Source organism: Desmodus rotundus, chromosome 7 (assembly GCF_022682495.2).
Source record: "Desmodus rotundus isolate HL8 chromosome 7, HLdesRot8A.1, whole genome shotgun sequence".
Lineage (NCBI taxonomy): Eukaryota > Metazoa > Chordata > Mammalia > Chiroptera > Phyllostomidae > Desmodus > Desmodus rotundus.
This window is the reverse complement of record NC_071393.1, coordinates 38,428,354-38,489,706: the sequence shown is the minus strand read 5'-3', so window position 1 is coordinate 38,489,706 and position 61,353 is coordinate 38,428,354. Positions and strand designations below refer to the sequence as shown.

At 48.6% G+C, this 61,353-nt stretch overlaps 1 protein-coding gene across 4 annotated transcripts; it reads right to left on the bottom strand.

The window, feature by feature from the left end:
• Positions 1-31,701: 31,701 nt before the first annotated feature.
• LARP6 (La ribonucleoprotein 6, translational regulator) lies at positions 31,702-60,863 on the bottom strand. 4 transcript variants are annotated; one of them, XM_045192922.3, is made up of 3 exons: positions 60,825-60,863; positions 37,060-37,270; positions 31,702-33,257 (listed from the first exon to the last, which is right to left on the bottom strand). In XM_045192922.3, exons 1-3 carry the CDS (start codon positions 60,845-60,847, stop codon positions 32,190-32,192), a joined length of 1,302 nt encoding a protein of 433 aa, XP_045048857.2. In that variant the 5' UTR covers positions 60,848-60,863; the 3' UTR covers positions 31,702-32,189. The 4 variants fall into 4 exon arrangements, with proteins under 4 accessions (XP_045048857.2, XP_053784930.1, XP_053784929.1 ...); XM_053928955.2 differs by lacking the exon at positions 60,825-60,863 and adding an exon at positions 50,799-51,203 and having other exon boundaries at positions 37,060-37,267; XM_053928954.2 differs by lacking the exon at positions 60,825-60,863 and adding an exon at positions 50,799-51,197.
• Positions 60,864-61,353: the final 490 nt, after the last annotated feature.

The window sequence follows — 61,353 nt, the reverse complement described above, 5'->3', positions numbered from 1 at the left end:
GGCTCTGAGAGCAAGGCTTCACTGGGGAAGGCCCAGGAGTCTTTGATAGTGGTGATGAACGTTATCACAGAGATTAGAAAAGTACACAGTTAGGAGAGGCCAAGACCTTTTAGCAAAGAAATTGCCAATTACATCACAATGGAACAGGCTAAACCAATAGCTCGACTTCAGCCCACAGGTGGCCAGGGGGTTAGCGGGGTAACTTCTAGGGGGCATTTGCTCTCCAGGTTCCTGATCCTTGGGCATCTTTGGCCAGAAAACATGTCTGTGGAGCCCAGTGCCCACCCGCGGACTCTTCAGATCACCTAGGCTGCCCACATATTCACCAGATGGCGGCAGCTTCTCTAATTGCAGCATGCAGAGGAGGTAGCTCTTTGTTGTGGCTGAAAACTAATGGCAGTGGAGAGGATGCCTCCTAAGCAACCCCCGTCACCCACCCACGTTCAAGAGAGTCCCACAACCCACAAAGCCATGGTTTGCATTTTGTAATTAATAGTTTTTCTTTTACTAGGATGGTTTTGGCACATGGGGCGCCAATATACAGTCTCTTTGAAGCATTGGCCTGGGCCCAGCAGTTGCTTCTGATTTCTAATTAGGGCATGTTTACATAGCAAGAGAAGAAAGGCCCGTCTAGCAGTAGTGATTAGAATTAGGAAGGCGGTGGAAAGGGTTAGCCTCTGGCGAACTCACTTTAGACGAGTTCATTAAGGGAGAGGGAATTCCAGCCTAGAAGATAGTATAGAAAGATTACTAGGCTTGAAGCCCAGCACCCAGAGGTTGAGTCCCAGCTCTGCTACTAGTAATTGGTATGATTCTGGACCCCAGTCATAGCATTCCAAGAGCTGGGGAAGGAACTAGGAGAGCACCTTTCCTGTTCATCCACTGTTCCCTTCAAGAAATTGACCCCTGTGTGTTTCAGAAAAAAATACTATTCTTTAAAAGAATGAGGGTTTCACTTTGTACCTCTCTGGGCACAAATGGCCCAAAGGGCATTTCTTATGCATGGGTTCATCCAGGCACCCTCTTCGCACCTTCCAGGTCTGACAGAGGCAGCCAAGCCGTGACCGTTTCTCAGATTCACACCCAGAGCCCTCCTCTGCAGCTTCCCTGCTCACTGGCACACTTGAACTCCTTTCAACTACTTTCACAATTAATCCTATAACCTGTAGACCTTAGACAATTATTTCTCAAGACTTACTCTCAGAGGCTTAAATCATGAATCCATTCATCCATTTCTTGCCCATAGACTTACAGGCAAATCCGCCAATGTGCTGGGTCTCTATAACCAGACTGTGGGTTCTCAAGGGTAGGAACCGGCCCTTACACTTTGTACCTTCCACAGATTCAAGTACAGTGTCCTGCAAGTCGTTATTGTTCAGTTAATGATCCTTAAGCGATTGGTCCATTAGCACTGTGGTTGTACAAAGGCATGTAAGTAAAAGTTCTTGTCCCCAGGAAGGGTTCAGTCTGACTGAGGGATATAGTCCAACCTGACCAGTTAGGGGGCAACATAAGAAGTAGCCCCTGACCTGGGGTTCACTGAAAGTAAATGCACTAGGCCAGTGGGTCCCAAACTTTGGGCCTTGGATCCTTTCTTGTCCTTGAAAGTATCACAAATCCTTATGTGTGGAAGATGACTCAGCCAATCCCAGAAGATGCATATACTTATTTTTCAAATGTATATTGTGATTGGCAAAGTGTAGAGCCACTTAAAAGCCTAGTAGTTCATGCTTTGCTTTGGTCATCACAAAATTTTAAAACACACTCAAATAGGGTTGTTCAAACCGCCGGCATGGACAGCTGAAATGTAGAAAAGAAAGTGAACACTTTAGCCTACGTAGGTCAAAGGGTTTTTTTTTTTCCTGAAAGAGATTGGATTTGAATTGAGCTTTGAGTAGTAAGTTCTTAACAGCAGGGTCGTATCTGCAGTTCAACTCATGTCTAGTGCTTCCATGTATTTGACAGATAAAGGGCGAGAGACTCACACCTCCATGCCGCCATTCTCTCTGCGAAGTGACGTGATACTTCAAAGGCAGAAGGTACACAGATGAACTGGAGCACAGGTGGAGGGAATCCTCAGGTTAATTAACTTCCTTTATAAGCATCCAGGTTATTCGCAGAGACATGAGAAACCGTTCACCCTACGAATGTACACCAATCAGTCAAGAGACTCTGAAACCTTAAATGTCTTCCAAGCACTACATCAACTGTATCTGCCACGCCCTCAAAACTAAATGAACAAAACGTGTGGATAAGCCTGCACGTGTACAAGGAATCGTGTATACGAGGACTGTGCGTTCAGGCGAGGTGCAATGGTTTTTATTTGTCACATGATGTGGACGGAGATGTGGACATTAGTCCAAGATGGGCCACAAAGTCGCCCTACACAACTTCTTGGGGAAGTAGGTCCCCTTATTTTTTTCTAGGCTTCAATCAGAAGAAAATAAGGGGTTGGAGCAGAGAATCTGTGAGGTCTCTTCTACTGGCACGTTTCTGCTTTTTGGATGCTTGCTGGGGTGGGACAAGCCCTCTGTCCCCAGGGGATCTGGCTGGTACCACTGCTCAGCCCCCTGACCCAGGAGACTTGGGCAGGGCGTTGCCCCAGGGGGAGAGCAGAGGGAAAGCAGATGATTTCCCCATTTGATCTGGAAAATGTCCCAACAGGCTCTCCTTCCTATAACCCTTCTGCAAAAGTAACAACTCTGCAGAGACGGAACACTTCACTCTCTCTGGTTCTGGCCTTTCCCTTTAGACTAAAATTTGTCAGTGAATCAAATTTCTGTCTTTCTTTGAACCTGATTTCATTCACATAAAAATGCTGCCCGTTCACTCCACTGCACTGCCTGGGGGAGATCACAGAAGACACAGGCAGCGAACACAAGGCCCGTGGGCAGAATCCGGCCCTCCACCTTTTTTGATCCGGCAGCAGCACTGAGCCCCTTGCCCCTAGTTAAGGAGTAGTTACGTTTATTCAGTCCTAAAATTACATTCGGCCCTTTGAAGGCAACCTTGAGGCTGATGCAGCCCCCGGTGAAAGTGAGTTTCACACCCCTGATAAGATGATGCAGCCTTTGCATAAACATTTTGGCATGAAGGATCACAATGCTTCAAAATATTCATACCCTTTTATCTTATAAATCCTTCTAGAAATCGACCTTAAGGAATTCTAGACATTTAAAATTCAGTCATCAGGAATGCAGACTGGTGAGGCCACTGTGGAAAACAGTATGGAATTTCCTCAGAAAACTAAAAATGGAACTGCCCTTTGATCCAGCAATTCCGCTGCTGGGATTATCCCCTAAGAACCCTGAAACACCAATCCAAAAGAATCTGTGCACCCCAATGTTCGTAGCAGCATAATTTACAATAGCCAAGTACTGGAAGCAACCTAAGTGCCCATCAGCAAACGAGTGGATCCAAAAACTATGGTATATTTACACAATGGAATTCTACGCAGCAGAGAGAAAGAAGGAGCTTATACCCTTTGCAACAGCATGGATGGAACTGGAGAGCATTATGCTAAGTGAAATAAGCCAGACGGTGAGGGACAAATACCATATGATCTCACCTTTAACTGGAACATAATAAATAGAAGAAAAAAGGAAACAAAATATAAACAGAGACATTGAAGTTAAGAACAATCTAACAATGGGCAGGGGGGAGTGGGGAGGGGACAATGAGGAGAGGGGATTACAGGAACTACTATAAAGGACACATGGACAAAATCAAGGGGGAGGGTAGAGGTGGGGGAGGGAGGGGGGTTCAGCTGGGGTGGGGTGGAGGGATGGGGAGAAAAGGCACACAACTGTAATTGAATAACAATACAAAATTAAAATTAAAAAAAATTCAGTCATAAAGATGTTCACCATCAAATTATGTAATTTATAATTGCAAAAAAATGCCTGGAAGCAAACTCAATGCCTGGAATAGGGGAATGGTTAAGTAGGTCATAGTTGATTAAAACAGTGAAACGTTGTGTTAATAAATGGTCTTAGTTTGAAATAACAACTTGGAGACTGCTTAGTTTACAAAATGGTAAAGAGAGAGATACAAAACTGGTTGACAAAATATAAATTGAAAACTGTTGAAAAGCAATACAGCAAAATGTTAACAGTGGTATTTCCGAATGCTGGGATCCTTTGTTGCTCTTGCTCATCTATTTTTATTGATAAGCTTTTATTATTATTAAAATAAAAATATAGTTCAAATATAAAGGAACTCACCTGGACAAAATATTAACAATAAAACCTCTCAGCGAAGGAATACAAATGTTACTTTCTTCTTTATCTTTTTCTTCATTTTCCAAATTATATACTATTTATATAACCAAAGCAAAAAATTTCAGAAAGCCCACCATTCAGGAGATCATACCCGGACAATTACCACGGGCTCCCATGCACTCACCCCCCACCCCCAGGGTGGCCCCGAGGAGTTGGTGCAGCTCAGTAGCCTGCCGAAGCGACCCAGCCGAAAGTGCTCTACTGTGCCTGTCCCTAAATTTAGACTATAGGCAGCAGGAGGAAGGAGAATGGTCCAAGGGGCAGCTGCCTAGAACTTCCGGGAACCCCAGTCCGGGTGGTGCTGTTGATGCTAACACCACTTTCGAACGTCCCGAACAGCCATCGCCGCACTGTGTGTCCTGAGAACTGGGGGCACACTCGTCCCCACAAACTCCCAGCCCGTGCTCCACCAGCAGGAGATAGTCAGGGCAGGGAGCCAACTGAACAGGTGACCGACAGCACTAGGGACTTTAGGGTGTGCTCCACTGCTTCCCTCTGCTGCCCTGAAGGCCCGCAGGCTCCACCTGCTGGGAGGTCAGATTCCGGCAGACTGCAGGCTGGAAAAATCCTGGGAAACACGGAGGAGTTCGTCCCTTCATCTCAAACATTCGGCATCGAGATGAAGTGGGAGAGTCACATTTGTCTTCCAGCTCGTCCACTCACTAGCTGAGGAGCCTTGGGCAAGCCGCTTGACCTGTGCCTCGGTTTCCCCATTTAGCATTGCTCATAGGACATGGACGCCGGATACACGGCGTTGAATGAGGACAAAGAGTGAGATAGGGAGGGTTTCATGAAGCATGCCCAGGAAGGCCCACAGGGAGGTCTCCCCTTCGGGAAGAAACAAGTAGTACTCCCTCCCCTCCCACGCCCCCCCCCCCCCACTTATCTCAGACAAATTTCCTTCTGCCCAGTGCAGGCTCTTCCTGGCTTTCCTCGTGGCTGGGGACACAAATCTACAATCCAGCCCACAATTAGGTGTTACTCGGTCTCATCTCCAGTGTCACCCAGGACAAGTTCATTCAACGTCTGTTTAAATGCTTGTTAAAGAAATAGGTAATATCTGCCCTTCCATTCTAAACGACAGCTTTGCTGGGTAGAGCCATCTTGGATGTAGGTCCTTGCCTTTCATGACTTTGAATAACTCTTGCCAGCCCCTTCTTCCCTGGAAAGTGTCCCCATTATATGAAATGTTAAATTGACTTATCTAAGAAAAAATCAAAACTATGAACATGAAAATGACAACAAACTCACAGCTATTAACAACTGAACCTAAAAATAACATAAACAAAAACAAACTAAGCAAATAGCTGGAACAGCAACAGAATCACAGAAATGGAGATCACATGGAGGGTTATCAGTGGGGGAATGAGAGGAGGAGAATGGGGGAAAAGGTACAGAGAATAAGTAGCATAAATGGTAGGTAGAAAATAGACAGGGGGAGGTTAAGAATAGTATAGGAAATGTAGAAGCCAAAGAACTTATATGTACCACCCATGGGCTTGAACTAAAGGGGGGGAATGCAGGTGTAAGGGGTGTGCAGGGCGGAGAGGAACAAAGAGGGTGGGGAAATGGAATAACTGTAATAGCATAATCAATAATATATATATATTTTAAAAATAGGTAATAAGTGGAACTAGAAACAGACACAGAAGGCCGTGTTCTGGCCTGAGCCAAGTTCACTGTTCAGCCAGAGGACAGAGAGCTATTGTGACTCAAAATGCTAGATGTAACATAAAAGTCTGTATCGAGTGCTCCCGGGCTCTCAGATCAGGAAGCCCAGGAGAAAGATGGGAAGGATGAGGCAAATCTTCACCTTTGAACTGATGCCGAGGAGGAACAACTTGCCCAATGGATGGTAGGTGTTCAGAGTTGAATGAGAGCCAAAGAGAGAATTACAGGTGCCCAGGCTTCAGAGGAAGGGGTGAATCTGCTGTGTATAAGAAATGGGAAAGTGAAAAGCTGTGGGGGCAGGAACAGAGGGTCCTCAAAGTCAGCAAGAGAGTGTGTGGTGGGTGGGAAGGGGAATCCTGGGAACAGCACTTGCCCGGGAGATCCGCGTGGGAGCTACCTAGTTCCTTATCACAGAGATGCTGTTTGGAACGCTGGAGGGCTGAGGTTGGCCTCTGCATTGTCATGGGTTAAACTGAGACACAAGACAAGAAAGATTACAGGTGCTGGGAACAGAAGCAATCTGTGGGAAATCAGCCCCTGGGCTCAGGAAATCACAGAGGGAGAGTAGCCACGGGCGGGGATACTTAAGGGCTAAGCCGGGAGAGTGCCTAGTGGCAGGGTTGGGCACGGCAGAGTCCCACCACTGACTGGTGGGGTAGCGGGAGCGGCTTTTCTCCATCCGTCTCACAATAGAGCTTCCTCTAACATATTTCCATATTAGTCTTAACCATGATTGTATGATATTATCTTTAAAAATATGGAAAAGCCCCCAACCCCCATTTCCCACCACCCCTACCCTGCTGCGCTGCTGTGGTCACACACAGTGGAGTCCAGGCTGGAGCCCAGGATAACCAGCCCACAAGGGTCAAGGGCGCCCCAGGGGATCTTAAACATAAAAGGGAAAATAACGGCACATCAAGGCGTTCCCAAAGGGCCCGCCAAGTGAATGTTGAAGCCCACGCAAACTCCTCTTGATGTTGAGAGGCAGGAAGAGCTTCCTTTGGGTGGGTCCCAGGGCAAAGATAAACAAAGGAAAATCAGCATTCAGAGGAGAGGGGGAGAATGGAGGCCCCCAAATGCAGCCAGTGTGAGTACAAGTGTAAAATGGGGTTTGATCGGCCCAACTGCTGCTCCCACAGTTGGGGATTTGGGGTGTCCTCTGAGAGGCCAGTGGAGCTAATTTAAGTCATCTGTCTGCTGGAACTTAGTTGCAATGAGGTTTTAGTAGGATTCTTCCTGTGGGTACTGTGGTTAAACAGAAATTCCTTTTAAATGATGTCTGGAGAGTGAGTCAAAATGAAGCCAGGAAGCTTGAGATGAGTTAACTCCCAGCTGGAGCACACAGGAGCAGCACAGGGGAGAAGCCTTCGGAGGGAGAAGCTGCTTCCCCAGCTCTCAGCTCTCACCCCCCACCCTGGGCGTGGCCCTCCCGCTCCTTCCATCTTACCTGGGTTTTAGAAGGAGCAGTTTTTCCTTAGAGAATTCTTTAGCGTGATTGAACTTCAATAATCATAGTCAACCCCATTTTATTTTTTCAAAATAAAGTTTCTTTTATTGCTTTTTCTTATTAAAAAGCACCGCTGTTTGTTACAGAAAAACTAGTATATATAGGTAAGTACGAAGAACAAATAGCAAAATACTCATAATCTCATCTACTTTACAGAATCACTAATAACACCATTAGTTAGATAATGAAAATACCCTCCTATGTAAATATATATTTGTGATAAACACAATATATTATACATAATATAATACACATGATACATTTAATATATATTACATATACACCAACGTACCTTTCTCCAAACAAAAATGGGTTAATCCTGTATATATCTTGTGATTTCTTTCCTTCTTTTCCCTGACATTTTCTGTGGCTTTAGATACATTTCTCAACATCAGTTCGAGGCCTGCATACCATCCTACTACCCGAAGTGCTAAGTTCATTTAACCAGTCCCCTGTTGCTGGACACTTACGTTATTACGTTTTCTCTGTTAATAACAATGGGGTTGTAACGAACATCCATGCAGCTAAATATTTGCATGAATTCTTAATGCTTTTTTGGCGGGGATACATTCCCAGAAGCCAGATTGCTTGCGGTTTCTTGATTTTCATATGTTAGGAAAATGAACTCCAGAGACTGACCTAAAGACTTCACAATCAGATTGAGGGAAGATGGCAGCGGGATAGGTGGGAGCGGAGTCCACTTCCCCTCGGCACCAATGAAACACCTAGCTGATCTGACGAACAGAGCGAACAGCCAATAACAACAACAACAAAAAAGACTACACAAACAGTAAAAGCTGGTGGGGCAGGGGAGGGGACGACCCGGAGCCAGAGCCAGGCCCGCTGGCTTGGGTGCAGTGCCCTTCCTCGCACTGTGCAAGGTGAGGAGGGGACTCACCGGATTCTTCCCACCGTTGGAAACACCGGCTGTGAATACGGGAGCCACAATTATAATACAACTTCTTGTAAAAGCCAGGGCCCTTTAAGTCAAAGTCGCCTAGGAGCGTTACTCATGTCCTGGAGCCTCAGGTCTGGGATGCAACTGGAACACGCGCTGCGTACCTGTCTTTAGCATGCTTGGACATTGCGTGTCTCTGCCTCTCTCTCCTCCTGGCCACAGGTGAACTGGTGTATAAATGTCTTTTGAAGTTCTATAAGAATGTCCCGGACCATTATTACACGGTGCTCACCTCTCACTTAACATCTCTGCCCTGAGTGCTTTCGGAGAACATTCCAAAGGCCTCAGAACAGAAACACAGATTGCCGTATTTATTAGAAAGCAGGGCAAGACTCCGCCCACCCACCATGCCCCACCATGCCCTGTAGCACATTTAAATTCAGCCACCTGGTGGCTGAATCTGTTTACTAATAATCTGTGCCCAAGGAGGTAGTGTCTGGATGGGGAAGGGGAGCTGGGACAGGTGACAGATTTGTAGAGGAATGCAAGGTGGGGGTGTAGAAGTAAGGGGAGGGTGTGCAGTGAAGTTCAAAGCATGTTGGCCCGGGAGCGAGGAGACTGGGCTGCAGCGCTCCAGCGTGCTGTGTGGTTTTGAGGAATTGGCTTTCCTACTCTGGTCCCGTTAACCAGGGGCGCCAAACCGGGTGAGCTCCACTGCCCCTTTCCGCTTTCGCCGCTCTGCTGTTTTCCTCACTCATTTGATAAGTTTGTTTGTAACATGGTTCAGAGCATTCTTTTTGTGACTTTCGATACTCTTTTTTGTTTTTTTGAGTATTACAGACAAGTTGCCCATAACTGATCCTACGTTAATGCCATAAAAAAACCCCCAAAACCCTCCTCTAAGGCAAGTTTTGATGTGCCGATGGCCAGGGTCAAAGGCTTTCTGTCACCTGGAGCAACAAGCTCTCGTTTATAGTTCTCCACGCCACCTGTGTTTTTTTAAGCCCTCTGGTTTTTAAAAGAATTTTTATTTTTAATTACAATTATTGTACAATACTATATTAGCTCCAGGTGTACAACCCAGTGATTAGACATTATGTAACTTACGAAGTGATCACCCGAAAAATCTGGTACCCATATGGCACCATACACAGTTATTACAATATTATTGACTATTTCCCTATGCTGAACTTTACATCTCCATGCTGGTCCAAAACTACCAACTTAATCCCTTCACTTTTTTCAACCATCCTTCCCAACCTTCCTCCCATCTGGCAACCATCAATAAGCTCTCTGTATCTCTGAGTCTGTTTCTGTTTTGCTTGTTTGTTTATTTTGTTCTTTAGATTCTGCATATAAGTGAAATCATATGGTATTTGTCTTTCTTCATCTGACTTATTTCACTCAGCATCCACTAGGTCCATCCGTGTTGTTGCCAATGGCAACATTTCATTCTTATGGCTGAGTCATCTTCCGTTGTGCCTTTGTACCACTTCTTCTTTAGCCATTTGTCTATTGATGGACACTTGAATTCCTTCAATGTCTTGGCTATTATAAATAATGCTGAAATGAACATATGGATGGATATGTCTTTTTGATTTAATGTTCTGATTTCTTCAAATAAATACCCACAAGTGGAATTGTTGGGGTATTTTGTGTCTTTTGTTACAGCCTTTGTTTCAAAGTATTGCTACCCCCTCTTTCTTTGCTGTTTTGATTTTCATGAAATATCTTTTTCCATTCCTTTACTTTTAATTTGTGCGTGTCTTTCAGTCTGAAGAGAGTCCCCTGTAGACAACAAATATATGGGTCTTGTTTTTTTTTTAATCCATTCCACCACTCTGTATCTTTTGACTGGAGCATTTAATCCATTTACATTTAAAGTAATTTTTGATAGAGATGTAGTTATTGCCATTCCAATATTTATCTTTTATCTTTTTTTCTTCTTCTTAAAGATGACCCTTTAACATTTTTCTAATTCTGATTTAGTGATGATAAACTCCTTTAGCTTTTTCTTGTATGGGAAGCTCTTTATCTATCCTTTGATTCTAAATAATAGCTTTGCTGGAGAGTAATCTTGGTTGTAGGTCCTTACTTTTCATCACTTTGAATATTTCATGCCAATCCTTTCTGGCCTGCAAAGTTTCTGTTGAGAAATCAGCTAATAGGCTATGGGAGCTCCCTTGTAGATAACTAACTGCTTTCCTCTTGCTGCCTTTAGGATTCTCTCTTTGTCTTTAACCTTGGCATTTTAATTGTGATGTATGTCGGTGTGAGCCTCTTTGGATTCATCTTGTTTGGGACTCTGAGATTCCTGGACTTGTGTGTCTATTTCTTGTGCCAAGTGGGACGTTTTCTGACATTATTTTTTTCAAATAAGTTTTCAATTCCTTGCTCCCACTCTTCTTCTTCTGGCACCTCACTGATGTGAATGTTGGTACATTTGATGCTACCCCAGACGCCACTTAAACTATTCACATTTTTGTGGATCCTATTTTCTTTTTGCTGTTCTGATTGGATGTTTTTTGCTACCCTCTAAATCACTGATTTGATCCTCTGCATCACCTAATCTACTGTTGATTTATTCTAGTGTATTCTTCAATTCAGTTATTCATTTCTGACTGATCCCTTTTTTTAAGGTTTCGTCTCTATTTTTATGTTTTTTATCTCTTCATTGAAGTTCTCACTGAGTTGATCTGTTCCTTTTCTAAGTTTATTGAGCATCCTTTAAACCAGTGTTTTAAACTCTGGCAGATAACTTGTTTCCATTTTGTTTAAGTTCTTTTTTCAATTGGGACATGTTTTTTATCTCCTTATGTTGACTGCTTCCCTGTGTTTGTTTCCATGTATTCGGTAGAGCTCCTACATCTCCCAGTCTTGGTGGAGCGTCCTTATGTAGTAGGTGTCCTGTGGGGCCCAGTGGCACAGCCTCCCTAGACACCCGAGAGGGGTGATCCAGGGGCATTGCTCCCCACACACACTGGTGTGGGCTGTGTGCATGCTCCTACTATAGTTGAGCCTTGACTGCTGTTGGCATATCAATGAGAAAGATAAACCCCCCAGGCCCATCAGCTCTGAGGACTCACTGAGACTATAGTGGAGGAGCTGCAGGGGCCCACCCCATGGAGCAGGACTCTCTTCAGTGGGGCTCTGGTGCTTGCTGAGTCCACCTCTTGAGTGTGTTGCTCATGGAGAAGGTTGGGTGGTGCTTCCATGTGGTCCGAAGCTGTCTAAGCCGGTGCTCTGGGGCCTTCAGGGAGGTGCAGGAAAGGTAAGCTGCTGCCTGTGCCCTGCCCAGGGCCACCCACTATGAGCTACAGAGCTATCTGCGGATGGTTGCCTCTTGTCCTGGCCTTGGAGATGCCCAGGAGGGCATGCCGAGTCCAGGTGTTATTTGTTCGTGGTTTTTGGACCTTTGAGAAATTATTAGGAAAGTCCAAAGCATGAGCCAAGACAGGCCTTTTGTATGGAAATGGTACTGGAAGTGGCTTGGAAGGACTTGAAATTTGGGTGGGGCAACTTGTCAGAGAATCAATAAGGCTGGGTGAATGGTGTTAGCCAGGTTGATGGAGACTCAGATATGGTGCCCACCTGTGCCAGAAGTGGGAGGGCTCATCAACGGGACAATGGCCTCTGCCAGCACTTCTGTCTGGGAGAAAGCTGTCCCCCAGCTCTCGCCCTGACACCAGACAGTTCAGTTTTCCCCATATGTCCCTGGTGCCTTTCAAGCTGCTGCCCCCATGCTGGGGCTCAAGGCAAGTGAATCTCAGTAAGTCTGTGTGCAGACCCTTTAAGAGGAATGCCTGGGACTCCAGAAGCCCTCTGCCTCAGTTAGCCACATTCCTGGTCGGTTTTCACAGTCAGAAGTTATGGGAACTTCTCTTCCTAATATTGGAACCCTGGGCTGGGGAGCTGGTGCAGGATTGGGACCACTCACTCCTCAAGGGAGACCTCTGCAACCCAGATAGTCCTCCTGATTTTTAACCACGGCCTGTGGGTGTGGGACCAGCTTATTCCCATCTCCGCCCCTCCTACCAGTCACCACATGGCTTCTTCTGTTACATCCTTAGTTACAGGACTTCTGTTCAGCTAGACTTCATGTGGTTCTCCATGGTGGTTGCTTCCTAATTTAGTTGTAATTTTCATGTGGTCGTGGGAAGAGGTGAGTAGTGTATTTACCTTCTCTGCCATCTGATCAGAAGCCCATGCTCCACTGTATTTAAAACCTAGAAGACGGAGGCCTCCAGGAGCCAGGAATGCTCAGCTCATACATACCTGGAACATTCTGCATTTCTGCCTCCTCTCCGTAGGCCTTTGGGTCAGCAGGGACCACAGAGCGGGCAGAGAGAGATTTTGCCCAGCATGCCAGCTTAATCAAGTGATGGTAGCTGCCTCAAGGGTTATGGTAAAAAGGACTCTAAGCCACTTCCATTCTCAACCAGAAAGAGGGCCATGCCTACCACGAGGAAGAAATGTGGAACAGCATCACCATTTCTCGCTCTCTGTGACCTAAACTATGAGAATCAAGATGTTTGCTCTAGTTCCAGCTTTCTAGTGGGTTCCTATGTTCCGGGGCAGTGATACAGAAAATCAGCTCTCTCAAGGAAGATGAGTCAGGGTAGAAGGAGGTGACTGCATCGCACCCCAAACCTGCTAGCAGCGTGGAGGGAGGGCGCCTCCTGTCATTCATGCACAGCACTTCCTCAGATGGCATTCTCCACTCAGGTGGCAGCTTGTCCTCTCCAAGCCTTCTCTTGACGTTAACTTTAAATTTTCTCCTGTAACACATTTTGTTTGGAGGAGGTACACTGGGTACTTACAGTAAAATTAGCTCTGGGCCTTGCCCTGGCTGGGTGGCTCAGTTCTTTGGAGTGTTGTCCCATACACCGAAAGGATGCAGGCTCAATTCCCGGTCAGGGCACGTAGTGAGGTTGTGGGTTCAATCCCAGGTCAGGGTGCATGTAGGAGGCAACCAATCGATGTTTCTCTCTCACACTGGTGTTTCTCTCTCTCCCTTCCTGTCTCTCTAAAATCAATAAGCATATCCTCAGGTGAGGATTAAAAAAATTGGCTCTGGACCTCTGTTTTCCATCAGGAGGATGCTGATTGGCTCATTTACAGCCTGGAAGTTGGAACTTCAAAGAGAATCCACTCTCTTCTAGCAACAAAAGACTTAGAAACCAGCACCCAGGGAAATAGTTGACGTTTCCCCTCATTCTTTTCAAGTGAATGCACAATAAAGCAGGTTTAAAATGGTTATTAGCGGAACTGTAAGGTGGGGAACAGCAAACCCCAGAAGAGTTTTAAAAGCAGGCTTCCTAGAACTGGGGACAGCGTGCAGCCCTGTCTATGGCAGTACGGCCTACTGGACAAGCCAGGATCTGAAATCAGGAAGCTGGAGCTCTGCTTGCAGCCTTATTACTCACTGGGAAGTCACTTCCCCTCTCTGGGCCTCAGTTTCCGCATCTGTTACCTGCCCTGCCCACCTCAAAGGGTTTGGGGATAATCCAAAGAGAGAAAGATGTGAATATACCTTGAAAAGAAGTCTCAAGAGCTATGTAAGTGGAAGGAATGATTGTTTGTTTTCATAAGTGGAGTTGTCTCTTTGCCATCACTGCTGGAGAGGCTGTTTGGACCTTAAGTATTTGGCCTCTGAACTTTTCACTCTGGACTGGAGCAGCTGTGGGTGGTAGGAATGCAGGGAGGGAGGAAATCTCAGAGCTAGCAAGCATGGGCCTCAGTCTCAGCATTGGCCAGGTTTCTAGGGGAAAAAAATTCTCAAGTAGCTCTTTGTGGTCACAAAGAATACACTTATGTGATTATTTTGCATGTTTCAGAGTCTGAAGAAAAGCTTTAAGGGACACATCACAATGGATAACAATAGAGTTACCCGTTCAACTTAGGCTGCACAAATCTACAGGCAATGGAGAATACATAATTCAACATCCCTCTTCCTTTCTCACGTGTATACACATACTCATACACACTGAATCATCCAGTGATTCAGATACTGGTTTCAATTCTTCCCTCTTTGTACCTAAGTAGAGCACTTCCAATCTTCAAATTTCTTCCCAGTTCCTCTGTCTTCTTATACTCAGTGCCGGGCACAGTATCTGGCTCCTAATAGATACTCAGGAAGGTTTTGATCAATGAAATACCACCTGATCTGGAGTATAGTGATATAGAAGTGGCCGCAAATGAATGATGCCTTTGTGCAACCATGTCCTTGCGTGGCCCCTTTCACATTGACTCTGGGCTTGTCACAGTTGCTTTGGGTAATGGGACCTTAGCAGGGGGTTGAAAAGCACTTGAGAACACGCACTCCATAGGTAGACGCCTGGGCCAGCCTGCGGAAGACTGTGCTATAGTCACCAGCCAACTCCAACCCCCAGTCCTCTGAGTGAGGTCATTTTAGCCCTGCCAGCCCCATCAAGCCACCCGACGACTGCAGTCGACCAAAGCCAGCCCAGCTCTGCCCAAGCTGGTGGCCCATGGAACCATGAGAAAATGTAATCGTAGTTTTAAGCCACTGGATTTTGGGTTGACATGTTTTACAGGAATGGATAATTGATACACTATTTCTTCTTTTTTTTTTTTAATGTATAGAATCCTTTAGTTCAGGAATGACAAATATGTTACGTTTTTTCTGTCAACTTTAATTGATTGGTAGCGTCTTCCTGGGAGGCTGTGTTGAAAAGAATTTGAAAGTCATGGTAATGGAAAAGAAAGCCATAATTCATCAGTAATGTATGCAGAGAACATGGGTAGGAATAGTGGCAATATGTCTGCCTTATAGTTGCCATCCTTTTTCCATGTTATCCATTAGAGGTCAATGAGTAAGAAAAGCAGAATCATTCAATGTTAAATGGGCCAGTGGGTGAGAGGGTTTTCCCAAGAGTTAGGTAACATTTCCCAGGAAAAGGGACAGTGAAGGCAGAACTCCTTCGGTGAACTCAACCAGACATTATCATGTCACTGGGGAACACAGTTCTGTGACCGAGGAATCCTACAGCTTAGAACTCGGGCTGGCTCCACAGGCTCGCGTGGGGCGGTGCACAGTGGGCTTGCTATGGTCTCAGATCTGACCTTCGGCTTCACAGGTCGAGACGCCCAGTGTCGCTGGTGCGCCCAGAGCTGACTGGGCTCTCGGGAACAGACGTACAAGGGCCACATGCCTGAGATACTGACAGCAGAATAAAACCTGAGGAGTTTCCAAGGGTACAACCGGTCTCATCTGCTCCCTAGACTAACTTAGTCATTAAAAAGCCTTGTTCCCATGAAGAGGGTGGAATAAAAAGAAAGGAAGTAGAAAGGTTCAGAAAGAATATTTCACATGAGTCAGAAAAAGCAGATAGAAAACCTCTGTCTGACAACGGTGCCCTCTCTCCAGCAACCCCCGACCTCAGGCCCAGCGTGTGTCTCCCTTGAGAAGAACTTGAGACACGCTGACCACTAATGGACGTTGATTCTGCTTCTAACGTCTCTGCCAAGCCCATTTCTTCCGGGAGACGTGCTTCCTCAGATACATTAATAGAATCGATTAGGCCATTGTTACTTTTCTGTTCAGAAGCACTTCTGGGGACTTCACCTTAATAAGAGTTTGTTTCCCCAAGTTCCTGACTGTCCATTACCACTTGATTTACATGGCATTTCATCCTTTCAAAGATTTCTACATAATGTATTGGTGTCCCTCCACCTGTCCACCACCCACCCCCCCACCCATCCATCCATCCATCGTTTTGCCTACTTACTCTGCGAATATGTATTCACTCAGTTGGTGCTAGAGGGCACAAAGAGAAACAAGGCGTGGGTTTCTGTTCTTAAGGAGGCTCCGAAGTAGGAAGCGGGGTAGGAAGCTAGTGGTAGACAAGTGTAGGGGAGAAATAAGAGTGCTCTGACTAAGGTTGGACAGAGGTGTTAGGGAAGAAAGGGCAGATATCAGAGCAGCAGAGTATTAGAGAAATAAACTGGACCGTGACGGCCCACTGGGTGGGCAGCCAGGCAGAGGGAGGAGACTGAGTGTCATCGTCATCGTTACTAATAGCTGGCATTCCCTGAGCACACCCACCATGTCGGGATTATTCCAAGCCCTTCGGATGCCCGAATTCCTTTAATCCTCAAAACCCAGACTGTCTGCTACTGCCATTGTACTAATGTTTCAGGTGAGGGAGTGAGGGCACAGAGATAAGTAACGTCCAAGGTGACACAGCTAGGGAGTGATGAGAGTGGATGATCCTCCAGTGTCCAAGTTGGTGCCTCCCACAAAGATGGGGAATGTAGAAGAAAGATGCACAGCACAGTTTTAGAACTGTGCAACTTGGGATGCCTGGGACCATCCCAGGGGACCCTCCCAGGGGGCCACCCCAGCGGGAGCTTCAGGAGGGAGCTGTAGGTATGGGACGGAGGCCGAGGAGAGCGCCTGTGCTGGAAACATCGGCTAAGACCCCACAGGGTCCATAGGTGGTGGTGAAAGCCACAGGCCTGGTGTGGAATGTCCCGGGCAGGACCAAGGTTAGGACTTGGGAAAAGACCCAAGAGTGAGGGGCATTTGGAGAAAGAGCAGCTGGGTAAGGAGTATGGAAGTAGTGACTAAAGAGTTAGGAGCTGGGAACAGGTGTCACAGAGGGGTTCGGAAAGGGGAATGTTCTGGGGGGAGCATCCCACATACCATCAAAAGGAGCAAACGAATCAGGCCTAAAAGCAGCCACTAAAGTAGACATTCGGGACGTGTGACAACCAGAGACTTTGACAAGCACAGCGTTGGTGGCGTGAACTCACGCTCCCAAAGCACCTGGGTCAGTGGTTCTCTGACTCTGGTATAGAAGAATCTCTGATAGTTTATTAAAATATAGGATCCTGGGACTGCCTCCAGGGACTGGCTTGATAAAGCTTGAGTTGGGGCCCAGAAACCTGAATTTTTAACAAGCCCCCTCTCCGCTCAGGTGATTCTGGTGCAGTTGGTTCACAAACTATATTTTGATAAGCATTGCCCTGCAGACACAAGCACTTCCTTTCCCATTTGCCCCAGGTTCTGGTTCCCCGTTAAGTGATCCACAACCTCCTGTGGGAAATCAACACTGTGAGTGACCGACCTTTCCAGTCTACCCTCCCGCCTCTGGCCTTGGTGATTCAATCATATTTTAATACAGTTAGTAAAACATTCATACATGCCCCAGACACACACATGCATGTACACACACACACCATGAACACAGAATAGGAGAGAAAGCCATCCATCCCAGAGATGAACCCCAGAGGAAAAGTAAATAAATATAAATGCACATGACTAATCCAGTGAGGGGAAAGGAGACTAGAACAAGTCAAAAGAAAGCAATGCATGAAGTGAGTCGAATAGCACCAGAGAGAGCGTGTGAGTGAGGTTCTGAACCGTGAAGAGTAAATATAAATACACCGTATTTACCCTAAGGAAAAAAGTACAAAGGGACACAGAGGAAGGAATAACAAGTCCAGGTCTGAGGCATTGGGGAAGGCATCCCCGAGAAAGTGATGTTTGAGATAATCACGTAAGATTTCCCCCAGGGAAAGGGAAGGGGAAAGACGAGAAAGAAATATAGCAGGGCTGGAATAGAGGAAGTGGGGTGGAGGGAGGTGGCAGCAGATGGAATAACAATGAGCAAGGTTGGAAAGCTACCTTGGGGAGTCTCTGATGCATGTGGGGGGATTTGGACTTGTTCCTGAAGAAGTGGAGAGCCCACGTGCGTGGGCTTTAAGTGTGGGCTGTGGCGTCTTCTGTTTCAGGGAGCCTAGGATGTGACGGTGGGAAAGCTGGCAGGTCGCTGCCCCTCATGACACAGCACCCAGGAGACAGGGAACCTCCAGTGGAGACAGACCCTGAATATACCTGGTGTTGGCAGACGCAGCTTTCGAGCTTCTCTTCTAAGCTGTGGAACCTGAAGACTATCATTTGGGAAATAAACCATGGGGAGCGAGGGGGCAGAGAAAGAGGGAGAGGAATAACACTCAAATGAACAAAAGGGGTATAATAACATCTCCCTGTCCAAACATGGATTTAAAATAAGTACAAAAACTCGAGTTTTGTTTTTGCAGGGTGGACTAGGGGACGAGAACCAAAATTGACTAAAGAACAACAAAGGAGGGAAAACAAGCAGTGGAGAAAAGAATATAAAAACAGGAAGTCAGCAGGCAGCAGTTCCCCGTGAGGTCACTGGCAAATGCCCGAGGGGCCGATTCTTTGCAGGTCATGGGGGTGGGGGTGGGAAAGCTGGGGTACAGCCCTGGGCACTAGCAGGAGGTCAATGCCAGGAACTTCGGAAATGGTTTCTATAAGGGACGGGGAGGGGCAGTCTCTTGGCTGCCCAGCTGGGCCCTGGGGGGCGAAGTAGAGGGCAGCAGCTGAGTTCTGAGGCCTGCATCTGGGTCTGTGTGACTCTGACTGATGGGCCTCTGCCTCTCTGGGCCTGTTTGCTCATCTGGGATTTAGTGTGGTTGGCCAGGCCTCTGTGCACGCGTGGCCAAGGGGGACGTCAACATCCAGCTGTGGTTGGCCAGGCCTCTGTGCATGCGTGGCCAAGGGGGACGTCAACATCCAGCTGTGGTTGGCCAGGCCTCTGTGCACGCGTGGCCAAGGGGGACGTCAACATCCAGCTGTGCGCTCTGGCATGAGCGGTGAGCAGGAAGAAAGAATGCTTTAGTTTTCAAATTTTCACCAGCACATCATTCTGCCAGCCACACCCAGAGCCCACAAGGCTGTGATCTCCTGGAGAGGTGCATTTTTCTTATCCATACACAGGAGCTCCATGGGCTAATGGGGGCCTTGTAGGAGAACCAGGGTGGTGCAGTGGACTAGGCTGAAAAAAATAGGCTGAGGCTGCCCCATGGAGAGTCTTGGATGCCAAGCTAAGGAACCTGGACTTGACCTTGAAGGAAATGGAACGTCAGACACACTTGAGCCCACTTGCTTCCCCCCATGCTCTTGTCCTGGCCCTGCTCAGTGGAGAGCCTCCGTGGCCTTCCGCCCACCTCCTGACACAGCAGGCTGTCTCAGTCACCCCGGGGAGAGCTCTGGCTTTGGTACGACCTTTATTATGCCCCCGTGGTCGGAGGGACTGAAACAGCTCTAGCACCTGTGGCCAAACCGACCTGGACCCACTGAGGCTGGCCCCATTGCTCCCAGAGGGCCCAGATACACCCCGAAGTATGAGGGAGCACATGCCCCATGGGGTGAATTTTGACCAACTTTACTTCCCCTTTCTCTCGTTGTCACTGCCCTGGGATTGACTCCACTTCCCATTCAGCTTTGCCTCTTGTTTTGGGGGGAGGCGGGGCTAAGACAGAGAGTTCTCAGAAATAACTGACTCTGGCCATCCTGCTGACCCTGGCAAGTGAGGGCTTACCGCATTGGCAAAAGGACTTTTCTTGCCCTGGCCAGAGGGACTCTGTTGGTTGGGTGTTGTCTTGCAGACCCAAAGGTCACAGGTTCGATTCCCAGTCAGGACACATGCCTGGTTTGCAGGTTTGGTCCCCAGTTGGGGCTCGTGCAGGAGGCAACTGATCGATGTTTCTCTCTCACGTCAATGTTTTTTTCCCTCTCCTTTTCCTTCCCTTCCCCTCTCTCTAGAATCAATAAATTTTTTTTTTAATTAGAAAGGATTTTTCTTGCTCCTGAGTGTGTTGGAGCAGACTTATCCTTGCCAGAGACGTTTGGGCAGTAGGGTCGAGAAGGCGTGGGGTCAAGCAGGCCAGGGCTCAAACCATGACTCACATCACTCGATAGCTGTGGGGACTTGGCCAATGACTTGACTTCTCTAAGTCTTGGTTTCTACTGTGAGATAGAGGTAGTAAAACTTACTTCGTGGTGTTGGCGATGATTGAATGAAATGAGATGATGTATGCAGAAGAGTTAGCAGATTTCTGGACATGTAGGATGAACTCAGACAATGCTGTTTCGTTGTGCTGATTAGAAGAAGTGAAGAGTAGGCACCCGGGAGGCCTTTGAGTCAGCTCAGCGCCTTGTAATGGCATCCACAGAGAGGGGACATCAGCGGCCTGCGGGAGGGGCCAGTCTGGAAAATTTCCCAGCCTAGATTATGAGCACGGAGAGGGCCGTGGACATTAATCCATCCCCTCCCCTGAGCCCCGGTCACTCATTCCGTCCGCAGGCCGCACGGGCCCACACTCAGGCCCCCCCCGCCCGCCCTGTGTGATCTCAGCCCAGACCTGTTCATCACTCACTTACAGCGCTGTCTCCACTGTGGGTCCTGCCCCCATTTCAGCCGCAGAAAGGACAGGCTTCCTGCCTGGCTCATTTGCACTCTGGCCTTGTCTTGGGGACTGAAGGTGAGATCTGGCAGGAGGTGAGGCCCAGGGCAAAGTAGAACCGAAGCTATCACTGCCCACAGGCACAGCAGCCTGCGGAAGACTCTGGTGCCAGCTTGGATGTCAGCCCCCTGACTGACCTCAAGGCCATTGTCACATTTGCACCCTGGGGTTACTTCCACAGCTCCACTTCTGAGGGGTAACAGACCACTGGCGGGGCAGGCTGGAGAGAAGGGGGGAAGGGGCTTCTGACTCTTTCTCATCCCCTGGGTTTCTACACCTGCCCTGTAATCTGAAGCTGAGCCCTTAGGTTTGAGGCAACTGAGGTCTCCCAGAGGCTTAAGTTTGTTCTGTTCCACTTTTGATGAGGAAGAAGTCTGTACATGGAAAAAGCCAGAAAGAGAGAGAGAGAGATGACAGCTGGTAGAGCAAAGACCCAGAGGAAAGCTGGGAGGTGGAAGGCTGTGGAATCCAGGACACAGGTGAGGTCTCTCTATGGCTGGGACACCTCCACTCTCTGACATCGGCAAGAGGGTGTGGGGGCAGCAGACGTAAGTTTGTAGAAGGGAGCCTGGAAGTTGAGGGATTTCATGCCGGGGGCTCTCGATGTCCTCTGGGACCGGGGAGGCACAGCCACCTGCCAAGAAGGGAGTTGAAGTGAGGATGGAATTAGAGAGCAGTGGTGAAGACAGCCACCATGGGGAAGGGACAAGATGCTCTCTAGAGATATGGCAAAGGATGGCCCAGAGGCACCGAGGACTGTGACTTTATCATTTCCTCTTCAGCAGCACCCAGCTCTAAAGAGCCAGTGCCCAAGAGAGCAGAGGTGGGTTAGTCCAGAGTTACTCCCTTTCAATGGGACTAAAGCGTATCATTATGGGAAGCATCTGGCCCAACACCCGGAGTCCAAGTAGTTATTAAGCCCAGATCTGCCCTGTCCCTCTCCTGAGATCAGTCCAAAGAGAAGCGGCTCAGAGATATTTAGGTCATCATCAGACCATCCTATCCTCAACCTGTGTGTCCTCTCCTCCTCACCTCTAGGGTCAAGTGACCAGCCTTGGGGACAGCCCAGGGGCTACGAGGCAGATGGCCAGGCAGCTACCCTGCCTCTCTGGCAGTGATGGATCTCCGTGTGCCCAGGCACACAGCTAAGACAGGGTAGGATCTCTGATTCCCAGAGTGCACTGGGGCTGTAGGCCTGGATCTCAGCCCATCCGTCAAAAACTGGTCACTCTGCTAGATCTCAGATATCACTCTGCCTTTTCTCCTGGGACCCAACGTATGGACAAGAAATCCCTCCCACCTCCCCTTGTGCCCAGGCCTTTTTTTTTAAAAAAAGAATCTGTTCTCAGGTTTCACTATAACTGCCTCTGTGTTTATGTGGATTAGTTGTTTCCCCGAATTCCCCATTGTGGATAAGAAGAGCTAGAGACCAGTGTGACTTAGAAATATGTTTCCTGGCAGAGGATTTATTGGCAGAGCAACCAAATTGGTGCCACTTGTCGTCCTTAAATATAAAATAGCTTAGTGCTCAGGCCTGGCCTACCTCCCTGAGAGGCATACAGATATCAACCAAATGGCTTGGCCTTCTAGGAGAGAGATGAGCCAAGTATCTGACTTTTTTTTTTTTTAACCACTTTCAGTTTTGTTGATCCACTTATATAAAAGGATAGAGGACCAAAAAGCAACAACCAAAAAAAAAAAAACCCCAAAACACTTCCACCTATACTACATCTTTTATCTCCAGGTTCAAGTTGTCACCCCTTTTCATTTTGGCAGTCAAAAGTTTGTTCTATGGTGATGCTTGGTGTGTCGCCATCTCGTGGTCGAAGAGGGTAACTGCCTATTTACACTCTGGGATTGTGTTCATATTTCAGTAAGCACTGTTTTGTTGAGGGTCTGCTCTTGTATGCTAATTGTAGTCATCTGTGGTAGGAATCTGCCCCTGGGATTGGTGGTAACTGCCACTGCAGACCTTCCATAGCAGCCACATCATAGGAATCCAATAGCCTCACTCCCCACTCTCTTTGAGGTCGCTCCCAGAATCATGGGCACTGAAGGAACCTGATGGATAAGCATGCCTGGGGCTGCAGAATTCACTTGGGGCACAACAAAATGTGACCCTTTCCAGCTGTGGTAATTCCCCATCCTTCACATCAGTGGCTCTTGGCCATAGCTGCGCATTGGAGTCACCTAGCAGAGGTGCCCAACCTTTTGGTGACTCTGGGCCACACTGGAAGAAGAAGAGTTGTCTTGGGCCAACGTTAAATACATTGCAACATGCATGCATTTCATAATGTTTTAAGTAAATTTACGATTTTGTGTTGGGCACATTCATAGCCATCCTGGGCTGCATGCAGCCCGTGGGCCACAGGTTGGACACCCCTGAGTCCTACAGGCTTTTAAAAACAACGATGCCAGATCTCACCCCCAGAGATTCTGATTTAATAGTTCAGAGATGAGGCATTGGAAACTGTAAAGCTCTGCAGGAGATTCTGATGTGCAGTCAGGACCGGGACATGCTGTAAAACCTGGCGAGCACGGGCCAGACGTTGCCCTCTTTATTGCTATTTTCACTGGAAGAATTTCTCCCTCACATTCACACACACACACCTCTCCCCACGCCCCACACTCAGACAGAAACTGGGGAGCAGCATGGCCCCATCATCTAAGAACTTCATCTGTCTCTCACATTACAAGGAATATCTTCCCAGTTTCCAGGGGTCTTTGAGAAGCTCCGCAGGCTACGGTTAAAGGGTACATGACCAACAGACTCCTTTCTGGTTCTTGTCTGGACTGCGGGAGCGCAGTCAAAGTAGAAGGGTGGGGGAAGGGCTGAGCAAAGGAACAGGTTCTGGTCAGAATGTAAAGGAAAACTCCAAGGAGCAGCCTTGCAAAGTATGGGAAGGGAGAGGTGAATGAGTTCGTTTTCTTCTCTTCTTAAGGGTATAAAGTTGGTCTGTGCCATCTCTGGGAATTAAAGTTTGTCACTGACAAATGAAAGTGTGTCGACTCTCAGTCCATGAGCTCTTCCTCTTTTTTCTGTTTTTGCTCGATCCCTCCACCCCCACCCCCACCCCCAGAGCTGTGGGCGTGCTCTCTGTGAGTCTGTCTCTATTTTCCCTGTTAGTCCAGTTTGTTTGTTGCATTCTACTTACGAGTGAAACCATAAGGTAATTGACTTTCTCCAACTGGCTTATTTCATTTAGTATAATATTCTCCAGGTCCATCCACGCTGTTGCAAAGGGTAAAATCTTTCTTTTTTGCAGCCGTGTAGTATTCCACTGTGTAAATGTCCCATAGTTGTTTTATCTACTCATCTACTGATGGACACTTGGGCTGCTTCCAAATCTTGGGTTACGCCATATGCCCCTTCATTGCTGAGATGAAGGGGAACGAGAAAGGTGGGTGACTGAGAAGGCTGAGCTAGAGACGGAATGTTTACTTCATTAGTCTGGGGTAGCAGCAGGACATTCAAGCAAAGACCTCCCATAGGTATGAGGACGTATATGGTAAAGACAAAGTGAAAAATTGAAGACTAGGGGTGAAAATTGGCAAGTCCAAGCACTATGAAAATTCTCCAGGGGTAACAGGTTTTGGAGACATAGAGAAGTCTTAACCCTTTAGTTCCCACATGAGGAGACTGAGACCCCGAGAGAGGCAAGGGTGGCTGATGTGCCCACGGCTACGGAGCTCTCCGCCTCTGCCTCTCCGGACTCCCAGTTAGGGCTCGTTCTTGTTTTCTCGTTTCCCAGGTGCCATCGTAACCCCGGGCATCTGAACATCGACCACGCAGGACACGCAAAGGCACGGGTGGGATGTTGTGGGGAACAACTCACCCACCTGTTCTCTTTCGTTGGGTGTTGTGGTTACTGATTGAAGGTGAATTTCATTTGGATTTTCCAGAAATCTATTTCTGTTGTGTTTTGGTTTTAGTAGAGTAATTACCAAAGTCCGTGGAGGCAGCAAGTTAAATATCTGCGCCAGCCCTCTCCCTTTTCTTCAGGACACTCAGACTTCAGAGCCGCATGGGCCAAGTGTCCCAAATGGTTCTCATTTACAAGGGAACTTGAAATTGAGCCACGGAGCTTGGCTGCAGTCCCTGTGCTAAGTGATTCCAACGAGGGCAGGCCTAACGCTTTTGGGGAGGAGACATTTTCCCGTGGCCAGGACTCCGAAGAGAAAACAGGAAAGAGTTACAGAAACACCTTAGGAACCAAATGAGCCTCCCTCTTTGAGTGAGAATTGGCTACCCTGGGACAGCGAAAGGGAGAGATGTCAATGATCCTTAGAACGCAGGCTTAAAGAATTCTCTCTCTCTCTCTCTCTCTCTCTCTCTCGTGTGTGTGTGTGCACACATGCACATAGAATTAATGTCCATGTGGCCATTCTGTCAACCTAGACTTGGGGGTTTAGGTTGGGATTTTTGCTCCCGGTCCAACAAACAGAGACCTATATTAGCACTCAAGTATCTTTTTTTCCTGCACTAAATGAGAAACCACTTCAAGTGGTGACTCACGGGCCTCCCAACAGCCCTGACCACCCTCATTTTCTGAGGTCTGAGGTGCAGGCCCTTCCCGTGATGGTCTGTTCCCCGTGGTTGAGCCCCCTTGACCTTGAGGCACTGGGATGGCACAGAAAGTAGCTCCGGGAGCTGTTCAAACGTGCCCAGACCTCCCGAGTGCCATGTTTATAGCAACGGGACCCAAGCCGGGAGCTGGAGGAAGCTGGCCGTAAAGTGTGAGTGATCTGGATAGGGTCACTCTCTGCCTGGGACCCTCCGAAAAGCTTGGAGACACCACCTTTGTTTATTCCGAGGCAGAAGGCCAACAAAATACTTTGGAAGAAGCCCTGCCCCTTCGTCATTGAAGCTGGCCAGACAAGGAAATTCTCTCTAACCACAAGACCACACCGCATTTTAAAAGCCAACTGATTTCTTGTTCCTATCCATCCTCAGTTTCAGTAAAATGTTCTGATTATTTGGACCTCTCTTCTCAAGGTATGATTACTTTTCCCTTTAAGTAATCATTTTTTAAAAAACTGCAAACTCCCACTTCCATAATTCATTGTTATACATCCATTTTCCAAATGGCAGCCAGGATGATTTGAAGAAGAACAGAATCCTTCCCAACTGTTTCTGTGGCTCCACCTGGGCTGCCTGCCCTCCTCCCTGACTTCACCGCGCCTCCCCCAGCTCTCAGCTCCCGCCACATGGCCTTGGGTTCTTCACCAAGCACGTCGCCTGTGGGAGACTGGAAAGGATGCATCGCATCAGGCTGCAGACACAGCTGAAACCACCACCCATCAATCATTTTTACTACATTTTTACATCAAGTTTTCATACAATTGACTTCACTTCTGTTGTTGTGTAGTCCTATGAGGTTTAATAGATTCTTGTAATCACCACCGTAAACGGGACACAAAATGACTCTAACGTCCAAAAGAATTCCCTCCTGCTGCCCAGTTTAATCAGTTCCTGTCCCCCCACACCTGGCCCCCACGGATCTGTTCCTGCAGTTTTGCCTTTTGTAGACAGGTGGAGTGAATTACATAGCAGCTAATCTTTTGAAATGGGCTCCTTTCACTTTGCATAATGCTTCTCAGAGTCATCCACGTTGTTCTGTGTGACTAGGTGACAACAGCCCATTCCTTCCGTTACTGAGTAGTGTTCCGTCGTGTGGCTGTCCCACAGCGTTTTAAGTCCATTTACTCATGGAAGAATATTTTAAAAATTTACATTTGGGGAAATTATGAATAATGCTGCTATTAAACATTCGTGTGTAGGTTTTTGTGTGAACATATGTTTTCACTTCTCAATAATACACGTACAGATGAGATTGCTGGGTCAAATGGTAATTATAGGCTTAACGTTGCAGGGATATATCGAACCGTTCTCTGGAGTGCCTGTCCTGTACCACACTGCCGTCCCACCAGTCACGTGCAAGGTTCCAGCTGCCCCACATCCTTGGCAGCACTTCGTACTATCAGAACTTTTTTTAACGCCAAGTTCATTACTTTAGCGCATGCAAATGTGCAGATAAGCAGTTCGAGGCTCGTAGGGTACACTTGGCTCCACATAGTTCTCAAGGATCCAGTCGTTTCTCTCTGTTCTCTGCTTTACAGGGCTGCCTCATAGCCTCCCGGGGCCGTTCTCGCTCCGGCCACCACAGCCCCTTATCAGTCATTAGATCAGAAGAGGGAACTAAAGGTGAGCGTGCCAAGGCTTCTTAAAGAATGTTCCCAGAAGCTGTCATTCATCATTCCTGCTTTCATTCCATGGGCCAGAACGTGATCACACAGCCCTCCCTTACAGCAAGGGAGCATGTAAGCTCCATGTGTTCTGGATGGCTGTTAGACCAGCTGGGACTTGGAGATTCTATAGCAAAGAGTGGACAGAGAGAGAATGGGTCTTGGTGACCACTTTTGCCTGGGGCTGATCATCAAAATGTCTCTCCTGCCTCTTAGTCTGTCCTCTTACCTTTCTCTCGGCCCCACTTTCTTTTTTATTAAATTATATTGTATTGATTATGCTATGACAGCTGTCCCACTTTTTCCCCACTTGCCCCCCTCTACCCCGCAACCCCCACTCCCTCAGGCAATCCCCCCACCATTGTTCATGTCCATGGGTCATGTGTATAAGTTCTTTGGCTGCTCCACTTCCTACCTTGTACCTGACATGCCCATGGGTATTCTGTAACTACCTATTTGTACTTAATCCCCTCACCTGCTCACCCATCCCCCCCCATACCTCTCCCATCTGACAACCATTCAAAACCCTCTTCATATCGATGATTCTGTCTCTGTTTTTCTTGTGTGCTTCATTTTTTAGATTCAATTGTTGATAGATGTTTTTATTGCCATTTTATTGTTCGTAGTTTTGATCTTTTTCTTGAATAAGTCCCTTTAACATTTCATGTAATAAGGGCTTGGTGATGATGAACTCCTTTAGCTTTACCTTGTCTGAGAAGCACTTTATCTGCCCTTCGACTCTAAATGACATTTCTGCTGGAACTTTGATTGGCTGGAATTTAGATTGTTTCTTATTCCCCCCCCCCCCCCCACCACGAAAGTGTAAATTGGATTCTATGCAGGTATCGGGTTGTAATCTGTTTAGATAGGGTTATGTCACAGGTTGGACACTAGAGGGCGCGAAGAGAGCAAACCAATGAGAGGAATTTGCCTCCAGGCTCTACCATTCTGAAAAGCTCTAACAAATTGACTTTCTCAAATTCATCTTTGAAGGTGAGTCAATGATAAGCTCTTTGCTGAGAAAGCTGGGCTGAACCTACTGCACATTCCAGTTACAGACAAGCAGGATCACTCAGGCTACGTCTTTTATCCAAAGCACTTCAGCCCGCTGTTTTTCTCCCCCATAGCATGGAATGCCTCCGGAATTTAATTAGATATCTGTGTACAGTAACAAGACACAGTCTCACTTGCTTCTGCTCTTCCCATAGCTGATTCCAAACCAGGAGTGTTGTGCAAACAGCTGCTCCACTAGAAACTGGTCCAGGTGAAAGTCGCTCAGCTTACCCCATTTGGCTGCGGGCACGCCCCAGACCCCACCGCACTCGTTCCAGCTCCCAGAGCAACAAGGGGCCAGCCTGACTCCTACTGCACTGGTAGCTTCACAGAGGACTGACCTATCGACACGCCCATCGTTGTGAGGGGTGCTTCCTGTGGTGAAGTACTCGGGCTGTGGCCTACAGGACCACGTGTCTGTTAGGGGGTGAGCACTCACCAGGGTCGAAGGCGGTGCTGGGAGCCAGATGTCAGCATTCCCTAGTGTTCACTCCTTTCTTCCTAGAGCATTGCCGTTAGTTCTGGGCACTCTGTCATCTTCTTTACCCCACACCAGGGTAGACCGTGCAGCTGATCACTATTGGAAAAAGTGAGTTTGCATTTTAGGGGCAGGAGTCAAAAATAATCGGTGACCAATGTGTCTTCCAAGAGTCCTTTCTCACGTGTTCTAGCCTGTGTGGCCGAAAGCAAACAGAGCCCTTTTCAGCGCAGGCACACCCTGGAGTGACGCAATGGCAAAGGAAACGCAGGCACGTACACGCTTCTGGGTCAGCTGAGCGCACGTTCAGAGGGCCTTCCCCTGAAGACACGCAGTGGGGGGGGGGGGGGGTTGGGGCAGTTTGGCCCTTATTCTGTGTTTAGGCAAGGGGCAGCCAGCCCCCCCCCTTTTTTTTTTAGTAAGAAAGTTATGCGAACAAGTGTGTAAGATGGGTTTGGAGGCATTACGAGGGTGGTTAAAGAGGACAAGAAATTGGAAGGCCTTGGGAGGAGGGTGTAAGGACTTGAGGAGAGGGGAGCATGTAAGAAAGGCACTCCAGAGCCAGCTCTGAGGTGTCGACTGAACGTGGAAAATGGTGGAGAAAAAGGTATAAATATGAGACCCTCATGTTCTCTGAGTGTTCGCTGCGTGCAAGTCGCTGAGTGTTTTAGATAGTAACTCACTGAATTCCCACAGACCATGAGGAATAGCACCATCCACCTCGTAGGGGACAGGAAGTGGAGGCACAGGGAGGCTGAGTCACTTGCCAAAGGTCACTGGGACTTGAACCCTGGCGATTAAACCCCCAAACCTGCACTCTTCCCATACGCCATGCAGTCTCTTTTCCAGTCTGGGGACCTGGAGGACGGTGACTCCCTGGCTGGGACGGGAAGTCAGGAGGGGCAGGGGTGCGTGTGTGTGTGTGTATGTGTGTGTGTGTGTGTAAGGCAGGGTTGGAGGAGGGCATCTGGACATGTGTGTGGAGTTTGAATGTTCTGCCAGCACCTCAAGGGCAGATGTCCAGCAAGTTTTGGGTCCCGATACGGAGAGAAAGCTAGTTTTAATTAAAAACAATGAAACATCTGTAAAAATACTGTTGGCTGAGTTTCCCAGTCAAGTTATTCAAGAAAGGCCTGCTCTGCTAATAAACAGGAAGCCCATGCTCCTGCCGAAGAGTTGGCCAGAGCTTTAGAAAGACGAGGTTCTTCTTCAGCAAGGGGCTCCGAGCCTCTGGGTGCAAAGGTCCGAGCCCTGAAAGGGGAGCAGGGGGTGCATGTGTCTAAGGCCCCTCTGTCGTTCAGAGTGCCCTCCTCACTCTGATGGGTCAGTGCTTCTCACACTGCCCGCTCATTCGATCCTCCTGGAGCGGGGGGGCGGGGGGTGGTTAAAAACCACCGATTCCCAGGCCTCACTCAGAACCACTGAGTCAGACTGTCTCAGGGTAGACACGGGCAGTTCTGAAGAGCTCCCTAGGTGATTCTAGTGTGAGACTGAGGGTGAGCTCAAGAGCCCTAGAAGAGCAGAGGGTGATGACTAACATCTCCAAAGGACTTTCCAGTTCACGAGGCACTCACACATACGTGGCCTTGATAATGAGCATCCCATTATTATCCACTGGTTGGATGCGGAAGCTCTGATCGCAAAGCGAAGCGACTTGCTCAAGGTCGCACAGTCACTTATTGGAAAAGCTACAGCCCATATCTGCTGGGTTAATTCAGGGTTAGTTCATAAGGTCACACAGGGCAATGTTACAAACAGAAGGCCACGCTCATCTGTATTCACATAGAAAGGTGAGGGTATAGGTATTTTTCAAAGAAATTATGGCCCACAGGATTGAATCTAAAAATAGAGCTGTAGCTTGTGTACATAACGGAGTGGAAGAGTCTGAGGGTCACCAGGCCAGGCGCTGGTGAAGCCCAGAGGGCCGTGGCCAGAACAGGCGGACGAGTGGAGGCAGGGTCAGGGAGCGAAGCGTGGAGAGGCCTGGAGCAGGCCACTGTGCCACCTACAGCTGGCAGTGGTGGCAATGGCACATCTGAGTAATTCCTGGAGGCATTTAGCAGTTAATAGGAATTCTTCTGGGTCTTCAAAGGGACATGCTATCTGACTAACCAGATGAGAGTCACCCGTTCACTGGTGCAGAGCTGTGCAATTTAAAATACATTGTCTTCCCCCATTTCCATAATGGGTGCCACACGACCTGCCCCCATGGCTTCCTGGGTAAAAACGAGCATAACAACACCTTATGGGGCACTGAGAGGAAAACCCAAAGAATGTTTCTAGCAAGATTTCTAGCACGTAGGAGGTGCTGAATAAACATGCACACCTTTTGTGGGTTTTATTTTTAATGTGGATGGCGAGGTTCGGAGATGCTAGGTCCTGTCCGGCCGTGAGAGGGCGGGCTCGGGCAGCACACCGCTGGGCTCCAGCCAGCTCGGGCCGTCCGGACACGTGGGTTACTTCCCCACAAAATGTGTTTCTACAGGTGTATAACAGAGATGGTACCTGAGCCTTTCTTGTGTGACTGTCGGGAAAATTAAATGAGATAATGCATGGAAAACTCTTATTCACTAAATCCAGGAAGTGACTTTCCCCAAATCTCTCCAGCCAGCAAACGGAGAAGCCAACACTGAAATTTTGGCCAGTGCTCTTTCTGCAACACCAAAGCGACTTCCGGTGACAATGGACATTAACTGCAGGAGAAGGAGCTGCCACTTACGGAGGGCCAGCTGCACTGCAGACACTGACATCAAGACAAAGCACCTGGCAAGGCTGCAACTGTCCTAAGGTCACAGAACTGGGCAGTGGGGTCTGGGGTGTGGGAGCCACTCCATGTGACATCTAGTCTCACAGCTCTGTTCTCGGAATCCCCGGGCAAGGTTGTTAAAATCCAGATTCCAGGCCCCCCTCCCAGAGTTCCTGATTCAGTGGGCCCGAGCATGTGCACTTCTAACAGGTCCCCAGGTGATATCACTGCTGCAGGCCTGGTGCACACCGGGGACCTTGGTCTGCACTGAGCTCTCTCCTGCTCCGTGACTCACTGTGATGAGAGAGAGAGGGGCGGCGCTCTAACATCTGCACAAACCCTGCCCACCTCCGGCTGCCGGGAGCCCCAGGGAGAGCCCCAGGAGGAGCCCCAGGGCTGCCCAGGGGCACATTCAAGAAATGTGTCTGGGTTAAGGTCCCCAGGGCCTCAGGACACGCTAACCACAGCCGTGTCGGATGGGCAGACTTTTGTCAAGCATAGTCAGACACTTCATGGCCAGCACTCCCAGTCGAGTGTTTTATTATTTATTCACTGGACAGGAAACATACATGAGGTTCTAGGAGACACCATGCTACGGGCTTAAAGTAGTTGCCACTACACAACAGAACTCCTCTGCGTGCCGAGGGAGCCGGGGCACGGCCAACTGAGGACGGCGCAGTTACCGCAGAGAAGAGGAGCCGGACCTTCCCGGGGGAGCCCCGTCCCACAGCCCAACAGGGCGGTGACAGTCGCACTCGCTGGGCACTTGCTGGGCGGCATCAGAGCAGCGGGCACACCAGGGGCGTCCTGAACGAGAAGACGGTCCTGAAACCAGAGCGTACCGGGCAGTTCATATACATTACAAATATATAAATTAAGAGGTGTACATGTATACAAATATCTTTGAAAGGGGACTTCCTTTCGCTCTACGTCATGCCAGGTATTTGTCAGAGCCTCGAGGACAGAGGCAGTTTGTAATGGAGCCGGAATTAAAAATAGAAGGCATTTATTTATACATGGGCCCTGCTCCTCCCATGTCCAGCATGGAATCCTCGGGTGTTGTCAGGGCCTCTGGGCAACCTCAGCACGCCCACAGGTAACCCATCTGCAGTCTGCATCTTCCGAGACAGCAGGGGACTCGCTCGGGGGCTCCTCTCCTGTGTCCCCATCTCGGCTTGGCGGCGCCTCCGCACCCAGGGGCTGCCGGAGGGGGTGGCGCTGCTGTCGGAGGAGTAGTCCGTGCACTTGCGAAAGGCCTCGGGGCTGGTGCTGGGGTTCAGCCTGCCTTCCTCGGCCAGCGGGGATTTTCTGGAAACGCCTTTGCGTTGAGCCAAGGGGCTGCTCCAGGGGCTTGAGCACGGGGAGGCATTCGGGCTCAGAAAGAGATTCTGGTGGCCAGACGGGCTGAGCTTGCTGGCGACCGCATGCCGCCGGCCAGCCATGGGGGACGTGGGATTGCTCTCGGGGTCGGAGGAGCTGTTAGCGGAAGACTCGTCACCCATGTACTGAAGCTCCTCAACTCTCTTGTTCAGGGACTTGCTCCAGGGGATGCTGGCAGTGTGCTCCTCGTCCTGGCTCTTGTCCTTGGGAGGTTTCTTTTTGGGTGGCTTCATACCGATCAGGACAGCTTTCATGTTCTCCTTGCCCTGAGACTCCACGGTCATGAACTCATGGGCTCTGATGGCCGCTTCCACCTCCTCGAACTCCACGATGGCACATTCTTGGGTCCCCACCTGGCTGTACCGGCTACTGACCCTCCGGATATCAGGGGGCAGCTCTCTCCCGGGTTTGAGGATCCGCACTGAGGAGATGACGCCAAAGGTCCCGAAGAGCTTGAGCAGGTGCTCCATCACCTTCTCCTGCACCCGCCCGTTCTTCTGGGGGCTGCCCAGGGCCCACAGCCTGGGGGACAGGTAGAGGTCATAGACCAGGAGCATCTTGCTGGGGAGGTTCTCATTGGGGAAGAGTGGGACGGGGGTGGTCCTCCTCACTTTCCGGTGGTCCTCATTCAACTCGAGGATCACTGAGTACTTCAAGGCATGCGCTGTGGTTCTCCAGTCCCGTGTAAGGTGTTTCACCTGAAGAACACAAAGCAAATCTGAAATGGTACCTCATGTCTCTGTCCACCTGTGTCCCCTGTAATCTCCCTCCCACCTTCCCTTAGTCCGGAACCCTGGTATGTAGACTCATACCTGGTGTGGGCAGGCACCTGAAAACCGAGTGAATGAGCGAGTGAGCAAACACACTTTGTACAGTGTCAAGGGAGGCAGCAAGTTCAAAGCCGTGCGGTCCCACAGAACCTTCCACGGTGCAGCAGATACTCTATCTTGCAGAGGTTTAGAGGTCAGACCTGCGGGCCCTGGGCCAAGGCCCTATTCAGCTGCTCCGTGCCTGGATTTCCTCATCTGTGAAATGAGATGTTAATATGCCTACCCCACAGAGCTGGCCCGGGGATTAAATGAACAAATGCACACGTACGTACACATCCACACACACACACACACACACACCTTAAAATAGTGCCTGGCTCACAGTGACCACTCGACAGATACTAGATGCTGTCATTATTTCAAACGCTACACGCTATCATTCAGATGGGACTCAAGAGATTTTAGCATCCCAGTGCCTCTCCAAGGTGTGTTTCTGCATTTATGTATTTGCTACACGGGAGGTTCCAAAAGGTGTTTCACGTTTTATTGCAGTATCTCCTGGAAATAATGTGTCCTGTTTCAAGTTGGAATTAAGTCCCACTTGGGCCTCACGGAGCATGATGAAATAGATCCCTCCTCACTTAGTGGAAATTGTGTGTATCAGGGTTGCCGTATGTGAAAGCTGTATTTATATCGAAAGCAGTAATTTTCATGAGGCCCACTTCCAGTGAAGGGAGAATGAGTCATCCCGAAGAGATGGGGGAGGTGGGGGGGTGGCCTGATCCAACAACGGCGAGATCTTCCCGAGATCACCCTGAGATCACCCCGAGGCCCCCGAGGCCCCCGAGGCCAGGCCAGCGCAGTTGCTCTGCAGAGGAACCCTGAGACCAAACCAGGCGCTCCCCAGGACTCAGGAAGGGCGTGCTCCCTCCCAGGGCAGCGGGGAGAACCTGGGCGGAGCCATCGGTGGTACAGGCCGCTCCAGGAGAGAGGGCACTGTCCGCTCTAGCCTGCAGCCTCCGGGTGAAACAGACCAAACCTGGGCTTTGAGTGTGGGAACCAGAGCCCCCCCCGCCCGCCCCCCCCCCAAGGAGACTCAACGTGCTGCCCACCGTGACACAGACTGAGGGCACAGAGAAGTGGGCGCAGGGGAAGGGCTGGACTTCGGGTGAACACAGTTCGGGATCCGGAAAGGGTGAAGACTGCAGGTGGGTGCCAGGCCGCAGGAGGGCCGAACAGAGGTTCTCCTGGGGGCAGAACATGGGGCCTTCTCCAAGCCTGGTCAGGGAGGGGGCACTGGGGAGAGACGGCCAATCCCCTGCCTGAGCATGAGCCTAAAGCCTGAGCAAAGGGTGCCTGGGTGGGGGCGGGGAGTTGGGGCTGCCTTACTCAGAGGACCGCAGAGGCTGAGGGGGTGGGGCACACCAGTCTAGAGAAAAGTGGGCTCTGGCCAGGCCCACCGGGGGGCCTCAGTCTGAGCGTGGAGGCCTGTGCCTGCGAGCTTCAGAAGGAGCGCACAGGCACCAGCTAAGAAGAGGAACCGGGGAGCTGTGGGCTTTGTTTTGGTACAAGAAGTTTGTGAGGTTTTCAGAAACTGTCACTTCCCTGTTTGTTGCCTTTGTCATACAGGTGTCCTATTGCGATGACCAGGAAACCCTTTAAAAAAAAAGCGTCTCTGCCATCATTCTGGAGGGACTGGGGAGTCTGTGTCCACTCTGACGCCCGTGTGCAACAGAGAAGACCCCTTCTGAATAGACCCACAAGTGACAACTTGAAAAGGAAAGAAAACCAGGGTGACTCCTAGGGTCCCTGGGGAGGAAAGAGAAGTGTATAGGATGACTCCCCTAGCTGCAGCATTTTGGGGTCCCCCACAAACATTTTGCATGTGCGGGCTTGCTCGATGTTCTCCACACATGTGCAGTATTGTGATTTATAAGAAGAAATATATATATATTTGGTCTTCGTCCACATTCCCAGCACTGAGCTCCCAAAACCTTTGTAAATTAAATTCCTGGGGGATAAGAGCACTAGGGGCATCTTTTGTTCTGATGAGGTGACTCTGGGCGGGCTCCGAAGGCTCCTGGAACGGGGCTGGCCACCAGAAGGACCAAGCCATGGTCAATGGCTTGGACTTTCACCAGCCCCCACATCCTCCAGAGAGGGGAAAGAGGGTGGAAATGAAGTTAATAATTGATCAAAAAATCCCAATAGTAGGGGTCTTAGAAACCTGGCAGGTGGGCGTCCACTCCACCAGGACAGAAGCTCCTGTGCTCAGGACCCTTCCAGTCCTCGCTCTACGTACCTCGTTACCTGGCCGTCCATCTGCATCCTTTATTATGCCCTTTAATGAACTGGTACATGTAAGCATTTCCCCGAGTCCTATGAGCTATTTTAGCAAATAATCGAATCCAAGGGGAAGAGGCCACAAGAGCCGCTGACTTGCAGCCCAGCTGGACAGATGCTGTGGGTAACCTGGGGACGTACAACTTGTGACTGTCATCTGAAGTGGGGGCGGTCTCATGGGGCGGAGCCCTGACCCCCTGAGGTCTGATGCCGTCTTCAGGCAGACAGTGTCAGGGCTGAGTCAGAGTGTAGGGCACCCAGCTGGCGTCAGAAGGGCCTGGTGAGGGAGTCCCCCCTCACACCTGGCAGCAGCAGCGTGACATAAAGGAGTCACACAGAGGAAGAGTAGGTTTTTCCTTTGTAACATGAAATGCCCCTTCCCCTCCTGTGCCTTAAAAACTCCTACACATCATCCCCCAAGATCCAACTTGAGCGTCATCACTTCTGGGAAGACCTCAGCTCTCCAGGCAGGGTTAGTTGCTCTAATCAACTCACCCCCGGCAGTGCTTTGCTCTCTCTCTCGTGGTGCTGTCGACAGCCACACTGTAATCCTTCACTGATCTCTCTCCTTCGGTGGACTTTGGACAGGCAGGGGGATGCCCAATTCCTTTGCATTCCTGGGCTAACACAGTACTCAGCATAGAGGATGAGTACGTTTGATGAATGCATAAGGAAAGAGAGCAGCGGAAGAGGGCAGAGTACCCGTGGAGGTGAGGCCGGGAAGAGCTCTGGGGGAAAGCTCTCCCCCATGCTCCCTGACAGCGTGGCCAGGGCCCACTGGTCTCACACCTCATTACACAACAGGCGCGTCTGCTTTTCCATTCTGAAAACACACTTCCCCCAAGAGACACAGAGTTCTTAGGCCAACTGGTCTGCAGGCTCTTCGAGAAGCAGGCAAACGGTCCAGCTGCCAGATGTGCACACAGCAGGGCCACACGGTCTGCTGCCCAGAGGGCAGCCCCAGGTAGATATCCCACACCCCGCCCCCAGCGAGGATGCCGGCATTACACAGCGAAGGCTGCAGGAGTCCTGGAGAAGGCCCAGCTCCCGGAGTTCTGAGCAGTCCTTCCTCCTTTTATTTACTCAACTTGACAAACTCAACTTGACGCTTGAATGTCACATAACTCTGGGCCTAGTAGGCGTCTCACACGACTATTGCTGAGATGTGTCCCAACACCCAGGACCTTTTACAAGTGTGGGACAGTGTTCCTACATCCCTACATCCTAACAATCCTAAATCCCTTCTCTTGATCGTTTTTCTCTCTTTCACCCCTCAGAGGAAGTAAAAAACCACTAGTCGTTCGGTTTCGAAAGGGTAAACATATTTAGGCCCATAACCCACAACACCCTTGAAATCCTGGAGGCAGCGCTGACCAGGAAGCCTCACCTTTTTGAAGGATGTGAGTAGTTTGACGCTCACGTATCCCAGCTTGTTCCTCCTCACGTGCTTCAGCAGGAAGGCGTCCTTCTCCAGATTCTCATCAGAAAAGTAGAATTCGATCTGATCCACCAGCTTCTTGATTAACTCCTCGTCTGGGGGCTTCCACTCCTGCTCCAGGTCCTCGCGCTCGTTCTCGCCCCCACTCGCTGTGGCGCTGCTGAGACCAGAAGGACATAGTGGGTATTAGGAGCTGAACTGTTCCCCCGCACCCCGAACTCCCACGTTCGCGTCCCAGAACGCGAGCTGATCTGGAAAGGGTGTTACAGATGCCATTAGTTGGAGATGGGGCTGCACTCCAGGAGGAAGGTCCCTGATCTAAATCGGCCGGCGTCTAGGAAAGGGGACTTGGACGCATGCGCCCAGGGAGAATGCCTTGTGAAGGTGAAGGCAGAGACCAGGGTGTGGAAGGCAGGGAGCATCAGACACTGCCAGCAAACCACCAGAAATGCGGAGAGAGGCCACGGCAGGTTCTTCCACCGCACCTCGAGAAGGAGCAGGCCCCCTGACACCTGGACTGTGGACGTCTGGCCTCCAGGACTGTGAGGCCGTCGACCTCTGCTGTTCCAGGACCTCTGGTTTGTGCTGCTTGTTCACAGCAGCCCCTGGAAACTGCGCTGGGTCACACCTGAATGGGACTCCCCAGAAGTGCTGGTCACATGGCCACAAGGGAATAGGTTTGTTTCCAAAGAGCTAAGAAAACACACTTTTGTTTTTAAAAAGGGGGGGAGGATCATTAAAACACCCTCTACTAACGTTTATGTGCTGCTCTGCCAGCCCATGGTTTTCACACTTTTTATTCCTCCCTGCCCATCTCCACCCCACAAATCCCAATTTCTACAGGACAGTTTAGGGGCATAGCTAAGAGTTCCAGTTCTAGCGTTAGACCGCCTGGGTTTGAAGCCTGACAGCACCGTGTATTAACTGCGTCCGCCATGGCCAGGAGCCCCGCCGCCACACCGCAGTGCGCTGTCTGTGAATTGGGCGTCCTGACCTCACTCTCCTGACGGGTTCTTCCTGCAGAGTACATGAATTAAGACATGCAGTACCCAGAGGAGTTCCTGGCATGCCCTTAGAGTTCAGTGACAGACACACTCACTTGCACACTCAAAAGAGGCAGATCTAGGATTCCGGCTCAAACTTTGGGTCTCCAAAGCCAGCACACACACTACCTTCCAGGTTTTGTTGAGTGGGACCCTGTCATGGAATCTGGAAAACAATCCCATTCACCGAGGGCTTTGCAAATGAAACAAACCCACACCCCGCTCTGCCTGGGTGGACTTCCCCTTCCCGAGAATATTAGAACCAAGAACAAGCCAAAGAAATCCTGGGGACCGCTTCCCTAGGAAGGCCAACCTTTCACAAAGAGATTGTTAAAAACTTCAAAGCCGTAAGTAATTAGGGAACCTGTGATTATCTACTGCACAGTGTAGAGCAGGATTAGAAGCTATTGAAGGTGATTCTCTTCTGTATATGTATTACCAAATTAAATTATGTATTGCATATTGTACAATGAAAGGAATTAGTTAAAAATTACTTCCAGAAAAAAATAACTGCTCTCCTCTACGGTAGCTCGATGTCTGATAACATGGCTACCACCAGACCCAGAGCTTGCACGTCCTGAGCAGACGGAGCTCCTCCTGGCACAGATTCACACACCTCAGCGACCTCCTCCCTCAGCGCGCTCTGCTCTGCGGGGAGAACTTGCCTGGCTCCCCGAAGGACTCAGAAAGTGCACAGCCAAAAGGTGAAGCAACTCAAGAGCCCACCGACGGATAAATGGGTCAATAAGATGCAGTATGTATACGCGGTGAAATGTATTGCAGCCTCAAAAAGAAAATTCTGACACCCCTTACAACACGGATGAACCCTGACGACATTATGCTCAGTGAAATAAGCCCGTCACAAAAGGCCGAACACTGTATGATATCACTTCTATGAGGTCCCCAGAACAATCAGATTCATAGAGACAGAAAGTAGAGTGGTGGCGGGAGGGGGAGAGGGAGGGGCTGGTGGGAGTTACTGTTTAATGGACACAGTTTCGGGTGGAAAAGAAAAAAGTTCTGGAGATGGGAGGCGATGATGGTTGCACGATGTGAATGCAATACCACTTAAAAAGGGTTAAAATGGTCAATTGTGTTATGTGTATTTTACAATTAAATGTTTTTAAAAAGAGGCCTTCAACACAAAGAAGCATGTGTGTTTACATGCACATCATATGTCCTTTACAAAGAAGCAAACAGTTGACATTTCCCTTGCATCAGGATTAAGCTCTTCAATAACCAACCAATGAAAAAAGGGGGGTGGGACCGGAAGTAACAGCACTGTCACCCATTACAGTGCCAGGTTAAAGCTGTCTTTCGACTCTAAGTTTTCTCTGGCTCTCACGATGAAAGCAACCGTGGAAGAGTCAAAATGAGAATAAAAATGGAATGCTCTGTCAGGAGAAGAAAAACTAAATCCATTTCACAACTTTTCAAATTCAGAAATTAGAATTAGCATAAAAATAGGCATTGGTTGATTTTCAAAATGAAGAGTTTAGTTATTTGTCTGCAGACAGTCTGGACGTGGTTCTCTAACATACCTTCCTAATGCCCCCACGACAAATGTGTACGAAGAAAAAAAAACTGCCTGGGAGACTAACCTTAAAAATATCCTTTTTAAAAAAAATGTCTTTTAAAAATGGAATGATAAACAAGAAAATCTATTAAGGCAACCCCTGGGTAGAACAGGTCAAGTGCAACTTAAACATTAGATAAGCGGACTACTCTAGGAGTCTGTAGAGGGCAGCTGAGACAGACGGTAGTCTGACTCACCCAACGTCTAACAGCAGAATCTTCCCCACTTGCTTTCCTTAACCATGCGGGGTGCCAACCTTTTGGCATCTCTGGGCCACTGGAAGAAGAAGAGTTGTCTTGGGCCACACGTTAAATACACAAACACTAATGAAAACAAAAAACTCTCATGATGTTTTAAGTAAAGTTATGATGTTGTGTTGGGCCGCATTCAATAGCCGTCCTGGGCTGCATGTGGCCGGCGGGCCACAGGTGGGGCACCCAGAGGTTATAAAAAAACAAATACACACTTTCCTAGCTTCTCCTACAGGTAGTAGCCATTTGTCACGTTATGGCCAATGACACACAAGCGAACAGTGTTTGGCCCCGTCCCTTCCACTTTTATCTGTCTGACGCGTGGATGTGGTGCTTGGCGTTCAGCACCCATTTTACTGCCATAAGGAAAAGACCAAAAGAGTCAGCTTCGTCTGACTTCCTGACGTCACTGAGTGGCTGAAACAATTCCTGTAACTACCTACCTGAATATTTCTAGTTACATGAGAAAGATAATATCCTATTCGTTTAATTCACTTGTTAGTTGGGTTTTCTATTGCTTATAGCCAAATTTTAGGAGAGCAACCCGGCGGTGAGAAAGGAGGCCTTCCGAACGTGCCGAAGAAAGATGGCAGGAGGACAACGGGTGGAATGAAAAAGGGGGCACACGATGGACAGAACAAATTTTCACTTTACTGGAGAAAATGTACATACCAAGTAGTAGTTAACAGATAGGCTAATAACACAAGATAAAATAGCTACAAGTGCACAGGAAATTGTAAGCGCCCCTGACAAGGGGTGGGGTGAGGTGTGTGATGACCGCCAACGAAGAATTCTGCGTAGACTCAGGGGTGTTAGCAAACGGTCTAAGTTACTCTGAGTGGCCAGCGTACCAGAGGTGGCCAGACCATCGAGGGGACCTGCAGACCAGTAAATCCTACTCCCAAACTAGAGTAGTTGATGCTCTTATAAAAACCATACTGGTAAACAAAACAGAATGGAAGGAAGGCGATTTAGGTTTTCAACTTCTCCAGTGGCCATTCTAGAGCCTCCTGTCCTTCCCCAGGTCTCCCACGGGAAGACCTTACTCCTTGTGGATGATCTTCTGGGGGCTTCATTAAGAAAATAGAGTTCATCCAATCAGACTTGCCCAGACCGCCCTTGAGCTTTGCCTTCCCACCCCCCAAGCCTGTTCTGGGTCTGGACACCCACCAAAAACCCTGCCTGCCATGTCCAGGTGGTCTTTCTCCATCCTGGTCCTCTGGCCCTGTGGCAGGATGGTGGACTGCTGAGCCCCTTCTTGCTGCTCTTCCCCTTGGGCTTAAATGACTTGTTCTTTTCTAATTCTCCTCATCCCTTTAATTGCTCCCTCTGTCTCCTCTTTCTTCTCCCGTCCTGAATGTAGGTATTCCCCAAGGATCTCTCCTTGACTCTTTATCCCTTGGCAGCCTCTACACATCTGCCCCTGGTTGCTCATCTAACTCAAATAGGCCCTTCCTCCCACGCCTCTGTCCTCCTCCCACTCCTCAGCCCAGTCCTCAATTCCTACCTGCGTGCCTAACAGTTCCACTTAGACAGCCTGATTCTCCTTCCAGTGCAGTAAGTCCAGGATCGAACTATGACCTTCTGCAGAACGCAACCTCGGGCAGGATTGAAGCCTGGACCGATCGTGAGGCATTCTGTCTGGGAAGCTCACCTTCCTTTCACAGTCTCATGGTACACAACCCATACTGTGTTGGGGGGTAACTGCATCAGTTACTTGCAACCAGGGGGAGGACAGGCAGGTAGGCAGGACTCTGAATAGGTGAGCTGTCCTGGGGAGGTGGATAAAACACCTGTGCTGGTGCAGAGGTGAGCTTCTTGCAAACAGGACCCCTCCCTCTGCATGGGTGCTCTCAGCTGCAACTGTGTTTCTGCAAAGGGGCATCTTGGAAGAACAGGATGGCCTGTTTGATATCTGGGAGCACACTGCACTGTTTCCTGGTTCATGCAACAACCTTTAAACTAAAAAGGCCCTGGCCCTGGCTGGCGTGGCTCAGTTGGCTGGAGCATCATCCCATACATGGAAAGGTCACGGGTTTGATTCCTGGCCGGGGCACATGCCTGGACTGCAGGTTCTATCCCTGGTTGGGTGGGTACTGGAGGCAAGTGATGGATGTTTCTCTTGCATCAGTGTTTCTCTTCCCCTCTCTCCCTTCCTCTTTCTCTAGAATCAATAAATATGTCCTCAGGTGAGGATTAAAAAGTAAAAAAAAATTAAGAAGACCCTATATCCTTTATGAACATTAAAAGCATTTATATCCGTCAAATATGAATATTGGCAACTTCCTGTCAATGACAACAGCCTTGTAAAAACCGTGTATGCTCCCTCCCCAAACGTCCCACCCACTGCTTTGCCCATCCATCCCCATCTGCACTTAGGCTCCAAATCCGAGAAGTATCTTTTGTCCCCACATCAAGTCAGTTGTCGAGTGTTGATTTTATTCTGCAGCATCTCCCGTCTGTTGTCTTTTCCGTTCCAACTGTCCCTGAAGAACATTAATAGCTTATCAGGAATAAATCTTAAAAATGGGAAAAATACATATGCAGAGTGAAAACGAAAATAAAATTGGAGAGAATTTATACAAGCAACAATTTCCGGCTCCGCTTCTCCCTAGAGGCAATCTCTCTCAATAAAATCATTCAGTGCTTGCGACAGTTCCCTTCTAAGTCGGTAAAATTGCTCATAGCTCTATTTCTCACTTGCCAATTACAGACATTCTGTAGTCATGTCCTATTAGATAAGATGAGGATTTGGGGGTGCTCACCTCCCAAAGCCTCTTCTTCCAATTCTAAAAATTTTATATTACTTTTATTTTTTCTGGTTGTGTTTTTAAATTATGCACTTAAAATTCTGCTTCTTACTCTGTGGACCTTAAATAACATCTCTCAATTCCTCACTACAGGATGCGCACATTACTCCCCTCCCCCTCCCCTCGCCTCTCCTTCCATTTCCAGCCGCCCGCATTCTATCCGATGTACCTTCATGGCGTTTCGTCATGGTTCATACTATTTACATTCTGTTCTGTAGCGGCTCGTCCGTGTTTTGTCTGTAGGTAGGTAACGGTAAAAGCCGATCAGTTATACGTATTTTGCGCCCGTGTACGTGTGGCTCACCGCGGGGCAAGGCGTTTGCTGAGCTCACTTCTGTTTTTGGAAGTCCGGCTGGCTGGCCGGGCCCCTGGGTTGATCCCCCTACGTCTCTCTGCTCTCACGCCGGCCATCTGTACCTTCGTCTTTGATTTACACGGTAAGAGATCTCTTTGTCTTTACCTTCCAACCTTCCCTAGTACGTGTTTTAATTTCAGTAATTATTTATTTATTCTCCAAGAACTCCTCTATATCTTCAGATTGTTCCTTTTTAAGAGTATCTCATTCTTGTTTTGGGGGTGCAGTATTTTAATTTGCCTCTCGGGGCACTACCTGGAGTATATATTTTTAGTCTTTTTGTTTCCAAACATGTCATCTCTGTATCCTCTGGAGTCAGTTTTTCCATTTAACTTTCATATCATTGATTTTCTTCATGTGACTGGTAAGCCAGTCATCTTTTTCTTTATAAAGATTTAAAAAATAAACTTACGTTGGAATAGCTTTAGACGTATAGAAAAATTGTGAAAATAGTAGAGATCCCATATACCCCACACCGGGCTGCTTCTATCATTAATAGCTTACATTAGTAATGTACATTCAATGAATATCGATACGTTATCATTAGCTAGGGCTCATAATTTATTCAGATTGCCTTGGTTTTGACCTAATGTCCTTTTTCTGCGGCAGGATCGCATCCAGGATACCATGTTACATTCTGCGCTGTGTCTCTCCAGGTGTCTCTGGGCTGTGACAGTTCCTCAGGCTCTCCCTGTTTGTGATGACCTCGACAGTGTTGAAGAGGGCTGTCAGGTAAGCTGTGGAGTGTCCCTCTATGTGACTTGTCTGGCATTTTTCTCATGATTAGACGGGGAGTGTGTGTTTGCGGAGGACGGCAGCAGCAACTCCCATTCTCAGCACTTCACATCAAGAGGATGTATGGTCAACATGACTGGTCACTGGAGGTTGACCCTGATTACCTGGCTGAGGCAGTTTGTCTCCACTGCAAAGTGCCTCCTTTTTCCCCCTTCCCATACTATACACCATGGAAGGTAGTCACTGAACACAGCCCACGCTTGAGGAGTGGAGAGTTAGGCTGCACAGCTATTCATTTGGAAGGATGAAGGTCTGGATTGCTTTTTCTTGGTGGGTGTGTGGGTTCCCCCTACAGCTGTATACTCTTTTTATTTTAAAAGATTTTATTTATTTATTTTTAGAGAGGGGGAAGGGAGGGAGAAAGAGAGGGAGAGAGACATCAGTGTGTGGTTGCCTCTCTTCCACCCCCTACTGGGGATCTGGACCACAACCCAGGCACGTGCCCTGACTGGGAATCGAACCGGTGACCCTTTGGTTTGCAGGCCGGCACTCAATCCACTGAGCCACATCAGCGAGAGTGAGCTGTATACTCTTACTGGTTTTCTTCTTAGGAGGCCGTATATGCATGGGCGGGGCATGCCAACTTTACTTTAGGGGGAACAGGCAGGGAATCATTACTTAAGGGCTTTCTGTGGAGAAAGCTTTATACTGTAAGTACTGGCTTTACTCCAGCAGCCCTAGATCACCAGTTAGTTCATTTGATTTCCTTTAGAAAATAATCTCGTTTCTCCTGTTCCCCCTTGGAAACAAATAGTATGCTGTCCTCTACTTTTCAGTGTCAGGCAGGGGGACTGGGCAATTGTTCTACAGGAAGAATTTAAATTACCTCTCAGATATTACCCTCCTTCACACATTTCCCAACCACAGCCTTTCCAGGGTTCTGTCTTCCCACCTCCTGCCACCTGCCCTGGCCCCCTCCCCCACTCCAGGTGTATTTTGGGTCAAGCCTCTTCCACTCTGTGCCTTCTTACATGTTTGGAAGAACAGCTATGTGACTGGTCTACTGATGACGTAAAAAACAATAACATTTCCTACTTTACATTAAATAAAACCCAAAGTCCTTAGCTTTTTACTGAGATCCATTTAGAATCTGACTATAACCAGCTTCCAAACTTATTTTTATATATTTCTTTTCAGATCCTTTGCTCCAAGCAGATAAAAGACTTATAGTTCCTTGTAAGGACCACAGGTTTCTGGACTCTGTGCCTTTCAGCATGCTATTCCCACCTCCTAGCTGCACCTCGAGGCCCATCTCAAATGCCATTCTCCCAGGGAAGAAATCACATCAACTTTCAACTAACATTTGTCTGTACTTGTATTGGAACTACGCGTGCGCACATCTCCTGATGCCCTGAACCCTGACTGCCTGCAGAGTAGGATTCATATTAGTTCCTTTCCCTCTAGCATCAGTCCACAGCCTTGCACACAGTAGGAATTTAAAGGGTACCACCAATGTAAAGAGACGCACTTCTGTGAGGGCAAATCACACCTATTGGGATGCTTTGAGACAAAAAGCATGGTTACTGGTGAGTATCTTGTTAGTGGCCTTTCAAGAGGACTTCAAAAAAGTTGTATGTTTACATTAGTGTTTCATTTTAAATAAAGCATTGCACTTGGGAGCGGTGATATGTTCTCTTGTTGCAGCTGTAAACCTGCTGGAAAGGGAAACATAGGGTGGAAATAAGGGGGCACATTTCAAAATAGATGACTGGGCTCCACAAGCCAGTATGTAAATTTGTATCATATTTGTAAATAATTTGGAGAAACAAGTGTAGCATAAAATCTCTAAGGCTTGTATCATAAGATCTCAAGCTAATGTGGATATGTTAACTGAGTGATTAATCAAATGATACCTCAGAAGGAAACTACCCACACTAAAATGGCGGAGTAACGAGCTGCTCACTAGCTTTGCACACAGGAGAGATTTCTTGGACTCATGCATCCTTGCAGATGGTCTAATGTGGCACTTTGGCCACCGAGCCCAGGAAAATGCTGGACAGCGACAAGAAGGATATTGAGAAAACACCAATTATGAAAAACACTGGGGTCAGTCCCATCTGTGTGAAGTTCCTTTTGCTTTGCCTCCAGAAAAAAACTTAATGAATCTGAAAAGGTCCAAAAAGGCAACCAAATTGACGATGCAGTATAAAAACTGGAGGGTGCCCCTGCCAGGTGGTTCAGGCAACACGAAAAGGTTGCAGGTTCGATTCCCAGTCAGGGTGGGTATGGGAGGCAGCTGATCGGTGTTTCTCTCTCCAATCTATTCTCTCTCTCCCTCTCCCTCTCCTCTCTCAAATAAAAAAAAAAAAAACATATCCTCGGGTGAGGATAAAAAAACATGAAGGCGAACTGAAAGATAAAGGGTCCTTCACGGAGACAGACTGAAAATTTGCAAATATGTTTCCGACTTTGGAAAAGGCCCCTTGGGAACAACTTCACTTTGGATGCCACTAGCAGAGGCCACATCCTGTGTCCGTACAGCCACAAGTTCTTATACATTTACTCAAGATCGTGACTTGTCTTCTGACGTGGTGTTCTGATATGTTTCTCAGTGCCTGGGAAAAGGGTGCCACTAGTGGCTGTCTCTGCAGACTAAATGATACTTCGTGGTGTGGAGCAGAGACGAGGTATACAAAGTACTTAGTTCCACGTCTGGCACAAGCCAGCATTGATACATAGAAGGCTTTTGTTATCACCAGCCACAACAGGTAAATGACAGCGGCAGCAATGTCCCTGAACATCCTGGAGACAAGGAAACCTAGCTGCTTCTCTTGCTAAATGAAAAGCGGATGTGCTCAGTGGTTTATTATTTGTCCTAATATTCTGTATTATGATTTTAAGTCATTTTATACATTGTAAGACAAAGCAGACAAGTAAATAGGTTAATGTTATTAGGAATCAAGATTTTCAGTATAAAAAATAAAAGAAGTAAAGCAAAACCTGTAATATTAAATTTGAATTAGCAATATAAATTTTTTAAAAATACCTTTCCTAGTTCTGCCCATCGGAAGGACCTAAAAGCAATAATGCCCCAGTAGAAATCAGCACTCTTAATCCGAGTCTTGGTTTGTAAGTACCTTTCCACTAGTAGCTGAAAAGCCCGGGATTCCTGTGGAAATAGCTGGGTCCCATGACTGAAGTAGCAAACATACAAATTAAGCCTAGAATATCTAGTATCAGACAACAAGGAAGTATTCAAAGAAAGGGGAAATAATTAACTATTTCTGCTTGCCTCTTGATGGGGAATTCTTGTTCAACCCCAGGTGATGAAGCAAAACTCTCTTTGACAGCAGAATGCTAGCTAATAAATGCACTACAGTTGATACAATTAGGAAATCACCAATTTGTAATGCCCAATAAACTGACTAAAGCAAGGGTCATCAATGAATGCTAAAACCAGTAGGGGAAAATCTTTGGTGAAGGAATATCCACAAGAAGGCCACCTATTACCTGCTCATCGCACTGGAGAGACCACCTTACCCAAGAGGTTACGTGCGGCATTGCTAAGGCTGGATGCTGTCTGAGGTGATGCAATGAAAATTCCCCAGCATTGCTGATGAAGTGTTCTCGCCAAAGTGTTTAATCTGCAGCGAATCAAGACTTCAGCCCTAACTTCCAGTTTACGGGAAACACATGGCGCAAAGGAGAAAGTTAAACTAGATGATTTGAACGTAACCAGAACGATTCAAACTGTGAAACATGCAATAAAGCATCTGGCCTCTTAGTTCCCAAACAGAAAAGCGTTAAAAAAAAAAGTGGTAATGTTCTAAATTAAAACATTCTCAAGGGACATAACAGGCAAATGCCTCAAACTGGACTGGATTCTGGTTAAGGGAAAAAATAAGCAGCTATAAAAGACAATATGGAACAACTGGGGGAATCCTAAATAGGGAACTTGACTATTAAAGTAGTTTAGGGATTACATTAGGAAATTGTTCATTTTCTGAGTTGCAATAACAGCATTATGGTTTTATAAGAGAACGGCATTACTAAGAGCTATGAAATAAAGTACATAGGGTGTAGGTCTTATGTACCAGATATTTTCAAATGCTTCAGGAAAAAACCATATACACTGTATGTCCATCAAAAAAACATGGCAAAATACTTACAAGTGTCCTATTCTTTCACATTTATGTTTGAAATTTTTATGTGAAAATAAAATAGTGATCAACCTGTGAGGAGAAGGCTAATGAATATTTGGAGGTTACAAAGATTTTTCCTTACTTCCACTTTTCCCTTGTCCCCCAGGGATACTGGGCTAGGTACAGGAGATGTGGGGAGGCCTCAGGTAAGATCATGGCCTTGAAGGATCCTCCTGTCTAGTGGAGGAGAAATACAAACATTTCAGCTCCATGGAGCTGATTACAGAGGCACACATTCGTTCAGCAAATGATATTTGGAAAGCACTCACTACGTGCCAGGTGCTGAGAATCCAAGGAGAACAGGGCAAGCAAGCGTGTCCCCTGAATTCATGGAGCTCATATTCTGGTCAGGGAGACAGAATCTAGAATTATAACTGTGGGTAAGTGCATGAAACAGACAGAGGGGTCCAGCAACACAAAGGAGAGGAACAAGTCCAGGGATGGGGGTGGTAGGGAAAGAGGCAGGGAAGTGTTCAGGCTGACTAGAAATCAACCAATCAGAGGGACCTAGAGATGTGACTTCAAAGGCTTGTAGACTGAAACTACACCCTGTGTTCCCGGACCCGAGGGGTCGGTTCCGTGGGGGCATGAACTGTTGGGACACAGGCAGGAAAGGAGGCAGTGGGCTGAGGGAAGAGGTGGGTGGGAGCCACATCTCCCCGAGCAGATTTAGGAACCGGGGGGGGGCTGTCTCCTGCAGGCTCTGGGAGCCCAGAGTGTTCTCTCAGTGTGGCGGCTGCTCCCGTGCCAGGCTGGGCCCAAACCAGGGACAGTGGGGATCTTGTTCTAGGCTACGTCTTCTTGTGCCCTGGACGTCTGCCTGCTGGGCTCTGTTGGCTCCACTGCCCTGAGGAGCCCCAGTGAGCAGCAGGAAACGCTTCTGACTGAATGCTCCCCGAGACTCCAGCGCTGGATCTGAAGAGACAGTGCTGAGGGTGCGGGCAGGCCGCCCACCGGAACCGAGGATCGTGTTCTCCCAGGTCTACTGGAGGATCTTTCCAGGCCCAAGAAATAAGTAGGGCTTTAATCTCTGCTAATGGTGCTGTCTCAATACTGAGCCCCGGGCCCTGGCCCGTGTGTCTCCGTTGCTTGGAGCATCCTCCTGTAACTGAAAGGTCGCCAGTTTGATTCCCAGTCAGAGAGAGCACCTGCCTAGGTTGAGGCTCAGTCCCCGGCTGGGGCGTGCAGGAGGCAGTCGACTGGTATTTCTCGCATGGATGCTTCCCTCTCTCTCTCTCTCTCTCTCTTCCTACCCCTCTCTCTCTCGAATGAGAATTAATTGAAACTTAAAAATAACAACAACAACAAAAACCTAGCCCCAGGATAGGGGACAGTCACAAGCAAAAAGAGTCAGAAGAATAAGCCACTCGGGGCTATCATGCATGGCCTCTGAAATTATTTGACTAGGTGGCTGCCTTCTCAAGACTGAAATCCAGTGACGATGGAGTCATGATTTCTGTATTCTCAGCACTCAGCCCAGCTGAATGAATGAATCAGACTTTACAGTACGTGCCGTGCTGAGGGATCTCCTGTACCATCCGCTGTACCCAGCTCTCCTGATCCATATTATTGGGCTGGGCTTTCCTCCTCCGAACCTCTGGGCCCCCAAGTCCAGACCTTCTCCACCAGGAAAGGGTCAGCCAGTGATAGGGAATGGGTTTGGCCTCAGCCTCCTTATGCCCTTGAGATGACTGTTCTCCCAAGGAAGGAAATAAATGCCCGCCACGGAATAACCCTGCAGAGCCCTGACAGCTAAACACACGTGCAGAGTCCCAGAAGAGGGTTCTTAATAAGTGCATGTTGGTATTTCCCAGATGGAGCAAGTTCTGCCATTGCCCTATGCTCATGTCTATGGATAGTCCATATCTTATGTCCTTTCAACAGCAGGAACAAAAAAAAAAACCAGTCCTCAAAGGCCTAGGCATTACCTGGACACAAGACCCAGATCGCCGGCTGATGACAAAGCGCAGGGCCCGGAGGCAAGGTTAGACAGGTGATTTTTTGGGCCCCACCATCTCCAGACCACCCATCAGCCAGGAACCCAAGGCCAAGGCACAAGACGATGATGCAAGCATCGCTGTCAGGTGGGGAAGGCTGCGTGAGAACGGGAATCCCCCAGCAAGGGAGGATGCAGGCAGCAAGCCCTACACCGATCCCGATTCAGGGCAAGAGAGCTCTCTCCACCATTACATCACCCCTCCCGGGATCCCACGGCAGCAAGTGTCAGCTGTGCCTGGCCGGCCCGCACCCAGAGACTGAGGGAAGCCATTTGGATGGATAAGCAGACAGGGCAGTGAGGGCTTGCTGGAAGAAACGGTCGGGGAGGGCGGTGCAACTCTAGGGTTAGGACCGAGCTGGGCTGAGCTTCCTAGAGGGTCTTTGGGTGAGCTCAGGGAGGGAGAGGTTCCTGGGGCGGGCAGGGCGAGGACGGCCCAGGAGGGACTTCCTCCCGGACCCCAGAGCATGCCCTCGAGCGGACCCCTCGGAGCCCCGCCGCCAGACCTGGGAGGGAGCCTCGGTGGGGTTTACAGAGCTGCGGACCAGGGCTGCAACGACCGCCGCAAGCCTGTTCTGCCATCCTGCGACGGCCCCGAGCTGCGTCCCCGGGGGCGGCGCTGATTCAAACCCCTGTGCCCGCCGAGTTGTCCCCAAACTCCCGTGCGCCGGGACCCCGGTCGGCAGCTCCCCCTCGGACCTGGCACGCCGCCGCGCCTACCTGTGCCCGCGGCTCGGCTCCTCCTCGCTGGCACTGCCCCAACCCGGGCTGAGATACCGAGCCGGATCCCCCGCGCCCCGCGCCTCGGCGCTCTCCTCCTCGTCCTCCAGCTCCTCCGCGTCCTCGGCCTCCTGGATGGCTACGCGGATCTGCACCGCGGTCTCGGGCCCGGGCAGAGCCTCCTCGCCCGGCTGGGCCATGGCGCACGGGCCGGCCGGGACTGCGGCGACGCCGGATCCCCGCGCCTCGAGGCCGAGCCAGCCGGAGACAGCTTCTGCGACCCAGGGGGCAGGGGCGGCCGGGGACGCACTGGGGTCGCGGCGCCCCGCCCCGCGCCGCTGCCGCCACCGCCCCGGACGCAGACCGAAGGCCGGCGCGGGCGGGCCGCGAGGAGGGAGGGCGACTTCCTCTGCCCTCCTCCCACGGAGGCCTGTCCGGGAGCAAACGCCTGGACCCCCGAGGCTTCCAGGGCTCGCCCTCCGCTCGCCGGCTCCAAACCTGAGAGGACGAGCCTGGGCTCCGGGTCCTAGCCCGTTCCTTCCTCGGCTGTCCCGGGGAGGGGCGCAGCGCGTCCGACTTCTCAGCTTGTAGATGACGCTAGGGGTGGCAGGCGCAAGCAGCAGCCTCCTGCGTGTCTCCCCCCTGACCCGCCGAGAGGGCTGAAACCTCCACCGTCCGCCCCTTTGGCATAGCCAGCCTAGACTGCGCGCCCTGCGAGGTCAGCGGCTTGGTGGCCCACCGCGACCTATGCCAGTGGTTCGCAAAACGTGGCCCTAGACCGGCAGCGCCAGCCTTCCCTGGGAACTGGTTAGAAACGCAAACTCTCAGGGCCGACCCAGACCTGAATCAGAATCTATGATTCAGAACTTTGTCTCTTAACAAGACTTCTAAGTCATGCTGAAGTTCTCTCAAGTTTGAAAGCCACTGTGTCTTAGAATATGCCCTGCACATAGTCAGCATTCAAATACTCGTTGAATGAAAAAAGGGAGCTGTTGAAATGGCAGCGCGTTCGAAAACCCTGCCACTTTTCCACACTTAACTTTAAATGTGTTCCATCGCAACCCTTCGAATGTGATTCAGACGCTAGGGACAAAGGCATAGACGTGAAGAAAACCCAAATCTGCTTTCAGAAAGCTCTTACTTAATTTAGTGCCTTAAATATAATTTATCACATCAATTTGCCAAACTAGGAAGCCCAAAGAGCAGAACCTATGACCAATACATGTTGCTACAGGGAAGCGAGTCAGGAGAGGTTCAGGAAATGGGGTCTCTTGGAAAGCAGTGTGACCTTGTAGAAGAACACCATGCATGGGCCCTGGGTGTCTGGCCTGGGGCCAGGAGAGGTGCAGGGAGAACAGCCCTTATTTTTAAGGTTTGACTGCAATCTGTGTCCCTGTCTTTGTCAGCTCTCTCTCCTGATAAGAGAGGCCTTGCGGTGAATAAGTGAGGGAAGAGAGAGACCTCGGGAGCTCCGCACCAGCATAGCTCAGGGCCCAGGTTCTGAGCTACTGAGAGGCAAAAAGTGGAGAGGATCTTTTCCGTGCCAGCTGGGCCTTTCTCCAGGGCTGCAGAGCTTGCAGAACCGCTACCCACCCCCCACCCCACCCCCCCCCCCCGCCCCGTCCCCTCCCTGCTGTGAGGATCAAGAGGAAAGAGACTTGCAGCCCTGCCTCCAGATCCAAGAACTTTGGTTTGTGATTTTCACAAAGCAATGCATATTCTTTCGTGCAAACGGTCCTGTGTGGCAAAGACAGGGAGGATCACTACCCTTACCCACAACGACGACTCACACGTACACCAGTTTTACCGTTTATGAGGAGTTCCTGCGTACCTTATCTCGGGGTTTCCAATTGCCTGGTAATGCGTCCTCTGAGGACTTTTCTGAAAATGCAGACTCTTAGGCCCCCGCAGTTTGAGAACTTGCTGTTGGTGAATGAATCTGGTCGAGGAAGTATTTTATTTGGTTGGAGTTTTGAAGAATACATTGAATGTATATGCCTTTAAGTTCAAATATATTTGCCTCTACTGACTCTAATGTTATTTACTCCTGACTCCTCATAAAAGAATTTTGGATTAGAAAGGATATCAGATATCATTGGACCCTAAGTTCCTCCTATGAGGGAATGAGTAACCCCAGGAGTCCAAAGCCCCGTTATTGCAGGGCTCCACTGAGAGGAAAGATTATATAGATGTAGGTATAGATATCGAGATCGATAGAGATATAGGGGGATGGATACAGAGCTAGAGATACATAGACGTAGGTATAGACATACACACACAATTTGGAGCATACTGTGGAATCAAATGCAAAATTTGATGGGATTTTTAAGGTGACTTCGCATTTGATTTGAGTAGCCCTACCCATACACCCTGTCATTGGTGTCACTGGTGAAGGAGCCAGTCCTTTTTAAAGGACCCCTTCTGGTTTCCAGCTCCTGTCTTCACAGAGCTGCGGGTGGAGAGTGAGGCCAGCCCCACCCCGGGCCTGTGTCGAGCATCAATCATTGCAGGGAGATTGATCAGCACCGGGATGACTGGCAAGGTTTCCTTCAACAAAATCACAACCTCAGTCTGGAGCTGGCACCAGTCCCTGCCCCTGGAAGCTCGAGAGCTCATTTTTATACTAAACTCAATATGGGAAACAGCTTTTTTCATTGCTTCTGAGAATGAAACACGTTGACAAGGCATCAGGATAGACTGACGTTAGGTTGTTTTGGATTCAATCGAAAATACGTTTGGGTGTCCCGGGTACTAGAGCTGGAAACTAAGAACTTAAAATAAGATGCTGATGTAGTGAACATGAGGGCAGGCTAAGTGTTGAAGGCAAGAATTGATAATACAATAATATGGGGTAGGGGCTCAGGAAGGCGTTCTGGTTTTAACTGTAGGTGAAGGGAGAATTTGATTTACACATTTAATCATTTGTTTAAGTACATAACACATCCTAGGCCCAGTGCTGGCCTCGGTTTTTGTAAAGTGATCAAGACGTACACAACCCATAAATACCGGGAGGCGGAGGGAGGCCGGGAAAGAAGGCCTTCCATAATAAGACCTGCAACACATGCTATAGCAGAAATCTGCACAAAGAGGCACAGCCCGTGAACACACGACCAAGGGCATCTAGACGCTTACTAGAAAAACTCCCACATCAGCAGTAGAGTGCAGTGGAAGAATTCTAGCACTCGGTCTAGAATCAAATAGACCTGGATTCAAACGCCAGCCTCGCCACATCCTAGCTACGTAAGCTCTCTGCTGGTTTTCTTACCTAAAACGGTCCAAATGGTCTTTCCTGCATCAAGTTGGGGATGTAGATCAAATTAGATCCTGTGCGGAGAATGTCTAGCGCAGCCTCTGACCCAGAGTAGATGCTCAGTAAACGCTAGTATACACTGTGATGCGGTCTTCTGAGAGCTGCATACCAGGAAACTCTTGAATGGGGAACTCAAACATACTAGTTACTGACATGTATTTTCTTCCAGTGGAAATTAAGAAATCGGTATTCCTTTGGTCTATATGCCAAACTCTTATAAGTTAAGGTAGCTTTCAGAGCCAATTTAATTCTGAACACATTGACAAAACAGAGGACCTCTCCAGGCAGGAAATCGGTATCTTCCTATAGTCCACTTTTGGCTTCAGTGAGTATAAGGTACTCATCCATAAATATGAGATGTTTTATGAGACTTGTCCATCAATGTGCATTTCCCCTTATTTAATAATATCAGTCACCAGTTTTAAATGAATATAGAGCCGTCTAATTTCGGATTACATTTCCAAGCACACTTTGCATATTGTTATAACCATGTGACTAAATTCTGACCAATAACATGGGAGCAAAATGTGAACTATCCATCTCTGGATTAGGATTCTGGAAACTTGGATGTGCTTCCTGGCCTTTTTCCTCTACCTCTTGGCCAGAGCAGCCAGTCAAGTTGACCCCAAGGATGGAAGCCACATGTTAAAGATGGCACAGCCAACAAACAGGCTTTGGGCTTATTTAGTGGACCATCACCTGGAACATCATTGGAGAAAAAAAAGAAACACCTTGTTTCACCCTGTATTTTGAGATATCATTCTTATAGCAGCTTAGCCTCTATCTTAACTAAAACCTGAGGGTTTAGTAAATTTGAACTAAATAAGCTATGGAAACACTTAGTTCAGGGCCCAGGTCAAAGTAGTCACTCAGTAAGTTGGTGTTGGATTTTAATTTTTAAAATTTGACAATGCAATAGCATTTATTGCATGACAAAAGCATGCAATTACATGCTGAGAATGATGCAGGATTCCAAAAGGAGTAGAACATGGTCTCTTTCTAGGAATTCATGTTCTAGTGGGCCAATTGGACTCTGTATTCCTTCTTCTAGTCCTTTGCAAGAATAATGTTACCAACATTATCAGGGGAAGTCCAACCATTGCTGCAAGTGGCCAAACCAGTGGGGAGTTCCCAAAAGGCTGCTCTCTCCCACGCCCCTGAGTTTGAAGTTTCCCCTGCCAAAAAAAGTAACAGTATCCGAACTTGGGCTTCTACCATTCAAAAATCACCCTCCACTGTTATAGTAGAAATTCTTTGTGGCATATTAACAAATTGTGTTGGCACATACTTCAGAGTGGGTACTTAAGCTTTGTCTGCCCCTGATGCCTTGTGGAAAACTAGTTTACCAAACTGATGGGGAGTGTTCACACATCACAAACAAGTGGATTTTATTTGAGAGGAGGGAAGTTAAGAGGAGGGCTAGATCTAGGAGAGTGTTCAGAAATTGCAGGGGTAAAGGTGACTAGCAGAAATGCCAAGAAGCACAAACAAAGATTCTTACTCATTTATTGAAGAAAATCCTGAAGAACTTGCTCTAAGCTGGACCACACAAAGCAAGAGAGGCCACTCCCTTCTCCAGTTAGAAAGGTGAGCCCACCCCTGGTCCTCCATCCCTAGGCAGACACACAGGGCGAGGGCATTATTAGGTCAGAGATTTTGCAAGTACAATCACCTGGGGTGCTGTTATAAATTCTGATGCCCAGGCTGCACCCCCATTCAGTTAAGTTCTCGGTGTGAGACCCAGGCATTAGCATCTTTCAAAGCTCCCAAAGTGATTTCAACACGTGGTAAAGGTTAAAAATCTGTGTCAAATCATTCAAGCTCATATTCTCCAGACCCTTCCCACCAGGTCCAGAGAGTGGTTGCTGGCTCACCTGGTACCCAGGAGCAAGAAACTAGAATGGTTCGATCCTAGTATCTTCCTGGAATTTACTGAGAGATTGGGTGACTTAAAGATGAATTTCTCAGTCACACCATTTCTTAGCAGGAACAGGCTGCTGCAAATTGTATGTGAGGTCTGCACAGCGCAAGGATACTTGGCAAAGGGGCAGGGGTCTGAAATTACAGCCTAAACTCTGCTCACCAAGTTGTCACCCTGGCCGTGGGCTTGGTGCAACTAAAAGGGGAAGAGATGCCTACTTCTAACTCTCAGAAAGGAGCTGAAGGGCCAAAAGTATCCCAGTTCAAGCCTGCCTGAGATAGAGGCAAAGGGAGACTCAAGAACCATCTGCATCAGAATTACCTGGGATCTTGTTAAAATACATGTTCCTGGGCCCTCACCCCCAGACCTAATGAATCTGATCCCTGGGGACACGACCTAAAAATCTGTGTTTTAACAATGTCCCAAGTGGTTTCCATCCAGCTGAAGTTTGGTGACCATTGGCCTAGGGTATGGGATGGTCTTTCCATGAAAATAAGTTGAGCACCTCCTACACGCCAGGCCCATGCTACCTTTCAGGGAATAGGAGTGAGTAAGACCCCATCCCTTCCTCAAGCACCCTGAGCTAGTGGGAGATATAGATAAAAACTGCGGTCCCAGGGGCCCAAGCTCTGACCCCTGCTGGGGTTCAGATGTGTCTGGCACATTCGGAGAGCCAGTGCACAGACCCAGAGATCTCTACAAGAGGGACTGAAGCCCCTCCCAGGAGAAAAGTCCTCTCGGGGAAGTAGGAGCCTGGCACCACAAACCTGACCCACTAACAAAGCCTCCATTGTTAGAAAGGAGGAATGATTTGGGTGACAGCTGGGTGTCTGACACGTGTTTGGTTGTGGGCCACAGCCCCAGGACCCAACTCCTGTTTTTGTCCTCTGGTTCTGTGTCTGAGTCCCCAGGAAAGCTGGGGGCTGTGCATTGAATGGTGTTTCCCCGGAACCCGTATAAACCATTTGGGCAGAAGGAACGTGACTTTGGCACTCCGCTAATTGAGTGTTCACGCAGAGGGGAGGCATTCTTTGCTACTGCACAAAACAACACCTCAAAATTTTGGCACCTCCTGCACTCTTCCTCAGTTGCACGGGGGGCCTGTGTTGCCTGGTGGATACAGCTGTGCCCAGGGGAGGTGACACTGTCTAACAGAGAGTTGTCTGGGCAGCGAACCAAGGACAACCTGCAGGCACCATGTGGGCACTAGCCAGGCCTGTCTGTGAGCACATCTGAGACACCCTAGGATATGGCCACAGACACTTGGGAAGTGTTTGCAGGTGGCTAGGATCAGACACGAATAGCATTAGTGGGTGAGAAGGAGATGGTGGCAGGAGCCCTAAAAACATGGGTAACAGACCTAGAAGACTCGGCTTCTCTTCATTCGTCATCCTTGTTGCAGAAAGAACTTGGTGCCTAAGCAGAATAACTTCTGATCTGTAGCCCAGACTGAGCACTAGGAGAGGCCCTGAGGAATGGGCACCAGGACGGGGCAGGTGTTGAGAGGAAAGGACTCTGGGGTTCCCAAGAGGGCAGCAGTGAGGGTCATTTCCTATGCTGGGTTTGGAAGGTCTAGCATGTTCTGGTCCCTGCCCACCTTTCACCCTCAGCTCACGTCGCCTGCACTCTCTCTGTGCCAGCCACTTGGAACTCTGTGTACTCTAAGGCGCTCCTCTCTTTAGCTTCCTATCCTTTGAATACACTGTTTCGAATGCTTGAAATTCTTCTTCTCCCCTTCCACCTGGCCGACTCCCACTCATCTTTCGGGCTGCAGCTAAAGTGTCACTCACTCGAGTGGACCTTTCTGATGGGCCAGTTTAGTGGGTAGGACATTAAATGCAGTCCATAGACTCAGATGAAGAGAAAATGTAACTCTGTGAGGTGATGGGAATTGAATCTCAGCTTTAGCTCGGCTTCAACCAATAACTTGGACTTGGGTCCAAATTCCAGGCATCTGGTGACCAGTCATCTGTTCACCCAGGAATCTATGTGCTGAGATGTCAGGGGCTCTCTTGGGTGTTCCAATGCCAAGTTTGGGCCACGGCGGTCTTCGCTAGGCTCTCGTGATCCCACGTGCCTGGAACCAACACCACTGACATGCAATCATTTTCCTCCTTTTTTCTCTTGCTTCCATTCTGGAGGAATCGGTTTCTGGTTCGGGGGGAAGTTGCTCTCATCTCAAACCCTATTCTGCTCAGTGGTTGTTGATTTCTTTCTTAAATTTTTATTATTTTCATGGAGACAGAAATAATAAAATGAGCATCCTTGTAAACTCTACTGAATTAAAAATTGTTAAAATTTTGCCATCACTGTTTCCTTACCTCTAAGTCTTTTAAAATAAGGGCTTTCACCTACGTAACCACAACACCATAGTCACATCTAACAAAATTATCTGTAGTTCCACCAAATCATCCAATATCTAGTTTACATTTGAGCTCCCCCAAATGCTCCATTCCAATCATTTTTTTGCTTAGAAATAAAACCCAGGATCCAATCAAGCCTCACACATTGTACCGTCACTTTATATCCTTTGAGCCTCTGTTCATTGGGAGCCTCTCCACCTTTTTAGGTCATTGTCGTTGCTGCTGCACGATGTTGGCATGTGTTAAGGATTCGTGTCAGTTACCTTAAAACTCAGGGCTGGGAACCAAAAGCCAAAGAACTCTGCTCCCAACTTTCCCTCAGGCAAAAAGTTTAACCAATCCATCCTGGTCTCCTCAGGATTGAAGGTTTTCTCTCACCAGGGGAAGTTTAGTGCCCAAATCAAGAAAGTCATGGATAAACCGTGACACGCTGGTTACCCTCAGGAAAGGAGGCACAGAGTGGGATATTTGCTTGAGTGGTTGCAAGGCACAGGGCAGGGTGTCCAACTCACTTTCACCGGGGGCCACATCAGCCTTGCGGTTGCCTTCACAGGGCCGAATGTAATTTCAACTCCCTAACAGTTAAGGAGTAGTTACATTTATACAGTCCTAAAATTACATTTGGCCCTCCGCGAGGCTGGCATGGCCCCCGGTGAAAGTGAGTTGGACACCCCTGGCATAGGGTAAAACCCTAAAAATGATAGTTACCCAATATCACACGCCGTACTTGACTGAGAGATACTGTCACAGCGCCCTGTGGCTCCACTTTTGCAACACTCTTCATATTGTTGACTCTGCTTATTGCCTATGTTTCCTAGTAGATAGTAAACTCCGTGAAGGAAGGGATGTGTCTTTTTTAATTCTCTAATCCCACTGCGTCTCCATAGTTCTCCTACATTTCAAGTGTTTATTAAATATTTATTGATTAAAGAAATAATTGAACAATGGAGACATATTTCAGAATTGAATGCAGAAAGTAGAATTTAGCACTTATTTTCTGAATGTGGAGCTAAAAAAATAAATATAAACAGTAACCCTGTAGCCCTGGTTCGTAATCTTCACACCTCGAATCAATGAATATTAATAGGTTATATTGCCGGCATGCAAATCTTAACAAGTGTCCTGTGCATTTGTCCTGGCCGAGCAGGTGACACTCTGGAAGTTTAAATGATCTTCAAGATCAAGTTTAGACCTGAGCTTCTAAGTCCTCAGAGGCTTCATGCAGTGAGGGGGTAGAAGAGGGTAAGGCGTAACTGGGAATCTGGAGACACTCAGCCCATTGGCTGAGCAGCTCTGGCCCATGTGCCAGGCTCCTAAGGAAATCAATCACACTGTAAGAAAATTCACTTAAATCAGGTAGAAATCTAAATAATAATTCTACATTATTTAAAATTTAAAATAATAATTCTATCTTGTCCCATTCTCCAGATTTCAACCCCTCGGGGCTATTCAATAACTGGTCTCTGAAAGGCCACAAAGGAGGGGCAGGGCTGGGGTTGGGGAGGCAGCTGATAGGCAGTGTAATTCTGGACCTGCCCCAAACTCCAGCTTGGCTCAAGGTCAACTCTGGCTTTTGGGAAGTCTTCTGGAATGGGGTTTGGTGACAGACTTGAACTAGCATTGGGTACCTCACTGTAGATAATTCATTTGGAAGCTGATCCTGCCTGGAGTCTTGAAGGGCCCAGCGCCCAGCACTGGTGAGGTCCGAGAGACAGACCCCGCGTCTCGGCGCTTGCTCTCCCATTCTTTTCTCCCTGCCCAGAGGAAGGCCCGGTTGGGACCCAGGCTAACTCAGACAGGGTTGGGTTTGTGGCAGATATACTTTGTTCAGACGCTCACCAAAGACAGGTGTTCGGGTCCCTAGGAAGTACCAAAGAAAGACTTGCTTTACAAGAACATTTAGAGAAGACAAGGATTTTTTTAACTGTGAAGAAATTTTGAAATACACAATGAGATTTTGGGTTGTTTTAATCTCGAGCATCAACAGAGTTCTTTTGATGTGTCCCTCACACTGGGGTGGGGGACTGAGGTACTGCGAAGACAACAAAGTATTGTAAAGGGGGTAAAGGGGATGGCCACTCGTGACGCAATCACTGTTAGCTAGCCTCGTGACTTCATGTCATCCTCGCAGCAGTCCCAGTGAAGTGTTGTTTGGGGACACTGAGGGTTAGCAAGATTAAATGACTCGCTAAAGGTTACGTGGCTGGGATGGGGCAGAGCATGAACATTTATTATACCTGTGCTGACTCCAACTCTACAGCTTCCCCACTATAGCACACTGCATTCTTCTGGAGATTCGATGGAACGGGCCTAACTAGCCTCAGAAGCGGGGGCATTATTAATCCAGGGGAAGAACACAGCCATTGCTGCCACGCTATTTGAAGGGCCCCGGAAATACGTGTCGGCTATCCCATCTTCTCTCCAGCACCTACCTCACCGTCTGAAGAACTGGCATGTGTTGCTTTGAGATGAATATTGGGGCCCTGCCTCTCAGAGCCCTTCTGATTGGGGCGAGGTCCTCTGTACTCTTCCTCTCTGTTACCTCCACTCTGATGCATTCCAGAGGCCCCAGCAGCTCCGTTTCTCAGTATTAGCTGTGAACTTGGGAGCATTGTGTGTTTCCTGTCTCTTTGGCTTGACTGTCTTTCATTCCTGGGGGAGGAGGAGGAGTGCACAGGGCCTGGAGGGTGGCCAGATTCTTCATTTTGCAATCTCCAGCCACAGCTGCTAACGACAACTTAGAATGTGTTTTATCCAGTGGAGAAAACATGTTTTGCTTTGCACTCTTGCATAACCATGAAACATCTGGGGTAAATTAGCTTAAAACTTCCCTCTAGTGTCGCATTTGGGCTAAGTGACGAAGAAAAATGTTCACCTTGACTGTCACACGTTCGGATACATACCCTGCCGGGAGTCATCGAGAAGTTACAGCTGGGACCTGCTACCTTTACCCTACATCCC

What these genes read in the sequence shown, in the direction of transcription:
- LARP6 (XM_053928954.2), bottom strand. Translation starts at nt 50,998, where the DNA reads ATGGCCCAGCCGGGCGAGGAGGCTCTGCCCGGGCCCGAGACCGCGGTG. An exon ending in GAGCCGAGCCGCGGGCACAG is followed by an intron (nt 37,271 to 50,798) that starts GTAGGCGCGGCG and finishes TTCTGGTCTCAG; the next exon opens with CAGCGCCACAGCGAGTGGGG. An exon ending in TACTCACATCCTTCAAAAAG is followed by an intron (nt 33,258 to 37,059) that starts GTGAGGCTTCCT and finishes TGTGTTCTTCAG; the next exon opens with GTGAAACACCTTACACGGGA.